The 61,671-nt window shown below is 41.4% G+C and overlaps 2 protein-coding genes across 6 annotated transcripts; one reads left to right on the plus strand and one right to left on the minus strand.

The window, feature by feature from the left end:
* The first annotated feature begins 8,764 nt into the window (after positions 1 to 8,764).
* LOC113174000 (GTPase IMAP family member 9-like) lies at positions 8,765 to 16,767 on the plus strand. 2 transcript variants are annotated; one of them, XM_026377620.1, is made up of 4 exons: positions 8,765 to 8,853; positions 9,067 to 9,171; positions 13,997 to 14,632; positions 15,600 to 16,767. In XM_026377620.1, the coding sequence occupies exons 2-4, from the start codon at positions 9,153 to 9,155 to the stop codon at positions 16,406 to 16,408; spliced, it is 1,464 nt and encodes a 487-aa protein (XP_026233405.1). In that variant the 5' UTR covers positions 8,765 to 8,853; positions 9,067 to 9,152; the 3' UTR covers positions 16,409 to 16,767. The 2 variants fall into 2 exon arrangements, with proteins under 2 accessions (XP_026233405.1, XP_026233404.1); XM_026377619.1 differs by lacking the exon at positions 13,997 to 14,632 and having other exon boundaries at positions 15,588 to 16,767.
* A 9,987-nt stretch (positions 16,768 to 26,754) lies between these two features.
* On the minus strand, positions 26,755 to 60,549 carry LOC113174605 (EMILIN-1-like). Of its 4 annotated transcripts, none has more exons than XM_026378679.1 (14): positions 60,155 to 60,549; positions 44,182 to 44,307; positions 39,726 to 39,940; positions 39,307 to 39,548; positions 37,924 to 38,085; positions 34,861 to 35,718; positions 33,800 to 34,133; positions 33,476 to 33,703; positions 33,137 to 33,385; positions 32,657 to 32,848; positions 29,855 to 29,944; positions 29,600 to 29,608; positions 29,309 to 29,443; positions 26,755 to 28,179 (listed from the first exon to the last, which is right to left on the minus strand). In XM_026378679.1, the coding sequence occupies exons 1-14, from the start codon at positions 60,283 to 60,285 to the stop codon at positions 27,857 to 27,859; spliced, it is 3,294 nt and encodes a 1,097-aa protein (XP_026234464.1). In that variant the 5' UTR covers positions 60,286 to 60,549; the 3' UTR covers positions 26,755 to 27,856. The 4 variants fall into 4 exon arrangements, with proteins under 4 accessions (XP_026234464.1, XP_026234462.1, XP_026234463.1 ...); XM_026378677.1 differs by having other exon boundaries at positions 29,591 to 29,608; XM_026378678.1 differs by having other exon boundaries at positions 29,846 to 29,944.
* Positions 60,550 to 61,671: the final 1,122 nt, after the last annotated feature.

Consider the following 61,671-nt stretch of genomic DNA (forward strand, 5'->3'; position numbering starts at 1 on the left):
CCAAACTCAACCTCTCTCTTCCCTTTCCTAAACCCAACCTCTCTCCCTCTCCTAAACTCAACCTCTCCCCTTACCTTTCCCTAAACTCAACCTCTCTCTCCCCTCTCCTAAACTCAACCTCTCCCCCTCCCCTTCCCTAAACTCAACTTCTCCTTCCCCTCTCCTAATACTTGATCTTCTCCTCCTCTCCTAACTTTAAACCCCCCCCCCCCCCCCCCTAAATTTAATTCCCCCCCCCTTTTTTTTTCCCCCTTAAACTTAACAAAACCCCTCCTTTCTTTCCCCCCCTTTCTTTTTTCTTTGCTTTCCTCTTCTTATCAAAATTTGCATTATCTTAAATTATATTAGAACTAAGACACACATATGTCTATAGGTATGAGTTTTAACAACTATTTTAATAAAATTATAATGTACTTACCCGATGAAATGGGAGATCACACGAGTTTTTGAGTTCTTGAATGGATTGTAATTTATTGTTTTAATTTATGCACTTATGGTTATTAATAACCTGCATGCATTTTATGGTATGCTTGCTTGCCTAACTCACTTATATGTATATTAAATATTGCATGACGTGTGATTCCTGCATGTGTACACGATTATTTGGAAACAGCATGGCACTTACATAGGAGTAATTTTGTTTCAATATGTAGCAACAAGAACGCAACTTAGACAATAGCTCAGTGGGTAGAGCAACCGTCTCCCAACCTCGTGGTGAGAGGTTCGATTCTTGGCTCTGCCGTCATACTGGCAGATACCGACATGAGATTTCTGGATGACTCAATAAAATACTGTAGTTCACGTTGTCTTTTTCTTTCTCTTCATTTTTGGTCACAGGATATTGTACAATAATGCTCCTTTTGTAGCTTCTTTTGTTTTTGCATGCACTTTGGTTTTATTAGCACTTACTTATTTATGTCGGTTCTCAATTCTATGAGTGTATGGTTTACCTTTGGTGTCCTTTTCTCTCCTTATTTAGGATTTATTTAAGGACCCTGTTGACCCCATTTATATAGGATGTTGATTACCAGGTACTGTGATAGCTCAGAGGATAGAGCTCCAGGTTGCAAACCTGAAGATGGCTGGTTCGTTTCCCGAGCCTCCCTGACTATTATAAAGGTAGAATGATATATGGTGGCTGCATAAGAATTCAGCCAACCGATTTTGAAATCCCTAACTCAGCTAGTACAACAGGTGCTTTTCGGTTTCTGTTTAAAACTGATACTTACCCAAGGGCCTTGTTGAGCCTACATGTACACAAGCTTAATCAGCACACACGGGAATAGCTCAGAGGATAGAGCTCCAGCTTGCGGACCCGAAGATGGGTGGTTCAATTCCCGACTGTTCCAATCATTAACAGACCCCAACGAGCAACCACTGGAATTTCTGAGATGTGGATTTTAGCTATTTATGAATTGATGCTGGAATTATAGGCAACCTTTTTGTACTTATGAGTTTTTATGTTTATTGATATTTATAGACGTGTGATCGGCTCTTTCATGCAGGGTATACATATTAGAATAACACCAGTGATTCTTTCTTTTTCTTGTACAGGATTTTATTACACAAAACACTATAATATAAGAACTTGTATACTGTAATACATACACAAAAACATATGAAATATGTATGTATGTACTGTGTGGCTGTGGGTGTACGCGTGTGTGTGGGTGTGTAGGTATAGGTGTGCACGTGTACATATGAGTATGAGCAAGTGTTGTGTACGTGGGGATATAAGTGAGTGTTAATGTATACATTTATACACACCTTTATATAAAGACGGGGAGGGGATAAAGTAACGAGAGCCTGTGTATTTCCCTGTTGCCAGTGCAACTTGAACCATCCTCCTGGTCTATTGTTTAAATTATATTAATTTTAACCTAACCCTGCACCTTGGCCATATAAATGGAAAAATTAAAAATCAAACTCTCTTTACCTAACCTAGCCAGATGCCAGGGGTCTGTGCAACTTGCTACCCCCCTCCCTACCCAAACAGATTTGATTTTAAAATGGTCCTTTTACAACCTCATCAAGACTCTCTTTCTTTTTATACACATGCTGCCTTCCGACCTTCATCTTTTTATTCCTTTAAAATAAGAACACATACATACTCCTAGGAAAGCATTAAAATATAATGTTATATGAAATAGCTATTGAAATATCACCTCTTTTTAAATTACAACATTGGTATTTTATGGCAGTCAAAGTTTTAACAATTGCTATCATAAATCCACATAGATTATTTTATACTTACCTGTTTTACTTACCTGTTTTAGCAGCAGCAGAAGGAGGGGGTTTGGCAATCTTGTGCAGACCCCTGATGCCAGTGCACCTTGGCCATATAAATGGAAAAATTAAAAATCAAACTCTCTTTACCTAACCTAGCCAGATGCCAGGGGTCTGTGCAACTTGCTACCCCCCTCCCTACCCAAACAGATTTGATTTTAAAATGGTCCTTTTACAACCTCATCAAGACTCTCTTTCTTTTTATACACATGCTGCCTTCCGACCTTCATCTTTTTATTCCTTTAAAATAAGAACACATACATACTCCTAGGAAAGCATTAAAATATAATGTTATATGAAATAGCTATTGAAATATCACCTCTTTTTAAATTACAACATTGGTATTTTATGGCAGTCAAAGTTTTAACAATTGCTATCATAAATCCACATAGATTATTTTATACTTACCTGTTTTACTTACCTGTTTTAGCAGCAGCAGAAGGAGGGGGTTTGGCAATCTTGTGCAGACCCCTGATGCCAGTGCACCTTGGCCATATAAATGGAAAAATTAAAAATCAAACTCTCTTTACCTAACCTAGCCAGATGCCAGGGGTCTGTGCAACTTGCTACCCCCCTCCCTACCCAAACAGATTTGATTTTAAAATGGTCCTTTTACAACCTCATCAAGACTCTCTTTCTTTTTATACACATGCTGCCTTCCGACCTTCATCTTTTTATTCCTTTTAAAAATAAGAACACATACATACTCCTAGGAAAGCATTAAAATATAATGTTATATGAAATAGCTATTGAAATATCACCTCTTTTTAAATTACAACATTGGTATTTTATGGCAGTCAAAGTTTTAACAATTGCTATCATAAATCCACATAGACTATTTTATACTTACCTGTTTTACTTACCTGTTTTAGCAGCAGCAGAAGGAGGGGGTTTGGCAATCTTGTGCAGACCCCTGATGCCAGTGCACCTTGGCCATATAAATGGAAAAATTAAAAATCAAACTCTCTTTACCTAACCCCTAACCCTAACCCTAACCCTGCCTGAGGAAGACCGTTCATGTCGAAACGTTGCGCTACGGGCACATTTTTGTTTGTGTATATATATATTTTGTATATCTTGGGAGTGTTTTCTTTTTTATAACATTTTTTGTTGGTTTTTTATTTTTTATTTTTTAAGTAAAAGTCAGCGCTTTCATTTCATTTCATTTTTTTCTAAAAATATAACACACTTGGACAAACACTTTTATTTCATTTATTTTATTTTTTATACAACAAAGAACTATTACACAACATCTTCTGGGAACAGGACTATGAGCTACAGAGCTCAGCAGGGGTGGACGGAGGTCCACTATGGACGTCGGGGACAGAGTCCCCGTTACAATCTCAGACAGCGGCCTGGGGATCGGCCGATAGCGGGATTCCAGGGGATGGCCCGTGCCTTCCCGGTCCCTCGTGAGGGGGGACCGGCTTGTCCCTTGGTTCCTAACCCTAACCCAATTTGAATTTAACCCTGTAAATACTTTTTAACCCTTTAATTACTGATTCCCTATTATATGTATTTATATTAATTAAATTTTTATTGTTATATTTATTTATATTTACTATTTTTTTTAAAAATAATTTTTTGTAATATTCGTATATTCCATAGGGTTGGGAGTTAGGGTTAGAATTGGGGTGAAGGTTAGGAAAAAATAAATAATTTATACTTGTCCTACCTGGATATATTTAATTTTTTTTGGGGTCTACGCTATGGAGGACGGCTGGACCGTGGTGCGCTATGGCCGGAGGCGCCAGCGTGACCGTTTTTGGGACGGGTACAGGGGGCCTGATGGGTGGATGGAGCGTGCGCGTCCCCTCTCCTCTGGGAGGTGGGTTCAGTTTCCTTCTCCTAACCCTAACCCCCTAACCCTAACCCTAACCTCTGCTCCTTAACACATCAACGACCAAGGGGGTCATTATTGACTTCAGGAGGAGGAAAACAGATGTCTCTCCACTGTATATCAGTGGGGACTGTGTGAAGAGGGTGTCAAACTTCCGCTTCCTGGGGGTCCACATAGAGGAAGATCTAACCTGGGGAGTACACAACTCTGAGCTGATTTAAAAAAAAAAAAAAAAAAAAAAAAAGGCCCAGAAGAGACTACACTTTCTAAGGGTACTTAGGAAGAACAACATCTCCCAGAGACTGCTGGTGTCCTTTTATCAGTGCTCCATTGAGAGGATCCTCATGTACTGTGTTTGTGTGTGTGGTTCAGCACATGCACAGGGGCTCAGTGGAAAGGGTCAGGAAAACTGCACAGAGGATCACCGGTTGCCCTCTCCTCCCTCTACAAGAACACTCTCTCTTTGAATTGCTGCCATCAGGAGGAACGTTCAGGTCTAACAAAACTAGGACTGACAGACTCAAACGTTTTTATCCCATAGCCATAACTACATTAAACACTGTAAAGAACAGACTATAGAACAGAACTGTGACAGAATGCTTACTTGTGTGGCTGTAGGTAGTGTCTGCTCTACTTAAGCTGGTCTGGAGCGCAAGCGCAAGGTTCTTTTGTTTACTTGATGTATGTTTTGTTTTTTTATACCGATTCTAATTATTTATTGTTTTTATTTATTTTTTATTCTATATATGACACTGACTGGTTGGCACCTTAATCTCGTTGTACGATGTTGCAATGACAATAAAACTTTATCTTATGTTAGTATTGGCCTCAAATAACACTGTGAGATTTCTTTTTTCTTCTTACTTTTCTGCAGGTATTCTCTGCCTTGGAGAAGTATATCTCCAAAATCCAGTTGACCTGCCAATTGTTTTTGTTGCTTGTTGTCCTTTCTTTCTGCCTGCTGTTCTTTTCTCTCTTCTCTTTCCACTCAGCCCAACCGGTCGAGGCAGATGGCCGCCCACCATGAGCCTGGTTCTGCTAAAGGTTTCTTCCCCCCTAGTTTTAATCTCCACTGTTGTCTAAAGCTCAAATGCGATTGTTGTGAGTGTTGCTAATTGTTATCTATGCAATTTTCTATACAATTATACTGTATAAAATCTTAAACCTTAAACACTGTAAAGTATCTTGAGATGATGTCTGTTGAGATTTGGTGCTATACAAATAAAACTGAATTGAACTTAAAATGAGCTAGGTAAACAATGAGCTAACAGACCTCATAAGACAAGAATTTCAGAAATTGGGAGTATTATGAACAGGTCCTTGAGTAACACATGCGTATATTATGACTTTTAGGCCAGTTGCTGTGCACTAGAACTATGCATTTAGTTTTAAGTTGGTTAAACTGTTAAAGTTCGCTGTACAAACACAGCACAATTGAATAGTGAGTCAGCGTCGACAACAGGAAGTGATGCAATATGCCTACCGTTCGAGGAGCAGCAGAAGGGTCTCAGATCAACCAAATGAGCTTGTTCAAGCCACTGCTCCAGGTTCTCTTCACCTGCAGGGGTGGGCTGGTTTCCAGAAAACAAGACATACGCAAATGACGAACGGCATTGTTCTCATAGGTAGGTCTCACAGTCTTTCCAAGTAGATTTTTCTACTGCTTGAATGATGGATTCAGAACTAGCCTGTTGGACGTCGGCAGACAGCAGAGCATGCCCATCACATTGATTTATGAACACCCCTTTAAGTTTAAGTAACAACAGAATAGAAACTCTCAGCAAAATACCCACACTCCTCCTTAAAAGTTATCTACTGTTCTTGCTCAACCTATAAAACAAATCACAAAAACGACTATGTCCCCAAATTATAGCCAAATTTATTAAATAAAAGAAAAAAAATAGAAAGCCCTGACTGTTGTCAAGGTTCTTTTTGAATCTCATTTTGGGCCAGGTAAAGCAGTCTTCTTCACAAGTTTTCAATGCACAGGTGACCAATGTCATCATGCAGAGACTTCAAACCATGGGTCTATACTGCGAAGAGAAAATGTACAAAGTACTTTTGTTGAAATATAATCACCAGATTGATGTCACATAACACACTGATACAGGTACTGTGTTCAACCCTTTAATCATCTGAATTTAATATTTAATATATCCCACATTTAAGAAACACAATAACAAAACTCTGTATTAAAAAAGTAAAAGTTAATAGCTTTGACCATCTCACTTTAACTTCACTTTGTTGGCCCACACACACACACACACACACACACACACACACACACACACCAGCTGGTGAACAGAGAGAAAACACATAAATTAAGTAAAAAAACAACTAACCCCCTGTTCCATGCCTGGTCGACGCCTGGGAACGTGGTGACCAAAAACGTTGAAGCCCTTTGACTCTAGCTGCAGAGTCAAAGTTGGAGTACTCACATACAGCCAGTGTCAATGTCCGTGTCCAAACGCTGCACCTCCACGCTGTCGGGACGATCCAGCAGCAGTCCGTAGGTTAGCTCACAGCTAACGGCAGTGGGCAACAAGAGTCAGTTCATCGGGGAGGTGAACCGTGCCCTTCTCCCTCGTTGCCAGAGGAGCTGCCAGGCTTTCTCCTGGTCACCTGGAGCGCTATCTGGGAAGTCTGGAAGAGTCTCTTCTCACGCTAGCTGGTTGTTAGCCCGACATGCTAATCAAACAGCGTCGGCCTCCTCCTCTTTGCGGGGTTAACAAAACTACTTAATGTAGTGCAGTCCACAGGGCTGCAGCGGGTACAACAACAGGAGTAACAAGCACAATATTCACCGTTAAAACTGCACTTTTCATTCTTAATGTCTCCGTGTCTCTCGTTCACTTTTCTCCCAGCTGACCCCCTGACCTCTCTAACTCCCGCCCATTAGCCAATCACCTACAAATCCACCGTGTTGACACTTTCATTTTCCAATCACAATAACAGGATTAAACAACACTGGTTGTTCACAGCACTTTGTACATAGTACATCACAACCAAACTACAGTTTACACATTTACCCCAATGTTAATGATTTCTATTGAACTAAACACTAAATTAAAAAATAAGACACTGAACACATCTGTAACAATTTTACAAGATAAAAAAACTGGTTATGGATATTTTCCTAAACTTAACAAGTTTTATTATTTAGGTACATAAGGTGTTAGTCTAGGGGCTACACTAAGATTGTTATAATATTCGATTTAATTCAATTTTATTTGTAGAGCGCTTTTTACTATTGGCATTGTCACAAAGCAGCTTTACACAACCAAAGAACAGTACATGAACAGTGAATGTGTATGAATCATAATAATCAGATTGTCCCTGATGAGGAAGCCGAGGGCGACGGTGGCAGGGAAAAACTCCCTGAGAAGGCAACAGGAAGAAACCTTGAGAGGAACCAGACTCAACAGAGAACCCATCCTCATATGGGTGATTACATGCTGTGTAGGCAGCAGGCAGTCCAGTATAACAGTTAATGTCTTTTAAGTTAATGTGGAGTCCAGTTAGTTAATTGCAGGCAGACTTGTTCCATTCCTGGACTATCGAGCATTGAGTCAAGACCCCCTAGAGACGGCTACCGACGTCCGCCGAGCCAAGACCGACTTCATAGTAGCACGTGACCAACTCCAGTCTCCACACGCATCCCAAAGGGCAAACGGTGGATCCAAGCGACGAGATCTCCAGCCAGACGTTGGGCATCAGGACGAGTCAGACAGGTCCAGAGGTCAGAGGGTGGAACGACGTGTAGCTCGACAGAGAGACAAGAAGAGGGAAAGAGAGAGATGGCAGTTAGTTGTGATCACAATCAGATAAAGTTTGAGGTGAATGTATATTTAGAATAGTGCAGCAGGGACTCCGGCAGAACTAACTATGAAAGCCTAACTAAAAGGGTGGGCCAGAAGGAAACACAGACATGAGGGCTTCCTGGGATGTAGAGCAACCGATCACTTCACCATCAACAAACCTGAGTGATCAGTGAGAGTGGGGAAGACAGCATCTAAACATACCAGTTCACTATAATGCTCTACGTCCATGAGTCCTTCCCAAATCTATCTACAAAAATGCTTGACTAAATAAATAGGTTTTTGGCCTGGACTTAAATACTGAGACTGTGTCTGAGTCCCGAACGCTATTTGGAAGGCTATTCCATAACTTTGGGGCTTTGTACGAAAAAGCTCTGCCCCCAGCTGTAGTTTTCATTATATGAATAATCACCTACAATACAAGTCAATAACTGTTTAAATCATATATTCACATGTGTCACTGACAATGTTAGTTAAAACACTGTTGTTAATATGTCACTAGGTGGCAGTGTAGGATAACAAATGCTTATATATGCTCAAAAAAGAAAAGACATCCACCATGCTGTAGGATACTTTGGATGTGAAGTAAAAGCCACGACAGTTCAGAACTATACAACTGCTTCATTGTTCTTTCCACACCTCCAACAAAGAAACGTTTTTGTCTTTTCTTAACTCAGAGTTGCGTTGAGAGGTTTCCTAAATCACTCTAGGTAAAAGGTTCTACGGACAAAAAGTGTCATTGTCAAGCAGTTTGCAAAACTGTCTGAGGAAACATTCACATTTTGGTTGCATTTAATTGACTTTGCTTCTAAGTGAATGTGGAGCACTTTGAATTGTAGTTGTGTGTAGAAACTGCTACATAAATAAAACCTGATTTGACTTTATTTAAGGTTCATGACAAAGTAACAGGTAATTGTTTTTTTGTTTTTTTTTTACAAGAAATTGCCTTTGAATTTTTTCAAGCATGCTGAGAGAATTGTTGTAAAAACAATTTTTTACATACATATTTACTTGCCCATTTTAACTGTAATTTACAACAGAAACTGGTTGGAGTTCTTTCAGAAAATATTTTAAATATGTGCCATTTCTGGATTGTCTAAATGTATAACATATTTTTACTAGGGAGGAAAATACCAGCACTATATAACTGGTCACGAAACAAGCCATCAGGTGAAAAGACTTCAAACTCAACTCCCTGACAGACTAATATGGCCAGCAAACCTGCTCGTAAGTACATTTAGAAATTCACTGTACACATTTTTTTTAAATAATATTTAGAATAATAAACGTCAGTCTATCTAAAGCTACTCTAAAGTTCAACACACCTATTTAGACGCTGGCAATATTTACTCTTTTTTTTATATCACTTCATCAGATCCTTTGCTTTATATTGTGAAGCAGAACTACTGATTTGCAGAAATACATTTACATGTATGTGAACATAAACAATTGCATTAGCCTATAAAATATTTAAAATAGGTTTATAGTTGTTTTTTTCATTATAGACTGTGCAACTGTTATTTCTCAGACTTCAAAGTTGCATTAATAAAATATGAAGAAAATGTTTGCAATGGCAGTTACAGCAGTGACTGACATGTTTACTGGTAGAGCTGTGAACTTCCTTACCGAAAGTTGCTCTGGGGTTATTTCCATTGACAAGAACCCTGTTGATCCAGTTTGGCTAGATGGGTTGTCACCGACTTAGGACTTTGAAATTACTTTGTTGTTCCCTTTCTTCAGTTAAAGGCTTTCATATTTTAAAATTCCAGTTTTTTCTTTTAAATGAAAAAAAAAATTACTAAATACTTCAGTGTCAACAGTGTGTCTTTTTAAACACAGCATGATTAACAACTTCATTCCATATCAGTGTAACACTCACAAATATTTTTTATTAATTGTACATTCCATGAATATGTGCAAAGTCACAGTGATCAGAAATGTTTTGACGTGTCATTCTGCTTACGATCTGCTGTGAACATTTTCCCCATGAAGCTTCTTTTCTTAAGATTGCGTCAGACATTTCTTCTTGTAGCACTTTCTTTCAAATGTCTTCTCCCTGACTTGTTGTTGCCAAATGACTAAATGTAAATGTAATGATGTTAAGGTGATTTAATCATTATCACATCAAGCAGAAAATTAAGTAGAGAGAAAAACCAGCAATAAAACACCTGTTTAAGTCTTTTCACAGACAGATTGGTCAGCACTAGAAAAAAAAAGCTCTGTTGAGTTTACATTTGAGATCTTGAGTTTCTCAGCTGATTATATGAACTCAATTTCAACAAAGGATTCATGATGGAGTGGGTATTTGGGAATTTCTCACTGTGCAGGTTAGGGTTACTGAAACAAAGTGAGTCTGGGGATATCTGGTGTCGGGGTGGTGAATGACAGTTTATAGAATTGTACAGAGAACAAGAGCCCGAGACAATGGGCAGGTAGGTGAAGACAGAAACACAAGATGTGAATAAGAACATTCAACAGTTGCTCTCCAACTGTGGAGTTGGCAGTTTAATCCCCAGCACCTCCCAGCTCAACCTGTTAAAGTCTTGTGGAGTGAAACACTGAACCTGAAGTTGCTCCCAGTGAGTCAGGCACTTTGCATGGCAGCTATGCCTTCAGTTAGGGTTAGGTGTGTATAGATGAATAAGAAACACTGTAAAATATGGCAATGCTAAAAATATATATATATGTATATGTTGAGTGTCTCCTGTCTCACAATGTTATTCCTAGTAGGAAATTACAGATGTTCAGTCTGTTTCAGTGTTAATAAAAAGTAAACAACTTTTGGTGCAGCTTATAGAGGAAGAAGAGGGCTCAGGTGAAAACAATCAATCAATAACCACTTCAGAAGCCGGAGACTGTGACATTGATTGTCAACAGCACACCTTCATAAAGAAAGGTTAACTAATCTACAAAAAGATTAAATCCACATATCCACAGATACAATTTTAACAGACCTAGAAACTGTGATTGTTCTCCCTACTTACCACTTTCCCTGTACTTGTTGCTGCTTTTTGTACCACCCACTTTACCAACACTGTCACTTTACATCCAAATCATACAGAAAAGACCCTTCTTATCTTCAACTGCTATTCTGAATGGGCCACATTTCAGCCCTCTGGGTTGCAGGCAATCAACCCAACAGTGGCTTGCTAGTGTAGTAGTAAGGTTGCCACCATCCATGCGGGGTTTCAATTCAATTTCAATTCAATTTTATTTGTATAGCGCCAATTTACAACAGAAGTTATCTCAAGGCACTTTGAATCCCGGCTGTGACCTGCCTTAAGTAGGGGTCCTTAGGCAAGACATCCTTATGCTTACCTGTCTTGTACAATGTACCTTGTAAGTCGCTTTAAATAAAAGTGACTGCCAAATGACTAAATGTTAATGCAACAGCTGTCATATACATAAGCCCTTCAGGGCATTTCTGGAATGCACAGATGATAGCTAAAATATGCTTAGATCCCTCTGAACCCCTTGTATATTGAATTGGGGTTTTTCTGTCTAATGGGCACCTGAAGCATGATGTTTTTTTTTTTCTTTATAATAATCATTTACAACAGAAATTACAATTACAACGAAACTTAAAGTTGCACTGAATAATGACGTTGTCCCCTTTTTTAACTTAATGAATTAAAAATGTTTCTGTAACCCAGACACTGAACTGTTGTTCAGTGCTAAGCCATCCCCTCCTCCTCATCCAGGCACAGAAATGAAACACTATAATTCAATTCAATTCAATTCAATTCAATTTTATTTGTATAGCGCCAATTTACAACAGAAGTTATCTCAAGGCACTTTACAGTGTAAGGTTTAAGACCTTACAGAAAATATTTATAGAAAAAATTATAGAGAAAACCCAACAATCCCATTTGAGCAAGCTTTAGGCAACAGTGGAGAGGAAAAACTCCCTTTAGAGGAAGAAACCTCCAGCAGAACCAGGCTCATAGTGGGCGGCCATCTGCCTCGACCGGTTGGGGTGAGTGGAAAGAGAAGAGAGAAAAGAACAGCAGGCAATAAAGACAACAACAAGCATCAAGAACATTGGGCAGATGAACTGGATTGTGGAGATGTACAGCTCCAGGCCGAGGATACCTGCAGAAAAGTACAGAGAGAGGGAGACAGAGAGGAGGAAACACAACTAAAAGAGAGAGAAGACACAAAGTTAATGACATGAAATGGTGGCATTTGCATTGATACAGGAGAAAGGAGAGAGGAGAGGAGTTCAGTTTATCAGTAGAGGTCCCCCAGCAGAATAACCTATATGAGCATAACTAAGAGATGGTTCAGAGTCACCTGATCCATCTCTAACTATAAGCTTTCATAAAAAAGGAAAGTTTTAAGTCTAGTCTTAAATGTAGAGACGGTGTCTGCCTCCCGAACCTGAACTGGGAGCTGGTTCCACAGGAGAGGGGCTTGGTAGCTAAAGGCTCTGCCTCCCATTCTACATTTGGAAACTCAAACATTAGGAACCACAAGTAAACCTGCAGTCTGAGAACGGAGAGTTCTGCTTGGAAGATAAGGAACTATGAGGTCTTTAAGATAAGATGGAGCCTGATTATTAAGGGATTTATAAGTTAGGAGAAGAATTTTAAATTCAATTCTGGATTTAACAGGGAGCCAATGGAGAGAAGCTAACGTTGGAGAAATATGATCTCTCTTGCTAGTTCCAGTCAGAACTCTGGCTGCAGCATTTTGGATTAACTGGAGGCTCTTTAATGAGTTATTGGGACATCCTATTAATAATGAATTACAATAGTCCAGTCTGGAAGTAACAAATGCATGGACTAGTTTTTCAGCCTCACTTTGGGACAGGATGCTCCTAATTTTAGCAATGTTTCTTAGGTGAAAAAAGGCAGTTCTAGAGATTTCTTTGATGTATGAAGTGAAGGAGATATCCTGATCAAAGATAACTCCGAGGTTTCTTACAGTATTACTTGAGGCCAGAACTAAGTCATCAATGGTGAGAATGTGTTTAGACATAGTGTCTCTGAGATTTTTAGGCCCAAACAGTATAACCTCTGTCTTGTCCGGATTTAGGAGAAGGAAATTGGAGGACATCCAGGTCTTTATGTCTTTTAAGCATGCCTGAAGTTTGACTAATTGATTAGTTTCTCCTGGTTTCATAGATAAATATAGCTGGGTATCATCTGCATAACAATGGAAATTTATCGAGTGTTTCCTAATAATATTGCCTAAAGGGGACATATATAAAGTGAAAAGAATCGGTCCAAGCACAGATCCCTGTGGAACTCCATAGCTGACTTTGCTGTGCATGGAAGACTCATCATTAACATGTACAAACTGAAATCTATCCGATAGATACGATTTAAACCACGACCACCACCACTATACACATCTTCACTGCCACCTCGCCACACCCACAACACTACATAAATAATCAATATAAGAGACTGTCATCAAACCACACCCTTCACCATGTGGTAGAATCCTACAATTAGCCCCCACCCCTTCCTCCATTAGGCTGATTAGCTCTCTGGATATCCAACACGTTTGACCTCAGCCTGACACATTTTGTCAAATCTCTGGAGGACATCATGTCTCACGCCACTGCCAAGATGTTCATCTCCTGCTACTTTAAGACCTGTCACCCTCACCTCACATATCACGAAGGTCCTGGAGAGACTGACACTGACCCATTTGAGGCCTCAGGTGGAAACATCTTTAGACCCAGTTCTGCTTTCCCCTAAAGCGATTGAGGAGAAAATTTATTTTAGCACATCAGAAAGTTTAGCAATTAAAAAAACTGACTATTTCCCTGAGTGGGAACATATGTCACCTGGAGTTTCTTCTGTTGTGTGCTGCATGTGTTAACTTTACAAAATGAATGCATATGTAAAAACAGCTAGAGACTACGGGAAGGTACTACCTTTACTTCTTATTGATACATCCTATACCAGCAGAGACTGATCAAGTATTTAATTAATCCCAAACGCAACAGACTAGACACTGTCTTACATTTTGGGGTAATCGTTAGTTAATCATTAAGAGTTTTCCATTTTATAACACCATTAATGTCCTAATTCTCCAACAGAGTTTGAGGCGCCACACCTCAGGATTGTACTTGTTGGGAAAACTGGAGTTGGAAAGAGTGCAGCAGGAAACACCATCTTAGGGAAGAAATTATTCCAATCTAAGATGTCTTCTTCTTCCATGACAACACAGTGTCAAAAGGAAACTGCTGAATTTGGTGGTCAAACAGTAGCTGTGGTTGATACTCCAGGTCTGTTTGACACCACTAAATCCCAAGAGGAGGTGAAGACAGAAATTGCTAAGTGCATGTCATATGCTGCTCCTGGTCCTCACTTGTTTCTGGTTGTGCTCCAGCCAGGCAGATTCACAAAGGAAGAACAAGACACAGTCAAAATCATTCAAATGATTTTTGGAGACAGGGCAGTGCTTTACACAATGGTTTTGTTCACCCATGGGGATGACATAAAAGATGAAGGGGTCTCCATAAACGAACTGATCAATCAAAATAAAGATCTCCAGGATGTCATCAGGCAGTGTCAAGGAGGATATCACGTTTTTGACAACAGAGACAAGGATCAATCTCAGGTCAGAGAGCTGCTGAAGAAGGTCAACACAATGATTCAGAGAAATGGAGGAAGGTTCTACACAAATGAAATGTTACAGCATGCTGAGAAAGCCATAAAAGATGAAACAGAACGTCTTATGAGAGAAAATCCTAATATGGATTTCAAAAAGGCAAGAGAAAAAGCAGAGGGACAGAACTCGTTTATTCAATCAGTTCAGCAGGGAGCTGCCATTGGAGCAGTTGCTGGATTTTTGGGGGGTCCATTGGGAAGTGCAGTGGGAGCTGCAATGGGTGCTATAGTGGGAGCTATTGCTGGTTCAATGAAGAAGAAGTCATGCACTACGCAGTGATATTAAACATTACAAATCAAATGGAGATGAGTGGAATGTTCATGCTAACAGTGTGTAATTTTTACTAAATTTTCCTGTTTGTTCACAGAATGTATGTTTACTAACAGGTAGTTTTCTGATCGTATTAAAGAACAGGAGCATTCTACTTTGACCGGAGTCACTAACTGTGTTCTAAAAGAGATTTTATTTAGTTCTTATTCCCAACCAAAATCTGTCATCTGAAATCTTTACAAGAGTCCGAACACCCTACAATGTGTTTGTTGAGTGGTCATTGTGAATGAGAATGAGAAAAAAAAAGTCTGAGACTAAAAAATAAAGCTTCTTGGTTTGTGCTGTCAGAGGAACCTTTGGAAAGAAAACACTTTGAAGACTGGAATTGACAATGCAATCAAATGGTTTTGTGTTGACAACTGTGACATTTTGACTGATACAGCCCATGTAATATATCTGAGTTCTAAAATGTCAATAAATGTAAATATGTTAAACAATCATTGTATTTAGAACTTTATTGTAGAACACCTTTATTTCAATAAAATTTTATTTAAGTAGCTAATGCAAATTTATGACTGCCAAAAAACTTAGACAGTTAGACAGTAAAAAAAAAAAAAAACTTTAAAATTTTGCTTGTGAAGTCGAATGGTTGTGTTTTCACTTGATAATATCAGTGCGTGGGATCACTGATGATCAGAGAGTATTTTGCAGACTGTCCCATTTCTAATAGACTATGTTGTTTTCAGGCTCTGACAACTCTGATCTGAGAGTGGTGCTCGTGGGTCAGGAGAGAACGGGCAAGAGTTCAGCAGGAAACACCATCCTGGGAAAGAAGCTGTTTAACTGCAGGCTAAGTTCCAGACCTGTGACACTGAAAAGTGAGAAGAGAGAAGATGATGTTCTGGGTCTCAGAGTCTGTGCTGTGGACACCCCCGGACTCTTCAGCACACAGCTGTCTGAACAGCAAGTGAAAGCAGAGCTGCTAAAAGCTTTAGAACTAAGCAGTCCAGGTCCTCACGTCTTCCTCCTCACCATCCAGCTCGGAAGATTCACTGAAATAGAACAGAAAGGGCCAGAGACTCTGGAGAAGATGCTGAGTGCCGACATCTGTAAATACATCATAGTCCTGTTCACCTATGGAGATCGAGTGGAGAACACTGATATGGATCAGTTCATTAGAGAGGATGAGAATCTGCAGCAGCTGCTGAGGAAATGTAGTGGTCTGTGGCATGTGTTCAACGACAAGGAAATGGAAAACAGAGATCAGGTTAAAGAGCTGTTTGACAAAATAGAATCACTCTCCAAAGGAGGACGGTCGTTTTATGAGAGAAGATCCTCTGTGACAGTGCAGTCTTTGTTGAATTCAGTGTCAGAACCTCTGAAACAGCTTTTCAGTGGTTCACCTCAAAACTCAGCAACCAATGGATCATCTCAGAGAAGAACAGATAAGGAGATTGAGAGAACACTGGAGAAAGAGGGAGAGGAAGGCAAGAAAAAGAAACATAGAGAGAGAGGGAGAGATGGAGACCGAGGACAGGGAAAGGATGTCAGACAAACACAATTGTAAAAATGAGGAGGAGAAAAGGGAAGGAAAAGGAGAGGTAACATTTTAGATCTGATCATTTGTGCTTTATGTGTTGTTAGTAGTACTAACCTCTGACCAGTAATATCTTATAAAGTTGTTCATGACACACACAAATAAAGTAATATTTGCTTTTTTTCTGGATTTCATGAATGAACATTCAATTGTGTCTCTGTGGTTGCAGTGTAAAGGTTGAAGAGTAGCTATAGCACTAAATATTTGCTCTAAAATTGAGAAGAACAGACAGTTCTTAAAAGTTGATAGTTGTCAAACTTAAAAAAGTTCACAAATATATAAAAGTTGACAAAAAATAAAAATGATGGACAGAGATGAGGCCAAAAATATGACAGAAAAAGCAGTAAGAAAGGAAAAAAGGCAATCTTAAAAAGAAGGTGAAATGAAAAAGGCATAGGCCAGTGAAAAACAAGAAGTAAATGATGGAGAAACAAAAATGACAGAACAGCAATTTTGATGTTTCACATGCTTTTAGTTAGATATTGGAGGCTCAGCCAACTAACTAACTGGAGTTAGTTCCTAACTGGACTTCAGGACATTAACTGCTATACTGGACTGCCTGCTGTCTAACACATAGCATGTAATCACCCATATGAGGATGGGTTCCCTGTTGAGTCTGGTTCATCTCAAGGTTTCTTCCTGTTGCCTTCTCAGGGAGTTTTTCCTTGCCACCGTCACCCTCGGCTTGCTCATGAGCAATCTGATTATGATTCATACACATTCACTGTTCATGTACTGTTCTTTGGTTGTGTAAAGCTGCTTTGTGACAATGTCAATTGTAAAAAGCGCTATACAAATAAATTGAATTGAATTGAATGTTAGTTTGTAAATCTAATGTACTTTACACTGTCATATACTATGACTATAAAAACTGAACTCTTAAGCATCTTCCTTTGCACTGTGAAAAAAAAAACTTTTCTGCTCTCTTGTACTTACATCTCATGAAACACAAACACTTCTTTAATAGCACTTTGCTTTGATGTTTTTCTCCTTGACTTATATTTTTTTATCTTGTTCCTCACTTGTAAGTCGCTTTGGATCAAAGCGTCTGACAAATGACTAAATGTAAATGTAAATATACTATAATTTTTTATTTTAACTGGTAAATAGTATAGGAGGGTTAATAAGGAACCAAAGCAAATAAAAAGCTGAGTCATGTTTAGGCATGACTTGAGGGGTGGGTGGGGATAGTCAAGCCATCACCTGCAGTCATAACAGGTTAGGGTTAACCCTAACGTATAATGGATAAGGAGAGAGACAGATATGCTCTGTTAGTAAACAGAGACACATGCACATGTGCGCCTCATTAAAGGTAAATGTGACAAGAAACAAAATATACACTGCTCAAAAAAATAAAGGGAACATTTTAAAACACAATATAACTCCAAGTCAATCACACTTCTGTGTAATCAAACTGCCCACTTTAGGAAGACTGATTGACAATCAATTTCACATGCTGTTGTGCAAATGGAATAGACAACAGGTGGAAATTATAGGCAATTAGCAAGACACCCCCAATAAAGGTGTGGTTCTGTAGGTAGTGACCACAGACCACTTCTCAGTTCCTATGCTTTCTGGCTGATGTTTTGGTCACTTTTGAATGCTAGCGGTGCTTTCACTCTAGTGGTAGCATGTAGTGGTGGGCAAATGAAGCCTCATGAAGCTCTGAAGCTTTCCTAACAATTGTGTCGAAAAAGGTTCAAAGTTTCAAGGCCTCAGTGACGGTGACATCTGGTGGACAACTGAAGCCATACTAACCTCTAAAGGGCACAACTGAAGCACTGGCACTGTTGCAATCCCATGACAGCAATAAAAGTTCAGAAAAGTCTATGTGGTCATTCAAGTATTTTGTTCATTCATACCAAATAATGATTATATAGTCATTACAATAAATATGCAGATGCTCTCTCCCATACTCTAAAACACATTTGAGATTAACCCAAAGAATCAATGCAAATTATAGTTAGGGTTAAATGTTGGTTAAGGGTTTATTACCCCTAACAGCATTAGAGATCCTTCCTACTTTGCAAATGATCAGTGTTTGAATCCAGAAACGTATCATTTTTTGTGTTTTTGTCGAACACAAAAAATGTAACATTTTTAAAGGAAAACCTTTAAAGATAATGGTTTGTCAGTTGAGGACTTGTATGGTTGATTTGGAATGATTATTTACAGAAGCAGACAAATTGTCTTTACAGGTTTTTATTGAGAAATAAGATTCTTTCCACTGTCGCAGGCTTCAGTCGGCTCCTCTTCAGGCTGACCAGCTCCCCAGCTTTAGAGAATATCCTTTCGCAGGGAACAGATGATGCTGGAATGGACAGATACAGTACCTGCATGCAAGTTTCCACAGCGTGGGATATAAAGTCTTTCGTGCCATCCAGTACTTCAGGGGATCCTCTGCTCTTGTCAGAATTTGTTCTTTCAAATACCTATGACACAGACAGTAAGACGATGAATGACTAAAACAACTGATGTTTCAACAAAAATCAACGTGCATACCTTTGGATCTCCACTGCAGCGCTGGCAGATACACTGCTGGTGCGGTGCTGAGACTCCACATAGTTGTCCAGTAAGGCCCACAAGTTGTACCTTTCTTCACCAGCACTGGCAGATGGTGTTGCAGTCCCCAGTGGCACATCTTCTGCTCGGTAAGACTGGCACACTCTTGTGTCAGTCTTTTTACAGCAGCCTGGGCATTGCTTTGATTAGTAAAGCCAGCCTGTTTAAACCGTGGATCCAAGATGGTGGCCACAGACAAGGAGTTCACCTTTTCCAGGCCGCTGAATTTGTCATTCAAATTGTTTTTCAAATGGTTGGCAAGTGTGGCTCCAATACAAGGAGCCATTTGAGCACATTCGGCAGAAATTACATGTCTCAGCATTTTGGCTATAGGAATTGCCTTTGACCCCGACACTTTCCTTTCCTCAGAAAGCTCAACAGTTGCCTGATAGAATGGCCTTAAAACTGTCAGGCACTGGTTGATTGCTGCATAGCCATCAGCACTGAAAGGCACTATGTCAGTGTTCAGTGATGCAAGGGCTGCCCCTAACGGTTCTCTCTGCTCATAAAGCCTATGGAGCATGGCATAGGTGCTGTTCCATCTGGTTTCGACCTCTTGAACAAGCTTTTTTTTGGGGGCATGCCCATATTAGCTTGAATAGAGCACTTCTCCTTTGCTTTTGAACTGGACTTGAAGTGTGCCACTATTTTGCGGGCCCTACTGCGCATGTTTTCCAGTTCAGGAGTGATTTTTTGACAATAAGAATAAGCATGTGGGCAAAGAATGATGAATATGTCTAACATTTAACTGAGTAACACTTGCCACAATGTTATGAGCTCCATCAGTGACCATCCCACAGACCTTGTCAGTGATTCCCCACTCTATCATCAAATTTGCAATTGCATCTGAAATATTAGCTGCTGTGTGGGTCAAAGGAAAATACTGAACACCTAAAAGCACAATAGCCAGATCTAGGCTGTCTGACACATAATGACAAGTGACACCAAGGGTTAGGGTTAGGGTTATGAGTTATGATGGGTCCAGGATTTTAATGAAATTGTGGAATCCCTCATCCGCAACGATAGAAAAAGGCTGACCATCTTTGACTATCATGTCCACCAAGGCCATATCCAGCTTCTGTTTTCTAGACACTGTGTGGAAGAAAGGTTGCTATATGAACATGATACACAACATCTGAAATAAATAGACACATACATATATACAGTATATATACTGTAGCGAGCCAGAGGTGGGGCACATTGTTCTTGTGGTGTTTGATGTCCAGTTGCTGCTGTTATGTGTTTTGTGGGAGAGGGATTAGGGGACCCGGGAGAAAGAGGCGAGAGATTCAATGATTCCGGGGGTGACTGAAAACTGCACTGAGTCCTATTGTCACTGTCTGTTCTTTTATTATAAAAATAAAAGAGTTGTTCACTCAGAGGCTCGTCACAATACATTTATATTTAGCTTCCTGTCTGGATTTCCAGTGTTGACAGGGTCACTCGTTTGCTGGGTATGATTGTCATCATGCCTTGCAGTGTCGCAGCATGGATGATGTGTTGTTGCTGTAAGACAACTCTTGTGTGCAGAGCAAACACCTCACTAACAAGCAATTGTAATTTTGAGACCCATTTGCAAATTACAAAATACAATTCAATTATAGAATTATACAATGTAAACTGTATTACACCTTATCTGGTGGTATGAGATCTAAAATGGTCCCAAACTTTGGAACGTCTCTTATTAGTGGTACTCGCCATGAAACTTGCCAAAATGATTTCACTCTCCAAATCTCTGTCTCCTCACAACCTCATTTTGAAGCATAATGATGCATCTTATATAGCTGGTATAGCACCAAATCACTCAAATCTGTAACACCTGACAAGCTGTCACTGGCTCAGAATGCATTGAAACTCCATGAGCCAAAGACACTGAAAGACTCTGAGCCAATAAAAAGTTTCGAAACATTTTGAAGGAACGAGGCACGAAACGAAACGGCGATGACGTTCGAAGCTTCAAGTGTCATGTGACACTGGTGTTTCGGTACAAGCTCAGATACAGCGATTCGAATCATTGCGCTTCAGGAAGAGTGACACAAGCTCCGAAGCCTCGGTATCATTTGCCCATCACTAGTAGCATGAGACGGAATCTACAACCCACACAAGTGGCTAAGGTAGTGCAGCTCATCCAGGTTGGCACATCAATGCGAGCTGTGGCAAGAAGGTTTGCTGTGTCTGTCAGCATAGTGTCCAGAGCATGGAGGTGCTACCAGGAGACAGGCCAGTACATCAGGAGATGTGGAGGAGGCCATAGGAGAGCAATAACCCAGCAGCAGGACTGCTACCTCTGCCTTTGTGCAAGAAGGAACACTGCCAGAGCCCTGCAAAATGACCTCCAGCAGGACAACAAATGTGCATGTGTCTGCTCAAACGGTCAGAAACAGACTCCATGAGGGTGGTATGAGGGCCCAACGTCCACAGGTGGGGGTTGTGCTTACAACCCAACACCGTGCAGGATGTTTGGCATTTGCCAGAGAACACCAAGATTGGCAAATTCGCCACTGGCGCCCTGTGCTCTTCACAGATGAAAGCAGGTTCACACTGAGCATGTGACAGTCTGGAGACGCCGTGGAGAATGTTCTGCTGCCTGCAAAATCCTCCAGAATGACTGGTTTGGCAGTGGGTCAGTAATTGTGTGGGGTGGCATTTCTTTGGAGGGCCGCACAGCCCTCCATGTGCTCGCTAGAGGTAGCCTGACTGCCATCAGGTACCAAGATAAAATCCTCAGACCCCTTGTGAGACCATATGCCGGTGCGGTTAGCCTTGGGTTCCTCCTAATGCAAGACAATGCTAGACCTCATGTGGCTGGAGTGTGTCAGCAGTTCCTGTAAGACGAAGGCATTGATGCTATGGACTGGCTACCTGTTCCCCAGACCTGAATCCAATTAAGCACATCTTGGACATCATGTCTCGCTCCATCCACCAACACCACGTTGCACCACAGACTGTCCAGGAGTTGGCAGATGCTTTAATCCAGGTCTGGGAGGAGATCCCTTCAGGAGACCACCGCCACCTCATCAGGAGCATGCCCAGGCGTTGTAGGGATGTCATACAGGCACGTAGAGGCCACACACACCATTGAGCCTCATTTTGACTTGTTTTAAGGATATTAAATCAAAGTTGGATCAGCCTGTAGTGTGTTTTTCCACTTCAATTTTGAGTGTGAATCCAAATCGAGAACATCCAGGAAAATTATGGAGCAGATACTCAACAATGAGTCTAAACAAACTGGTATGTCACCACCTAAACAGGGCAGACAAAAGTAATTACAATAGAAAAAAACTCAACAAGTTGAAGAGGAAAACAGGCAATACCTTTACAAAGATTAGCATTGACTGAAGCTCAGTGTGCTTTGGGTGCTGACTGAACAACCTAGTAAGACAAATAAGGGAGATTTGCTTGTAAGTTGGTTGTGATTGCTGGGAATGAGATACAGGTGGGTGTGGGGGTGAAGTTGAGTGCAAAATGGAAACTAGTGAAAGTGGAGAGTAAATTATCTCTCCATAGAATTTCAATTATAAGCTTATTGATCAACCCCAGACCTAAACATAGTTTTAATTAAAATTAAAATTGTCACACAATGTGTGTCTGGTTTGTTTCATATGCTTGATACTGTACTTGGAAATGGAATGTACTTGATACTTTTTCAACAAAATTTGTGCCAGGGTGTCTTCAGAATATAATGTAAGGTGCATGTTATTTAGCTAACATAATTTACCTGGCAGTATTTCCAACATGTCATGACACTTAACTTATCTTATTCACACTAGGTCACAAAAGGCAGCAGAGTCTGCTTTCATTCTGATAATTAAAAGATGACATGTTATGTTAAGCTGCTTGACATTTTTTCACATGGTACATGGGTCCCGACCGCAGCAGCCCGGGCTTCCGGTCGGCAGGTTGATCTCCTCTTGATTATGGATGTGTGTATATGTGTGCATACAGGCGTGGGTCTGTGGATGTGCAGGTGTATGTGGGAGTGTGTCTGAGTGAATGTGTGCATGTATGTCTGCCTGTGTGGCACACTGGTGGAGGGTTAGCGTGTGGACGTTCGTGGGTTGTTGGTCCTGGTCTGGCTCTGGACGCACTCTCCTTCTGCTCCATGGGTGGTCTCCTCCTCTTCCTCCTGCTGGTAACCTCGCCCCGTGTGTGGCGGATCCGCTGTGGTCCCTGGGGCAGTGTGGCTGGGTTGGGCTTTGCTTCGTTCGTGCTGGGGTAGTGGTATGGGTGTACTCTGTCCCCTTCTTGGGTTCGGTCCTGCGTTGGGGTGGGTGCGTGTCCCATATCCTGGAACTGATATGGGATGGTGGCCATGTCCCACTTATCATCTTGGTGGAAGTCACTGGCAGACCTCGGGGGCATGTTCACATGCACACATCACAATCATGAATCACCATTGTGGTGGCTGCTGTCACGCTGCTGAACGTGATATTGGGATGTGGTATATTTGTGCTTGAACTTGTTGGTATACAGTATATTGTATGTTTGCACTGTGCTTTGCTTACTGTTGCTATTATCTCTGTTATTACTGTAACTATCATTATTAATCTTATTACTGCTGTGTTTGCTATGATGACTCTGTATTGAATTATTATGTTTTGTTGTTATTGCTAGTTGTACTCTTTTTAGCTAGGTGTCTCTTTGTCTCTATCTATCCCCCCCACCCCCTTCCTTCTTTCTCTCTGTCCCCTTTTAACCTGTCCCATCCTGAAGCTGGCAAAATATATGCATGCTGGACCATAGTAAAATAAATACAGGTCACCAATCAAGAGGAGTAAACTACACCCTATTTACACTTGGATGGGTTTGACGTTTTTTTTCTGTTATTGTGAAAATTCTTCATCAGTACAAAACTGACCTAAAGTCTGAGACTAAAGCTTGTAAAATCCACTTAACAATTCCTTTAATTTCTCATTGTGAATGAAGATAATAATAAAATTAAGTATCTACCATCACCAAGTTTTTTTGTAGACAGTGAATACTTGAGAGAAACCCATTGTATGACCCCACTGCCCGTCCTAACATTGTGTTCAGTAATTAACAACTGAGTCATATCAACCTCTTGAATATATTGTTGAGAGGCTGCAATAACTTACTGATTAAAAACTATGTTTTTAGTTACTTTATTGTTGTTTTTATATGTAATTCTCTATTTGCACCTTAACCATTTCTGCTAACCAATGAAATTCCATGTTGTGGGATCAATAAAACCCAAAACCCTAAACATCTGTCTTTGCTGTCCTCTATTCTCAGGTGTGTGGGTTTAAATTTACAAAATTTATAAATTTATAAACTGTTACTGTACATCTAATACTGCAATTACTAAGTTGCCCATTGCCATCCTGCTGCTACAAGTACTATGTATTTGTCTAAAACAGTAAGATCTTGTGATAATGCTGTAATTTTTCCTTGGGCGAGTAGCACTTGAGTTTGTTAACCCTTTAGAATCTTCTGTATTGCTGCATTAAAATGATCTAACACATGATCACTTTTACACATCCTAAAACTAGATAAAGGGAACACAACTAAATCAATAGAAAAAAAGAAGTGATCCAGACTTAAATATTTGTCTGGCAAAATTATGTTAACCCCTTTGGTTAATTTCCCTTAAATTAATTAATTAATTTGAGTGGTAGAAATTAGAGTGAGGAGTTTCAACAGGATGACAAGTGCTTTTTGTTGTTTGCTGCATTGCATCCAGACTGCTTAGAACAGTGCATTGCTATATACACTCATCTATATGCATACAGTAGCAAATATTCTTGTTCTATTATCATTTTAAACAGGCTTGCATAATTACAATTTTATAGTTTGGTTTTCTTTACAATGGTGTCATAGAATGAAATAGTTTTTAGACTATTAATGGCAATAAAAATAATTACAAAAATGTTTGGTCAATCTATTTATGATGCATTTGTGTTGTTTTAATGTGTCTAATGTAGCATCACAGAACTGTGCTATGATGCAAAACTAAACTTAAATCAAAAATAAATTATTAAGTGAAAAACTAAAATTAAGGTCAAGATGCCCAGAAATCTGACCTCTCCCATGTGACAGGATAAATAAGTTCTAACGTGTCTGATGCAGCTACATATAGAACAGGTTTGTGTGATTATTTTGTTGCATTCGTTTATAATTCATACCTGGTTTAATGAAGGTAAATACAGGTTCTATAAGTTGAAACATGGCAACTTAGTTTTTATTAGGTCAAAATGTTTCACTACTCATCAAGTAGCTTCTTCAGTATGAATATAGTTGGTTAGAGACCACACATTTATCCTCCAGGTTTGGTTTCCCTCCACCTCTGGCCTGAATAGGCTCATTAGGTGAGGCAATGGAAGGGGAGGAAAATATGTAATAGTCACACCTCTCATAGCCCCTCTTACTCCCTAAAGTGGGTCGTTAGGTGTGTCCAACCTTGTGCAGGTGTGAACTGGTCCTGATCTTTCTAGGGATGGATGAAAGGGCAGGATGATAAATAGGAGACAGGTTGTGTCTAAGGCCTCCACCTCTGCTGAGGGAGGGGGTGTTGATTTGCACATGCAAGGCTTCCCTCACCCCTCTCTTAAACCACTTGTCGTCTTTTTCCAACATGTGAACGTCATTGCCCTCAAATGAGTGTCCTTTGATCCCATCTGTGAAAAATTGTAGTGGCAGTGTAATGTGGACCTGCTTTTCTGCCTCTGGTCCAGGACAACTCGCCATCATTGATGAAGCTGTAAATTCTGGTTGTATAAACTAATTCTACAGTAAAATATGATAGTATCATCTGTGAACTCAAGCTTAGTAGAATGTGGATCATGCTGCAAGACAACAAACCTAAACACACAATCTGTTCTACCAAAGAACAGTTAAAGAAGAAATGTAACAATGTGGAACGGCTGAGTGAAAGTCCTGACCTTAATCCTATACATATGCTGTGGAAGGACCTGAAGCAGAGAGATTATGCAGGAAGCCAAAAAAAGTTAAGAGTTAAAGCTATTCTGTAGAAGTGGGCTAAAATCTCTGCAAGACGATGTGTAGGGCTAATTAACGATCACAGAAAATGATTAGTTTAAGTTCTTGCTGCTAAAGAGAGTCACAGCAGTTACTGAAGGAAGAGGTTCACATACTTTTGCCACACACTAAATTAGATAATTTTTCACAACAAATATATTAAGTGTGATGTTGTTGTCTCATGTATTTAACTGGGTTTTATGAGTATAATTCTAAATGTTTCACAAACTTTTACGCACTAGTTTAAAAACAACAAAAAGTGCAGCTCAATATAAAAACATACACAATGTGAATCAGTTTTTTAACAAGAACAGAAAGTACATTCTGCTTTTCTAAAAACTTCAGAAAGAACCTGTTTAAAATCACAGTGACATATACTGTGTGTGTCTGTTGACACAAGGTAAAGGCTGTAATGTCAACATAGCTTCTTTAGTCAGATCCAGATATATTTTAACAGTCCCACTTTTTTGTAATATACCACTATCAGGTAGTGCAATCATCAATAACAGATGCATATCTAGACAACTATTAGTCAGATGACCAATATGCACTACCCATCCAAAAAAAGTCACCACCTGGATTTAACTAAGCAAATAGGTAAGAGCCTCCCATTGGATAATTACTGCATGGATGATTAGTTATTTAACCTTAACTGATGAAGCTAGTAGCTTCTCATTTCTTAAACAACCATCACACCTGTAGTTGTGGAAAAAATGTTAATCTGTTTCAGAACGGTCAAATTATTAGCATGAATCAAAGAAAACATCTGAGGAGATTGATGAAACTACTAAAACTGCGTTAAGAACTGTCCAATAGAAGAAGGTCATGTGGTCTGAGAAGTCCAAGTTTACCCTGTTCCAAAGAGATAGGAGCAGCAGGGTAAGAAGAGAGGAGGGTGAAGTATAGCACCCATCATCCCTATTGCCTACCATACGATTTGGGGTTGCTGCAGTTGGTCAGGTTTAGGTTCAGCAGCGTTATGAGCCTAAAGAATGAGGTCAGCTGACTACCTGAATATACTTAATGACCAGGTTATTCCATCAGTTGGTTTTTTCTTCCCTGAAGTCACGGATATATTCCAAGACGACAATGTCAGGATTCATCAGGCTCAAATTGTGAAAGAGTGGTTCAGGGAGCACGAAACGTCATTTTCACGCAATGGCCACCACAGACTCCAGACCTGAACCCCACTAAGAATCTTTGGGATGTGCTGGAGAAGACTTTGTGCAGCATCTGACTCTCCATCATCAAAACAAGATCTAGGTGAAAAATGAATGCAACTCTGGACAAGAATAAATGTTGAGACATTGCAGAAGCTTATTGAACTGATGCCATAGCACAAGCGTTCTGTCATCAAAGCGAAAGGCAACAAAGTGTGATTATTTTTTTTTTGAACAGGCAGTGTATATTTTGTAAAGTTTCAATGCTGAACAGCTTCAGAGAATGAAATCTTTCAGGTGTCAATGACTCTCTGAGCACGTCTTTAGCACCACCTCAGATTCTGGGTTTGCATAATAACTACATGCTGTTAACATCATATCTTCATGCATTTCCAAAATGTTAAAAGTTTCAGTGGCAGGAAGCAGGTCTGTCAGAAAGCAGGTCTGTCAGGAATCAGCTGATCCTGATTTAAAGGGTCTGCTGCCCTAAGGGTCAGATCAGATGTCAGATGTGACCCCATCTCAGCTGATTGGATTGAAACAGTTAGAGAGTAAATTGCCTAGAGTCTGAAGACTGGAGTCTGGAGACTGAATGTTAATTTACGATATGCTGTCATCACTCTTGAATGAGGAAGTGACATCACCCTTCAGTGGGTTTGTCATGTCATTGTGGTTCAGATTCTCTGGACTTCTCAAGCTGTCACATGTCTTCATACAGCAGCATGCCGCTGAAGATGGTGAGGGGCTCCACAGAGTGTGCCAGTTTGCCCATCACCAGGTCAATACACACTGTGTCCCGGGCCTGTAGAGGCAGGATGATGTTGAAGACAGCCAGTGAGCCCGGAGTAGTTTTAGCCTCAGCCACAGGGTTGTTCTCCAGGCCTTCGGGCTGGTAGCCTCCAGAGTCCACCCGGGCCATGCCGTAGTTAGACTTAGACAGGACTGCCTCAATCTTCTTGTTCTTATGGCCTGTCAGGATGGCGCTGAAGTAGTAATGTCCATCTACAGGAGCCGTGAAAACACCTGAAGGTGACACATTGACAGTGTGTAACATTCATCATATTTGACTGACTTTACATTCACTCAGATCAGCTGCATCTGATTTGTTTGTAGACTTTATCTTAGTAATTAGTCCATTTACCAACTTCACATTTGAATATCAGCTTGTGTATAGGTGTCAATTTACCCATCTATAATTGTAGTTATAGATCACCATGAAACTATGTAAACAATAGAATTTCTTATCTTAACAAATAAGATAACATTTTACTTGGAGAGAACCAAGATCTTGACAGGGACACCAAACTGGGCTGGCTATTAGCACAATATAAAGTGAGAGAGCTCTGATCTGGTGATCACTCTCTCACGTGCGTCTACCTCCACAGCAAACTTCAGGTTTGGTCCTGTGGCTCTGCCCACTCGCTACTGATTATGTGTTCATTTTTTTAACATCATTAATCACTGAAGCAGCGGCAGCATAACTGACTCATATTATACGAGTAATAAAATCCTAATAAAAACATAAAAGGTTCAATATAGTTATGCATTTAGCAATAGTAACTACAGGCAACAGAGAAGAGCGGTGCAGCAGAATAGAATGTAGTTCCACCAGTCAAGCATAAGTGATAGGCAGAAGACAACAGCAAACCAGAAACCAGAAATTCCGATGGGCATACAGAAACAGTGTGATCCGCTAAAAGAGAAGCTAAGAAAAACTACTGCAAATTCTGTAATTCTCACCTTACCAATAACTTTTAGAGAGCAAAAAGCGTACAAAAAAGACCGAACAGCTTTACACAATATGTGATAGTGGGAGTTTGTTTGGACTGAGATCCTAATAAAAAACAAAGTATTGTAACCAGGGTTGAACCTGATGCTGTTTAAACACTAATGTTTTTATCGAGTCCAGATTTGTTCCACGTGTCTCAAGAATTAAACATTTTCAGTTTAATTCATGAACAGATTCGAGCAAAGAACCACTTCTGATTTCTGAACAGTTACTATGAATAATCAGTAACATTCACAAACAGACTTTAGTTAGTAGCAGTCTTTTTAAAAGGAGAAAATTCTTAAAATGCACTCATTTCACACATTTGCTTTTACTACAACATTTCAGCTCCCTGTTATTAATGGACAACCTGCCCATGCTTACCTGTTCTTGGATCATAGAAGTCTCCCTTGTTGACAAATGTCTTGTCAAATATGATGGTTCCCGCTTTCTCCATGGGGACAGTGAGAGCAGCAGAAAAAGACAGTCTGGGCACATGAGCACCAGCACCAGGCTGGCCTGAAAACACAAAAGAATCACAGCACTACAGAGTGATGCAGTTCTAAGGACAGGTTACATTAAATTCAAAGTGAACTAACATACATGACTGCGATCAGCCACTCTTGTTTAATGCTGAGAAACCATAATATTTAATGAAGTACGCACCTGGCTCACCTTTGGGACCTATAAGAAACCAGAGCAGCTGTTAGAAAAGGTGTAAGAAATACAAAACAATCTGTTTAGTTAATACTGGTTGTAAGACTAAATGTAGACAATTTGTTGGTCAAATGTGAGCCCTTTATAAATGAGCTTCATCCTATTCATCTGTTTAACCTCAATATATTTAGAAAATCTAGTTCCTACACCCATTTCTTACTTAGTGATGCCAGGTTATATATATAAATATAATATCTATCATACCGGGCTGACCTCTTGCTCCACTTTCTCCTGGGGGCCCCTGGGGCCCTGGCAGCCCATTAAAGCCTCTCTCTCCTGGAGGTCCTGGGGGTCCAGGGAGGCCTGTGCAATAAATAAAATTGCATTATGGAAAATGTGGCAGACATTTCACTGATACAGGTCTCTATTCAACCTTAATTTGACCATTTCATACACATTTTTCCCAAAATTCGTCCTGAAACGTTACAGGAAATTTTGGGTCTCATCTGGATTTAAAAATTAGTGGGACTGAACACAGTTTCGCCCACAAAACCTGTGTGTAAAAGCAAAGCTGGTCAAGTTTTAAAGGTAAAGCTTAAAGGATATATGTGTTAAAACAATAAATTACCTTCATTTGTAGGTCACAAATTAAACCTCTGATAGCCAGCTGCCCTGGCCCAGTTGCAAAACCATCCCAGTGCATGCTGAAAGCCATAGTCTCACAATGCTAATAGAACAACATAATTTACCCAAAGCAGAGAAGTAATTCTTGTGTCTTTAAACTGAACACCCTCCTCCCACTCAGCATTTCAAGCCAAAAGTCGTCAAGTTACTGTAACTTAATCTTATAAGTTGTTTGACCAGTCCAGTTTGTTGTTAAATGGAAAAAAATATCTACAAATGTGCAAATTTACAGTGCTTAGGGATTGAGATTTTCAGTATTGCTCCTATTCCTCCAATCCTGCGGGCAGCCTAGGACAGAGTTGGCTCTCTTAAACAACTTGCTCTTTCCGTATTCAGGAAACTCTAAAGGTGAAATAACCTCAATAACCTGTTATTGCACGAAGTAGCTAACAGAACTGTAGAGCTGACATTAACTATTGAAAACCATTCAGAACAAATCTTTTGCTTTGTCATTCAGTCCCCACATCACCCTATCATCTTGGGTGCTACTTGGTTAAACAAGCACAATCCGCATATCAATTGGGCTACCGATCATGTTCTTGGCTGGGGTCCCTGTCTTTCTAAGCAAACATCTGAATTATTACCCGGAGATAACCTTTACCCAGTAAGCTGCCTAGTACAAAGTCATTGTAATGTGCGAATGAGGCCAGGTGTGAACACAGGTAATAGTCTGGAGTACAGTGACAAGAAAAAGTATGTGAACCCTTGGGGTTACGTGGAGTTTTGCATGAATTGGTCATAAAATGTGCTCTGATCTTCATCTAAGTCACAACAATAGAAAAATACAGTCTGTTTAAAATAATACTACAAAAACATTATATGTTTTCATGTTTTTATTGAACATAACATGTAAACATTCACAGTGCATGGTGGAAAAAGTATGTGAACCTTTGGATTTAAAAACTAGTTGACCCTCCTTTGGCAGGCAATAACCTCAACCAAACGTTTCCTGTAGTTGCAGATCAGACCTGCACAACGATCTGGAGTCTTTTTGGACCACTCCTCTTCACAAAACTGTTTCAGTGTAGCAATATTCTTGGGATGTCTGGTGTGAATGGCTCTCTTAAGGTCATGCCACAGCATTTCAATTGGGTTGAGGTGAGGACTCTGACTGGGCCACTCCAGAAGGTGTATTTTGTTCTGTTGAAGCTATTCTTTTGTTGAATTACTTGTATGCTTTGGGTCATTGTCCTGTTGCATCACCCATCCTCTGCGGAGCTTCAGTTGGCGGACAGATGGTCTTACGTTTTCCTGCAAAATGTCTTGATAAACTCTGGAATTTATTTTTCCATCAATGACAACAATCCGTCCAGGCCCTGAGGCAGCAAAGCAGCCCCAAACCATGATGCTCCCTCCGCCATGTTTTACAGTGGGGATGAGGTTTTGATGTTGGTGTGCTGTGCCTTTTTTTCTCCACACATAGTGTTGTGTGTTTTTTCCAAACAACTCAATTTTGGTTTCATCTGTCCACAGAATATTTTGCCAGTAGTGCTGTGGAACATCCAGGTGCTCTTTTGCAAACTTCAAACGTGCTGCAATATTTTTTTTGGACAGCAATGGCTTCCTCCGTGGTGTCCTCCCATGTACCCCATTCTTGTTTTCCTTATTGTAGATGTGTCAACAAAAATGTTAGCATGTGCCAGAGATTTCTGTAAATCTTTAGCTGACACCCTAGGGTTCTTCTTTACCTCATTAAGCATTCTGCGCTGTGCTCTTGCAGTCATCTTTACAGGACGACCATGCCTAGGGATTGTAGCAACAGTGCTGAACTTTCTCCATTTGTAGACAGTCTGTGTTAGCGTAGAGACATGAACATCAAGGCTTTTGGAGATACTTGTGTAACCCTTTCCAGCTTCATTCAAGTCAATAATTCTTGATCGTAGGTCTTCTGAGACCTCTTTTCTGTGAGGCATGATTCACATCAGGCAGTGCTTCTTGAAACCAGTAAACCCAAAACTGGTGTGTGTTTTTAAAGGGCAGGACAGCTTTCAGCAACACATCCAATATCATCACACTGATTGGACTCAAGGTTGGCTCACTCCTGGCTCCAATTAGCTCTTGCAGAAGTCATTAGGCTAGGGTTTTTCCAACCTGCACTGTGAATGTTTACATGTTATGTTCAATAAAAACATGAAAACATATAATGTGTGTGTAGTATTATTTTAAACAGACTGTGTTTTTCTATTGTTGTGAAAAAGGAAAGTTTTAAGCATAGTCTTAAATGTACAATGTGTGTCTAGCTGGTTCCAAAGGAGAGGACCTTGAAAGCTGTAGGTTCTGCCACCCCTTCTTTATTTGAAAACTCTAGGAACCACAAGCTTTTTTGCCACTGTAACAAGATCAGGCTTTTTGAAGATAATGGAAAACAGAAACAAAATTTGTCTAGCTCACCAGTCAGGTCATTCTCAGAGAAACTCTGAAGGTCTTTGAGGACCTGGTTCAGGCTTGAGTTCAGATTCTTCATCCTGCTGTGAATATCATCCTGATTTTTCTGAATAAAGCCAAGGATGCTTCCGTGATTGATGACAGAGTCATTTAGACCAGCAACACATGTCCACAGACCTGACATGTGTCGATTCAGTCCTGAACACAGAAAACACAGACACATTAAAAGATGGGACAGAGAACAATACAAATCCCAGAAAGCATTCTGTCAGAATAATCTAATCAGAGAAATGCCATAATTCCCTCTGTGTTGCCATGGGAATCATGGAAAAAATGACTTGATTTAATCAGTATAATTTCTGATCTTAGTTCAGTAGCAGAGTCAGACTTTCGGCAACGTTCCCTGAACAAAAAATCATCAGGTGTGATGATATCTGAAACATTTAAAAGGAAAATAAGTATTAGATTCCTTTAAATGAACCATACCTTCCTTGATCTTGCGGATGGAGTCAGATACACCATCCAGCCTCCCACAGAGCCCTTCCAGCTTCGACAACCTCTTCTCCAGTCCATCCCCAGATCGCTTACAGTCTCCCATCTCCACCAGCAGAGTGCTCTCAAATCTGCTGACATCTCGGTCCATCCCGTCCAGACGGTTTCGGCTCTCTTCTGCGTGCTCTGTCACCTCCTGCTGTATTTTGTCAAGCTCAGAAATTATCTTATCCTTGGTGTTTCCTGGTGGATCAAATTATGAATAAGTGAATGTTAGCTGGGAAAGGTGCAATAATAAATGCATAGAGTCACCGTTAATGAGCTAAGACTCACCAAGGTCAGTTATGACGCTGCTATGTTTCTGCACCATGTGTTCAAGTCCCTTCAGGGTGTCGTTGATGGAGCTAAAGGACAAGATGACCTCAGAAAGTTCACCCTGCAGTGTCTTCAGTTGGTTGTTGTTTATGGAGCCTCCGATCACACTGTGGCCATCTAAAGGCTTCTCAGCATCCAACCCAGAGCCACGTCCACTAGTACCACCAGTGCCACCAGAACCACCGCCTATATATGGTTTAGTGTGCATGCAACTTAAATTATCTAAGAAATGTAGGCTCACATTAAAACTTTACTGACACATGATTGATTAGTTAATCTGACCTGCAGGTGTACCCGGGCTGGTCTTACATTGGGCAGTACATTTCCTGACATCTTCTTGCAGCAGTCGGACTTCATCTTGCAGACTTGAACAGATGTGGAAGCAGCCATCTTTCTCTGAGTCCAGTCTGATGTAAAGTTTGTTGATGTGGCTCTGCATGTGTCCCAGTGCATCCTGAGAATAATTCTTTAGTCTCTTTAGCTCATCCTCAACCTTACCACACAGCTCACAGTCCTGGCCCAGCATCTCCACCTCTGTCACAATTCGGTTAAAGTGTTCGCCATGATCGCCAGTCAGAGCTTTGATTTTACGGACGTCATGGCTCAAGTCCAAAACCTGAATGTTCATGAAGGTTCATTAATAAGCATCATAATTTTATTAATCACATTCAACTAACAACCCTAATTACATACATCTTACATACATATACCTCCCAAAATATTGGAATAGTAAAGCCAATTTGTTTGATTGTTCTGTACACCAGACACAAACTAACTTTTTTCATATGCTTAAGTTGTTATCTCCTATTGAGTTCCATTACAAAAACTTTACCAAAAAAAGCGTTCTCAAAAAACGAACAAGAATTAATATTAGACAAAAAAATTAATGGAAGCACACCTCCACACACAAACAGCTGAACATTTTCATACCTGGTAAAGAAATTTGGTAACGTGATGGCGGAATACATGGTATTACTATGGAATTTTACTATAATGGTAGAGACTAAATTACAACTTTTTACCATGATACTTTTCTGTGAGGAAACTAGGTTTATCTTTGAAAGTGAGAAACTTATTTTTTGTTTTTGAATACAAAGCAAAAATATAATGTTGTCTAAATGATTATGATATGACAAGAGTGTACACAAGTACGTGTATATATGATTCTACCCTTGGTTGGAAAGTCCACTTAAATTATGTGAAGAACTAATTTGTTTGAACATTCATCTGTGCAAACAGATTTTTTATGTTTGTGAGAATCTGCATTAAAAACAAATTCTCCATTTTTGCAATTTTTGCATTTTTCCCTAACCCTAACCCTAGCCAACTGGACAGGAACTCACCGTGTCATACAGAGAGTCTCCAGACATCGACAGGTCTCTGAGTCGAGTGTTAAAGTGCTGAATCTGATCCTCGTTGGCCACCACTCTCCATTCCAGTGATTTCTCTGTTGCATTTTCTCTTTCTTCTGTAACTCCAGATAATCCTCCACCTGTGCCTCCCCTGATTCCTCCTCCTGGGGTTCTTTGTCCTGCTTCCCACATCTCTCCTCCGTCTCCTTCATCACCTCTTTGTCTTCCTCCCTCAGACCCTCCACAACTACATTTCTCCAGTCTTTGGTTTATAAGGTTAGTGTTGTTTTCCAGCTTGGACAGTTTTTTGTTTAGGTCACTCACCTTGTCCTTCGCCAGCACAATATCAAGCTCCACATCTGCAATCCTAAAGGCCTGGTCATCAAACCTGTCCAGGAATACAGTCCTCAAGTCACTAAGTTCTCTGCTGAATTCATCTTTCAGATCTTTCTCAAGAAAAGAACAACTCTGCTCAGTGTGCTGCACAGTGCTGTTGATTCGCCTCTCCAGGTCCTTCAGTCGATTGTCCAGCCTGTCCTCTGTAATCACAGCATACCTTCTACCACCACTGATTTCACCACCATCATCACCTCCTAATCTACTGAGGTCCAGGCGTCTCTGCAGAATATCAAAGTTCTCTGAGGCCGAGCTGATTTTGTGTTCAGCATCAGCAATACGGTTTTGTAGATCCCTGACAGAGTCGCAACATCCCTGCAAAGGTGCTCCCTCCTTCTGCAAAGCATCCAGTCTCTGCTGATATCGAATGTCAATGGCATTCAGCTGTTTCTCTAGAGCGCTAATCCTCTCTCTGTCTTCCTGCTGCTGTCTGAGCAGATCTTCCACACCGGCCTGGAAACCACGGCAGTTAATTTAATCTCAGTGATGTACACAAAGGCTGTATATCAACAGACTTGTTGCTAATGTTTTGGTACATCCCAATTCCCTTTATTGCAGCCATATTTCTCTCATTTGCATCTTTTCCTTGCATCTTAGTCCCTCCCACTAAAAATACATCTAGGGATGCAAGGCAAATATACGAGGAACCAAGGAACTGTCACTTTAGTTGGTTTGGAGATTTTATTTGTCTAAATTATAATAGACGAAGCACTGTCTACTGTCTCCACTGCGATTTTAAAATAGAAACATCACCTAACACATAGTATGTAATCACCTATATGAGGATGGGTTCCCTGTTGAATCTGGTTCCTCTCAAGGTTTCTTCCTGTTGACTTCTCAGGAAGTTTTTCCTTGCCACTATCGCCCTCGGCTTGCTCATCAGGGACAATCTGATTATTATGTTTCATAAACATTCACTGTTCATATAAACTTCCATAGTTTCTTTGCTTGTGTAAAGCTGCTTTGCGACAATGACAATTGTTAAAAGTGTTATACAAATAAAATTGAACTGAATTGAAACATCTGCTCTTTATTAAAACGTGGGTCTGTATTTTTAATGTCCCTAGTGCCTTATTAATTTAGACTTTAATATGCATTTAAGATGTGTTGTCACTTCATGATGAACCGTTCAGCTATTATTCGCATTACATTTATTGGTTTTCTGTTTTTATCCTCGCTTCTCAGAATAAATAATAGACTTTGGGACATTTTTCAAGATGGAGGAGCAGAACAGAAAGGTCTACTAACTAATTTAGGTGATCTGTGTCTTAGAACCTCACTGTACTGAAAACAGAGAAAATAAGAGGATTTACAGAAATGCTGGACTTATGAATGTCACCAGGAAATTGACCACCGCATCACCTGGTGGAGCCAAAACAAATGCTTGTGGATTTCAGAGAGGACCAAGCACCACCCACCACTATAATCCCAGTGGATCGCAAGAGAACACTGAGCAGTGTCTCTGTCTTTTGTCTTCAAAATTGTTATACAGTGGCAAGAAAAAGTATGTGAACCTATTTGTCATAAAATGTGATCTGATCTTCATCTAAGTCAAGAGTATTTACAAATATAATGAGCCTTAAATAATACCACAAAAAAATCTGAGCTTTTATGTCTTTATTGAGAACAACCATAAAAACTCATTATTTTGAGGGTGTGGACTAGAGCTATTTTGACTGACAAAAACTACTCAAACTTTTGAAGTTTGCTCCACACAAGAGGAACTAACTAACCCTAACCCATCAAGAATGGTTGGTTTACATAAAGCTGGAAAGGGTTACAAAGTGATGTCAAATACTTTAGAAATTCACCAGTCTACAGTTAGACAAACAATCTACAAATGGAGACACTTTGGGACTGTGGCTACTTTACCAAGACGTGGCGGCCAGTCAAAATGACCCCAAGAACACAACAAACACTCATCAATAAGGTAAACAAACAACCTCGGGTGACAGCCAAAAATTTGAAGGCATCATTGGAAATGGCTATGCTGCTGCTTACTAAAAAGAACATTGCTGGACACCTGCAGTTTGCCAAAGATTGACACTCCACAGCAGTATTGGCTAAATGTTTTGTGGACTGATGAAACTATATTGAACTATTTGAAAACATAACACAGCACTACATATGACATAAAAAAGTTCTGCATATCATCATGACAACATCATCCCAACTGTAACTGTATGGTGCAGAAAACATCATGATTTGGGCATGCTTTGCTGCATCAGTGCCAGGCTAGCTTACAATGATTATGACAGAGCTAAAGCAGGTCACATACTTTTTCCACTGGCACTAGGAGGTATTTATGGTTGTTCTCAATAAAGACATAAAAGATCAGAATTTTATTGGCCCTTTTATTTTAGGCACATTATATTTGTTAATACTCTTGACTTAGATGAAGTTCACATTTTATGATAAATTAATGCAGAAAACCATGAAATTCCAAATGTTTCACATATTTTTCTCACCACTGTATTATGTGATTATGTTTTTTTAAAACTTGCTTAACAATTAACCTATTTCTGTTTCCGTTTCTATGTACCGGTGTAGTATTTGTCCTGCAGTGCACATTTAATGTTGTCATGTAAAAGAAACTGCAGCCTTCATATGATTTTATATTACTGTCACATTAAACAAGCTTTAGTCAAGTTGTGTTACCTGACAGGAAGAGCAGGACAGCGACACTCTTTTCTCCAGCTCCCTCAAGATCTCCTCCTTTAGGAAGCCGAGTCTCCCCTCACTCATTCCTCTTGCATCTGGATCGTTACCTTTACCATTTACCAAGTGGTTATTGATGCTGACAAGGGTTTTATCATGAGCCTGTTAAAAGAGAGACACTTGAGATGCATCTCTGATTAAAACAGAAACACATAGAAGAAAAAAACATCTTGGCTCATTTCAATAAACCATAAACCGTGTTAATGCTACATTAAGCCAGATTTACTAAGATCCCAAATAGTGAATATTGACCTTGCTGCTCCTCCTACAGTATGCGTATTGCATCCCTTCCTGTTGCTGATGCTGACTGTTTTTTCACACATAGTGTTTATACAAATTAACGCTAGCCCTTTAACTTGTTTTAACGCTAAATACTTAATCGTAACATATGAAAAATCACTACAATTAATGTGGTGGTGGTGGTGTGATGTCATGTTAAGGCACATGCTGTCTTTTTACCACTGGATGTCGTGTCCCACAAACATGGGCTACACAGACAAAATCGGGGCTGATTAGAAGAGACAGCATCCACCCCACTTTAGATGGTGCGTCAGTACTGTTTAGAAACACGGCAGAGTTTATTAGACGACCTAAACCTTGACATGCCAGAGTGGAGTCACTGAAAATACAAATAAACCCGCTGATTGTTTTAATCACACCTTGTTTTGACATACAGTGTTGAAATTGGTCATTTTATAGTTTTTCCCCAAAACCCTCTTTTATCTGACCATTTTTAATAACATTTGAATTTACTGTACAAAACTTTACTTCATCTAAGAAAACATTTCACTACAATAGATGCAGTACGCAGTTGACAAATTTAAGGAACTGATTCCTTCTTTTATTGTAGAGCCATGTAACAACACAGAGGAGAAGAGTCAACTTAACTTTGGGTTAGCACAAGTAGATTATCCCATAGATAAAACTGGAGCCTCACTCCGAATAATACTCGATACTGATACCCCTCTGAAAAAAAGTATTAATGAAGGTGGCATACCGTACACACGTAACAAACGTGTGTACGGTATCACTATAATTATAATGTGGAGCGATGCTGAATGATCACTGCTTACAACACTGCAATTTTCTTTTTGAGAGCAAAGTCAGTATCACTCTGCCTTGGTGATTAATTTTCTACTTTTTTATAGATATCTCCTTTACCTCATACATAAAGTTAATAATACTGTGACGACACTGATTATTCATAAGACTTTTCTCCTCACAATCCCAATCTCAAACTGTGATGACATGTGTATGTGATTGCAGTACACAATGCATTCCTACATTTAATTCTCCCAGATAAAAACAGGCAGCATGTCTCACCTGTGTGCGGTTGTCCAGTTGGTCCAGTTTGGCCTGAATGTTGTGGATCGTCTCTTTAATTTTAGGCTGAGCTGCATCTGCTGGGTTTCTTCCTCCTGAGACGGTTATTTCTTCTGTGAAGTCAGGATTGTTTATCTCCTGCTGTAAGTGTGTGTTCAGAGTGGACTGCAGGTCCTGGAGGTTCTTGGTCAGACTCTGGATCTTCTCCTCCATCTGCCTCATTTTCTCATTTTCAGCTTGTCCTGGAAGAAAAAGAAGCTACAGCTTCAGTGTTCCAATTACAGTGAGATGGGCTTGACACCTGCACTTCATGAGTTCAGTCACTGACTACTTCCTGTTTCTTTCCCACTTATGGCAAGAGAATCCCAATGAGAATAAGAACCAGTTTGTAGAATTTATATTACAAATAATAAACTCACTGTTGTTTCCTCCACTCAGTACAGATCCAGAATTGCCTGCTCCCTGTCCATAGCTCGCCCCCCGTCCATGTGCAGGTCTTGTGGTGGATACCTGGGTTCCACCAGCTGGACCAATGGCACAGTCCTCTCCACTATAACCATTGCAACACTTCCACTCCATCTCTGTCACCATTTTGTAGGCCACTTTATATCGAGGCCTCATGTAGGTTCGATATCTGCAGATGCACAAGGAATAGCAAAAAACAGAAAGCAAGTTTAAAGTTTGACAGATAGAATTGCTTAAAGTGTAAATAGATTACCCTGACAGAATGCTGACATGATGTCAGAACAGCAGACCAGCCATGACCAACTAGTGTACAGGTTAGTTAAAGGAATTTTGTAGAAGCACAAAAAAAAAGCAGAAAATGGGCCCAGCAGGCAATGGAGATTCTGATTGCCAGCGTAGGTGAGTCTCCCCCCCAGCATGAAAGAGGTGAGTTCTCAGAGGGAACACAGACCAGGTAAGTATAAGTGGCAGCATGCAGAGCAGATAATGTCAATCACTGATGAGTGTTATCGTCATAAGTTGAATCTCTGTGGGTGATTACAGTTCTCTAGATTGTGAAGTGACCCAGTGAGGTGTAGGCTACACAGGGCAGCCAATGTAGTAGGACATCTAGTGCAAGTGGTTTGGGAGGTGAGTGTAGACAAAATGGCAGCATCAGCGAGGGCGAATAAGACTGTGGCACCCAGTAACTCTTCCTTGTGATGCTTTACTCTCGGTGAGTAACTAAGAGACAAATGTTTGCACAAGCAGCAGTAAATGGCTCCCACACACAGAAACCTTCATCAGAGAACAGAAATAGTAATGACCAGTGTCCAAATACAGTAATCGAGAGTCCTTATCCACATCCACAATTCTTATATACAGACAGTCCATATCATCCAAATCCACACGGTATATAAAGTCCAGAATCTAAATTCACATAGCCAATGGGGGGTTAGGCTGTCAGGGCTCATGACACATTTACATTTACATTTAGTCATTTATCAGATGCTTTTATCCAAAGCGACTTACAAGTGAGGAACAAGACAATCAAAAAATCTAAGTCAAGAATTTTTTTTTTTTTTATACATTTGTCTAAGTATGTTTAAAGAGCCAAACAGATTCAACTGTGATTTATAGGCCTCAAATATATTTTGGCACAACATTTACATTATTATTGTAAATACATATATTATATGTATTAAGGGTGGAGATGTCACAGACTACCGTGGAGTTGTGGACAGTTTTGTTGACTGGTGTGGACTCAACCATCTGCAATTCAACATCAATAAAACAAAGGATTTGGTGATGGAAATCTGGGAGTCCTGTCATCCCTCTCTCTATACAGGGGGAGGAGGTGGAGGTCGCGTCCGAGTACAAATACCTGGGAGTGTACCTGGACAAAAAACTGGACTGGAATAAGAACTCTGCAGCACTGTACAAAAAGGCTAAGAGCCGGATGTACTTTCTGAGGAAACTCAGGTTCTCAACGTCTGCAGCACCATGCTGCGGATGTTTTATAAGTCTGTGGTGGCCAGTGTCATCTTTTATGCTGTGGTCTGCTGGGGCGGCAACATGACAGGCCGATATCAAACCTCCCCTTTATCTCTAAGATTCTCGAAAAGATAGTAGCTGGGCAGCTATCCTCGTATCTTCATAGAAATAACATAGACAAACTCTATCAGTCAGGATTTAGGCCTCATCACAGCACAGAGACGGCACTTGTTAAAGTAGTAAATGACCTCCTATTGGCCGCTGATCAGGGTAGTGTCTCTATGCTTGTGCTACTCGATCTCAGTGCAGCTTTCGACACCATTGACCATAGTATTCTCCTTCACAGACTAGAAAATGTTGTTGGAATTAGGGGAACGGCCCTCTCCTGGCTTAGGTCCTATTTGACTGATCGTTATCAGTATGTAGATCTAAATGGCGATTACTCCACATGCTCTCCAGTGGAGTTTGGTGTTCCACAGGGTTCAGTTTTAGGCCCCCTGCTTTTTTCCCTCTACATGCTTCCTCTGGGCAACATTATCCGTAAACATGGTATTAACTTTCATTGTTATGCTGACGACACACAGTTATATGTTTCATCAAAACCAGATGAGATCAAACTGCTTAATAAAGTTGAGCAATGTGTAAAGGATATACGAGACTGGATGCTAATTAACTTCCTTCTGCTAAATCCTGATAAGACAGAAGTACTAGTTATAGGATCATCTGCAGCTAGAAGCAAGATGTTAGACCACACCGTAACTCTAGATGGTCTTTCCGTTACATCTAGTGCAACAGTCAAAGACCTTGGTGTGATTCTAGATTCCAGTCTTTCATTTGAAGCTCATGTAGATAATATCACCAGGACAGCTTTCTTTCACCTCAGAAATATTGCCAAGATAAGGAATATTTTGTCACTAAATGATGCAGAAAAATTAGTCCATGCTTTCATCACCTCTAGGTTGGACTACTGTAATGCCTTACTGTCTGGCTGTTCAACCAGGTGCATAAACAAGCTTCAGTTAGTTCAGAATGCAGCAGCGAGAGTCCTCACTCGAACCAGAAGATACGATCACATCTCGCCTATCTTATCTACACTTCATTGGCTCCCCGTGAAATTTCGCATTGATTTTAAAATACTACTTTTGACATTTAAAGCATTAAATGGTCTTGCGCCGCAGTATCTAAGTGAACTGCTAGTGTCTTATGATCCACCACGCCTACTTCACTCAAAGGATGCTGGCTGCCTGTCAGTACCTCGTATCCTAAAAACTACAGCTGGGGGCAGAGCTTTTTCTTACAAAGCCCCAAACTTATGGAATAGCCTTCCAAATAGCGTTCAGGACTCAGACACAGTCTCAGTGTTTAAGTCTAGGCTGAAAACCTACCTATTTAGTCAAGCATTTGAGTAAATAGATCTGGGAAGGACTCATGGACGTAGAGCATTATGGTGAACTGGTATGTTTAGATGCTGTCTTCCCAACTCTCACTAATCACTCGGGTTTGTTGATGGTGAAGTGTTTGGTTGCTCTACATCCCAGTGCGCCCTCATGTCTGTGTTTCCTTCTGAACCCACCCTTTTAGTTAGGCTGTCATAATTAGTCCTGCCGGAGTCCCTGCTGCACTGCACTAAATATACATTCACCTCAAACTTTATCTGACTGTGAATACAACTAACTGCAATCTCTCCTCTTCTCTCTCTTTCCCTCTCCCTCTCTCTTTTCCCGCTTCCTGTCTCTCTGTCGAGCTACACGTCATTCCACCCTTTGCCCTCTGGACCTGTCTGACTCGTCCTGATGCCCAACTTCTGGCTGGAGATCTCGTCGCCTGGATCCACCGTTTGCCCTTTGGGATGCGTTTGGAGACTGGATTGGTCACAAGCTACTATGATGTCGGTCCCGGCATCGGCGGACATCGGAAGCTGTTTCTTGGAGGTCTCGACTCAACGCTCGATAGTCAAGGAATGGAACAAGTCTGCCTGCAATAACTAACTGGACTCCATATTAACTTAAAAGACATTAACTGTTATACTGGACTGCTGCCTACACAGCATTGTGTTCTTTGGTTGTGTAAAGCTGCTTTGTGACAATGTCAATTGTAAAAAGCACTCTACAAATAAAATTGAATTGAATTGAATTGAATGACGGTGGCAGACACTAACAGACTAAACAAACTGATTAGGAGGGCTGGCTCTGTTCTGGGGGTGGAGCTGGACCCTCTACATGTTGTGGCTGAGAAGAGGATGCTGTCCAAACTCTTCTCAATCCTGGACAATCCCTCCCACCCACTGCCCAGTTTGTTGGCTGGACAAAAGAGCACATTCAGCCAGACTTATTAACATTGAATGCTCCACAGAGGAGGTCCTTTCTACTTGTGGCCATCAATCTGTACAATTCCTCCCTCCTCTGTAAGGGGTGGGGGAAGTGATAGTTGTGTCATATACTTGCTGTCAATCCACATAGGGTATATCTATTGACCCAATTTAATTTGTCTATTTTACATATTCTGTATAAATATTGAGTTTTTCTGTATTGATGTTATTGGTTATGTGTATTTATGTTGGTGTTGGATCTTTCCTGGTTGTGGTTCCTTTTCTTTATGTCTGTGTTGAGAACAATGGTAGCAAGGTAAAACAATTTCCCTCTGGGATTAATAAAGTTTTTTGAATCTTGAAATCTTGGCATTTGGCAGATGCCACCTGTACGCCACCTGTATCCTTCAGTGTGTCAACATCAGGTGAAGACAAAGACAGTTAGTGTATCAACAAATTTAAATACAAATTTTATAAAAAATGCTTTTTAATTAAAGCAACAGGTTAAACAGGTTAGTTTTATTTAGAAACACTTGGAATCTCTGTAAACTACATCCTGTAAACTTTCAACTTTGCCACCTTTAAATGACTTTACAATCTGTGTCTTTGTGTGTGCACTGTGTACTCACACCACCACCCTGCTGCACTGTCCACTCCCCCAATTGCATGGATGGTAATCAGGCTTCACATAGGTTTCTACTCCGTCCTCGACTACACAGCTCACCGTCTTTGTGACCACAAACGCGCACCAGTTCCTGTTGAAGACACAAACAGTTCAGAAGTTAATTTCAGCCTCAGGTTGTGAAAAACAGTGGTAACAGATTATTTAATGTGCTGCTAAACTAAGAAACACATGATAAAAATATGTGTGTTCACTGAACCTGAACGCGCTTCTGAAGCTTATAGATCACATTTACATTAGTAAGAAGGTTTCTGTCTGATGTTTTCTGATGAGGCTTTTCTTTACAAACATGTAGTCAGAGGTGGTAAGTAACTAAGTACATTCACTCAACTACAATCCTGAGTTACTTTATGTCTTTGAAGATTCTCAGTTATCCAGGTCATGATTATCCCAAAATTGCTGTTATCAACTGGACTTGTTTTAAGCTCCTGAAGACATTTCACTTTCCATCAAGAAGGTTTCATCACCTCTGACTGGAAAAGCAGAATTTTAAAACCTGTGGAGTCACTTAATTGTTAGCACTCACCTTGTTGTCCCAACTGCCTTTCATGTGTGTGACCCAGTGACCACCTGAGATACAGTGTGAGCAACTGTGAAAAAGCCTGGGTAGTGATGAAAAAACTAAATTGTAAGTGGGTGATAGATTCACTTGACCATTCTGACATGGAAGACAGTTGGTTCAAATGAGGTGTGAGGAAAGCTGTCAAAATGCAAGATTGAGTGACCCTCGTTGAGCAGTTCTGCTGAATCCTTCAGGATGGAAGGTGAAATGTCTTCCAAAACAAGTCCAGTTTATCCTAAACAGCTAATTTTGGAGGTACTTTGTTGCTTTAATTCTACTTTACCACTACATTTATTTTGTTTTTCTGATTTGTTGCACATGCACATTATTTATTATTTAGTTTAAATATGTTTTACTGTTTGTATTTGGGATTCACTGTGGACACCAAAGGAAGAATTTTACTGGGCACATGACAATAAACCTGGCCCGATTGACAATACAGTACAATGGTCAATGGTCTACTCTCTATACTTGTCATGTTAGATCTTAGTGCTGCATTCGACATTATAGATCACAACATTTTATTACACAGACTGGAACATGTCATTGGAATCAAAGGAACAGCACTAGAGTGGTTTAAATCGTATCTATCAGATAGATTTCAGTTTGTACATGTTAATGATGAATCTTCCATGCACAGCAAAGGTAGCTACAGAGTTCCACAGGGTTCTGTGCTTGGACCGATTCTTTTCACTTTATATATGTCCCCCTTAGGCAACATTATTAGGAAACACTCTATAAATTTCTATTGTTATGCAGATGATACCCAGCTATACTTATCTATGAAACCAGGAGAAGCTAATCAATTAGTCAAACTTCAAGCATGCTCAAGAGACATAAAGGCCTGGATGTCCTCCAATTTCCTTCTCCTAAATCCAGACAAGACAGAGGTTATGCTAACGCTGCTTCTGCGTGTGACGTCATTCAGACTGTCACCTCCAACCTGCAGACCAGACACCCTGACGCCTTCTTTATGATCTCTGGAGACTTTAATCACGCCACCCTCAATAAGACACTTCCTACCTTTACCCAGTTTGTGAGCTGTCCCACCAGGGGGGAGAGGACATTGGACCTGATGTATGCTAATGTTAAAGATGCCTACAGCTCCACTGCCCTCCCCCCTCTGGGAAAGTCGGATCACAACCTGGTACATCTCCTCCCACAATACACACCTTTGGTTCAGAGGCAGCCTGCCACCATTAAAACTGTAAAGAGGTGGACAGAGGGGGCACACCTTGCCCTGCAGGGATGCTTTGAAGAGACAGACTGGAAGACTCTCTGTGAATCTTATGGTGAGGACATTGATGGACTGACGGACTGCATCTCTGACTACATTAATTTCTGTGTGGACACCCATGTACCCACAAAAACCATTTGCTGCTTCCCAAACAATAAGCTCTGGGTCACTCAGGACATCAAAGCCATCCTGAATGACAAAAAGAAGGCATTTAGATCAGGAGACAGGGAGGCAGCAAAGAGGGTCCAGAGACTGCTGTCTGTCAAGATCAGGGAGGGGAAGGAGACTTACAGGAGAAAACTGGAACATAGCCTTCAACAGAACAACACCAGGGAGGTTTGGAGGGGCATGAGGACCATCACTGGCTACAAGTCCAGCAGCCAGGAGAATGTGGGGACTGTGGACCGAGCCAATTAATTGAATAATTTTTTCAATCGATTCCAGGCTGAGCCACAGAGCCCACTTCAGTTCACTAACTGCTCCTCAGTCCCTCCCCCACACGACTCAGCCACCACCCTAACAATCTCAGCTGAGCAGGTGAGAAGAGAGCTGAACAGGTTTCACCCCACAAAGGCTGCAGGTCCTCATGGAGCCAGCCCAAGGGTGCTGAAAGCCTGTGCTCCTCAGCTATGTGTTGTTCTCCAACACATCTTCAATCTCAGCCTGCAACTGGAGAGAGTTCCTCTAGGGTGGAAAAAGTCGTGCCTTGTTCCAGTGAATAAGACGCCACGTCCCAGAGTCCTCAATGACTACAGACCAGTGGCTCTGACATCACATATTATGAAGGCTTTTGAGAGGCTGATCCTGGAGTCCCCCCGACCTCTGGTCAAACCCTCACTTGATCCCCTCCAGTTTGCTTATCAACCCCATATTGGAGTGGATGATGACATCATACACCTTCTCCATCGCACCTACACCCCCCTGGACAAGCCTGGGGGCTTAGTGAGGATCATGTTTTTTGATTTCGCCAGTGCATTCAACACCATCCGGCCTGCACTGCTGAGAGAGAAATTAAAAACCTCACTAACCGCCCACAGTATGTCTGCCTGCAGAACTGTGTGTCTGACACTGTGATCTGTAGCACAGGTGCTCCACAGGGGACAGTTCTGTCTCCATTCCTCTTCACCCTGTACACCTCAGACTTCAGGTACAACTCAGAGTCCTGTCATCTTCAGAAATTCTCTGATGACTCGGATGTATTAGGGGTGGCGATGTCACAGAGTACCGTGGAGTGGTGGACAGTTTTGTTGACTGGTGTGGACAAAACAAAGGAGCTGGTGATGGACTTCAGGAAATCTGGGATACTGTCATCCCTCTCTATATACAGGGGGAGGAGGTGGAGGTTGTGTCCGAGTACAAATACCTGGGAGTGTACTTGGACAACAAACTGGACTGGTCCAAAAACTCATCAGCATTGTACAGAAAGGCTCAGAGCCGGGTGTAATTCCTGAGGAGACTCAGGTCCTTCAACGTCTGCAGCACCATGCTGCGTATGTTTTATGAGTCTGTGGTGGCCAGTGTCATCTTCTATGCTGTGGTCTGCTGGGGCAGTAACGTGAAGGTGGCAGACACTAACAGACTAAATAAGCTGATTAGGAGGGCTGGCCCTGTTCTTGGGGGGGAGCTGGACCCTCTACATGTTGTAGCTGAGAGGAGGATGCTGTTCAAACTCCTCTCAATCTTGGACAATCGCTCCCACCCACTGCACAGTTTGTTGGCTGGTCAGAGGAGCACATTTAGCCAAAGACTCATTAACATTAAATGCTCCACAGAGAACCACAGGAGATCCTTTCTACCTGAGACCATCAATCTGTACAATTCCTCCCCCCTCTGTAAGGGGTGGGGGAAGTGAAACTGTCATATATTTGCTGTGAATATATTGACCCAATTTCATTTATCTATTTACATATTCTGTATATATATTGAGTTTTTTGGTATTGATGTTATTGTGTATTTATGTTTGTGTATTTACGTTGGTGTTGGATCTTTCCTGGTTGTGGTTCCTTTTCTTTCTGTTTTGAGAACAATGGTAATGAGGCAAAACAATTTCCCAATGGGATTAATGAAGTTTTTTGAATCTTGAATCTTGAATACTGTTTGGGCCTAAAAATCTCAGAGACACTATGTCTAATCACATTCTCACCCTTGATGACTTAGTATTGGCCTCAAGTAATACTGTAAAAAATCTCGGAGTTATCTTTGATCAGGATATCTCCTTCACTTCATACATCAAAAATATCTCTAGAACTGCCTTTTTTCACCTGAGAAACATTAAAGTTAAAATTAGAAGCATCCTGTCCCAAAGTGATGCTGAAAAACTAGTCCATGCATTTGTTACTTCCAGACTGGACTATTGTAATTCATTATTAATAGGATGTCCCAATAACTCATTAAAAAGCCTCCAGTTAATCCAAAATGCTGCAGCCAAAGTTCTGACTGGAATTAGCAAGAGAGATCATATTTCTCCAACGTTAGCTTCTCTCCATTGTCTCCCTGTTAAATCCAGAATTGAATTTAAAATTCTTCTCCTCACTTATAAATCCCTTAATAATCAGGCTCCATCTTATCTTAAAGACCTTATAGTTCCATATCTTCCAAGCAGAACTCTACTTTCTCAGACTGCAGGTTCGAGAGGCAGACTCCCTCTCTACATTTAAGACTAGACTTAAAACTTTCCTTTTTTATAAAGCTTATAGTTAGAGATGGATCAGGTGACTCTGAACCATCTCTTAGTTCTGCTGCCAAAGGTTAGTCTGCTGGGGGACCTCTACTGATAAACTGAGCTCCTCTCCTCTCTCCTTTCTCCTGTATCAATGCAAATGCCACCATTGCATGTCATTAACTTTGTGTCTCTCTCCTCGGCCTGTAAATCTCCAGAATCCAGTTGACCCGCCCAATGTTCTTGCTGCTTCTTGTTGTTTTTGTTGCCTGCTGTTCTTTTCCCTCTTCTTGTCACAATTAAGGGAGGGGGAAAACACCAGGCCGGGCGGGCGGAGGGAGGCCAGGAGGAGGGACCAGGCGCAGCAGACCAGGAGAGCCTCAGGCGGACGGCCAGGAGGCGGCAACCAGGATCAGAGAGACGACGAACCAGAAGACACAGCCTCGGGCGGACGGCCAGGAGGCGGCAACCAGGACCAGAGAGACGACGAACCAAAAGGCACAGCCTCGGGCGGACGGCCGGGAGGCGGCGAACCAGAAAGCAGAGCCTCGGGCGGACAGCCGGGAGGCGGCAAACAGGACCGGAGAGCCTTGGGCGGCCGGCCCAGAGACGGCAGGAGAGCCGGTGAACAGGACCAGAGAGCCCCGGGCGGACGGCCGGGAGGCGCCAGACTGGAGGGCAGGAGATCCGCTGACCGAAGGGCGTCGGGCGGACGTCCCGGAGGAGGCGCCAGGAGAGCCGCTGACCGAAGGTCCCGGGACTCCGAAGCGGAAGCCGGCTGCGGAGCTGAGGCCCGGAGAGCCGGCTGCGGAGCTGAGGCCCGGAGAGCCGGCTGCGGAGCTGAGGCCCGGAGAGCCGGCTGCCTGGAGCAGACGCCTGGAGTGCCGGCTGAGGAGCGCCGGGCGGATGCTGTAGCAGGGGCCAGGTGGATGCTGTAGCAGGGGCAGCCGCGGTGAATGGAGCTGTAGCAGGGGCAGCCGCGGTGACAGGAACTGAGGCTGAGGCAGCCGCGGTGACAGGAACTGAGGCTGAGGCAGCCGCGGAGGCAGGAACTGTAGCAGGTGCAGCCGCGGAGGCAGGAACTGTAGCAGGTGCAGCCACGGAGGCAGGAACTGTAGCAGGTGCAGCCGCGGAGGCAGGAACTGTAGCAGGTGCAGCTGCGGAGGCAGGAACTGAGGCTGAGGCAGCATCGGAGGAAGGCACCGGAGCTGTGGTGACTGGAGCGGGAGCAGGCACCGGAGCTGTGGTGACTGGAGCGGGAGCAGGCACCGGAGCTCCAGTCACCACAGCTCCGGTGCCTGCTCCCGCTCCAGTCACCACAGCTCCGGTGCCTGCTCCCGCTCCAGTCACCGGAGCTGTGGTGACTGGAGCAGAGACTGGAACAGGAGCCGAAGCTGTGGTGACTGGAGCGGCCGTGATGACTGGAGCGGAAGCCGGAGCGGCTGTGATCTCGACGGCTGGAACCGGAGCAGGAGCAGAGGAGGATGCAGAGCCGGGGGCCGGTGAAGCTCTGGGTCTCCGACGTGAGCGGCGGCGTTTAGCAGGACCGTCCTCGGGAGCGCTAACCTACAGAGCAAGGCGGGTTCCCCAGTATCGTGAGTGCTCGGGTTCGCTGGGGGCCCGGAGGTCCGGTTCAGGGGCTGACTGAGCCTTCAGCTGGGCATAGATGTCCCGAGCTTCTTCCGGACTCAGGGCAACGGGAGTCAGAGGAGAAGGTGAGGTGTGTATGTTGAATGGAGCTGGCTGAGCGGGGAGATCATGACTGGGAGTATGTGAGGCTAATGGAGTAGCAGGCCGGCTAACAGCAGGGGAGGCCAGGGAGTCTGGATTGGATCTTTTATGGTGGAAGGATTTCTGGGTTTTTAAGGTTTTGAGGTGAGACAGGATAAGGTCCTTGAGTTTTCTGAATTCAGAGAAGTCCATGAGAAAGTCCTTCTCAGTGAGGGTTTTTATGGCTACCTTGGTGATGGTAGTAACAAGCTCTGGACTTCCTGCCGAGTCCAGGCAGTTAAACAGATACTCCGCTGCACCACGCAGGTCCAAATACTCTGCCCGCATTGTCTTGGCACAAAGCCCATAGTGCATGAAAAAGGGGCACGGGGGAAGGTTTGGTCGGCCATTAAAGGCAGACTCCATGGCTGCAGTATGGTCAGATCGTTCTGTCACAATTAAGGGAGGGGGACGAGGCAGGAATTAACAGAAACAGGATTTATTACTGATAACCACAAAAACAAGGGAAACTAAGAGGGGTGTCAACAGACACTACAAAAACGGGCAGAAACATGAGGACAAAGTAACAACGTAAAACTACCTAGATGGCGGAAAACAAAGTAACAAATCAGAAATCAAAGTACAAACAAAAACCACTGCTTGAAGGCAGGAAAACACTCGCTGAAAAAAGGTTAACAAAGTCCAAAGAGTCCACGGGGGAAGCAGACAGGGCTGAGCAGGATGAGCAGGAGCTGGCAGGGTTAAGCAGGCAGGAATCGCAATAGGCAGGAATAGCAACAGGCAGGGAACACAGGCTGGAGACAGGTTGGGGAACGACGCTGGAAACAGGTGGGGGAACGACGCTGGAAACAGGTGGGGGAACGACGACGATCTGACAGAGGAGAAAGGGCTGAGGAGAGCTTATGTAGCCTGAGGGGAACACAGGTGAGTCCAATATGCAGCTGATTGCTGGGAGCAGAGGGAGAGAAGTTGCTGGTGGGCGGAGTCCAGAGGGAGATCAAGGGAGGAAAACCAAGGCCGGCCGGGGCCAGGCCAAAACCATGACACTTCTCTTTACACTCACCCCAACCAGACGAGGCAGATGGCCGCCCACTATGAGCCTGGTTCTGCTGGAGGTTTCTTCCTCTAAAGGGAGTTTTTCCTCTCCACTGTTGCCTAAAGCTTGCTCAAATGGGATTGTTGGGTTTTCTCTATAATTGTTTGTATAAATATTTTCTGTAAGGTCTTAAACCTTAAACACTGTAAAGTGCCTTGAGATAACTTCTGTTGTAAATTGGCACTATACAAATAAAACTGAACTGAATTTAATTGAAGCTGAAATTGAGAAATCGCTCACTGAAAACTGAACACTGTGACCTCCAAAATACACGCAGACCCACTTAAGAATTTAAATAATAATAATAACTTTTCTGTGTTTCCAGCTTCATACAGACTCTTAGGAATTCTGACCCTTGGTTATGTGTGAGTGTGATTTTGGAGAAAAAACAGGAATTGTTCAGAATGTAGTGGTGATGGTGATGTTGGATCAGCTGCAGACAAACTGTGACTCTCTGTGTTGAAATTAAATTATGTGATTTATTGTTGCTGGAATCCACAACAACAAGCAGGAATTTTACTTTGCAGAAACAGATGACTGTTGCCTCATCTTTATTAAAGCTGCTGGTTTTACTGTCCACTGAAACTGATGTACATAGTCCATTAAATGTTTCCACAAGCATGAGTTTACACAGTGACTGTAAATCAAAAGGTTTGATTTGTTTTTACAGTAAAGTTTTATATTATCTGTTACCATGCTCAGTAACAAGTGTAATAGACTCTGTGCTAAGAAGAATAAACGATAGGGAATAATGTTAAAGGAATGAGTGAGTTTTTTGCAGACTACACATATGATGAAGAATGTTTGTTTATTCATTTGACAGAATATGAATTACTTTTCTGATAAATTTTGTGAGTATGGCATAAACAACACTGGCCCATGACTGTCCATCAGTCCATCTGCATCTAAAAGACAAAGCACACTTCTTCGAAGACAGAAATGTCCATATTCTAGACATACAGGACAGATGGTTTACAGAATGAAGAAACCATCTTTATCAAACTAAAAACTCAGCAGATGAGGTTGTCTATGAAACCACTTATCAAACACAGTTTCACTCATGTGACCTTAAAGACACACAATGGTCAGTGGAACCATGGTGCATATTTAAGATTAATAAAAACTACAGCAAGGTTCTTCAAGGACCTCAGACAAGCCCAGTTGCCACTGAGGAGCACCTTTGGAAATGCCATGAGCTGAATTGGAGTCTCCCTAAACATTTATGTCATGAGAATATATCTAGACATCTGCTTTACTATGACACTACATGACCTACTGTATGTAAAGGCTGAAGAGGAGTTGGCCTAGGATGGATCCTTGCAGGACAGAGAAAACTGATATCTTCTGACTGACAAGAGTTAAGGACAAGTGGGGGAAAGATTTGGATTTATTTGCCATGAGATTATTATAGTTAAAGGTGTCCAAAAACAGAGCACCACCATTTCCACCCCATTTGTGGGAACCCTGACCCTTGGCTGGGATCTCTGGCCTCTAGATAGGATCTTGAACCTCCACTAAAATCACGTGCTGTCTTTCCTCCACCAGCTTCTCAGTCATTGTTTCTATTACTGGTCTTGTCTATGTTGCTGTTTTAGTTCAGAGATTGTGTGTGGATTGTGTTAAAAACCATGAACCTTTATTAGTAACAACTTAAATATCAGAATATTTCTAAAGATCAAGCTTTAAGGGTTTTTAATCTTCACACTAAAAACTAGAGATTTTTACTCTGTAAGATTCAAAAATGAGAAATGAGTCATTGGGTGTATGTTCAGTTTTTTGCTGATGACTTCACAGCTGCTTCATCACCAAAATGAGGGGGAGGGATGTGTTTCAACAACATTTCACTGACCCTATACAAAGTATTAAATCACATTCTTCAACACCAACCAACAACAGCCACTTAGGTATGAATGGGGAGTTATAGGGGCCTGCCTGGTCCGATCCCACATGAGAGCTACTGTTGCACTAATTACTAAAAGATTTAATACTAGCCATGGCTGACAAGTGTCAGAATACACAGTGCATCACAGCTGGCTGTGTGTGGGACTAAGTAGCCACAGAGCAGTCACAGTGTTCATGCTGACCCCTGTCCACAGCTAAAGGCTCCTACATTTGAGTCCAGAACTAGATCATTGAGAAAGGAAAGAAGGTGGCCTAGGTTGATGAATCATGGGCTAGGCGTACGTATTCACGAGGGGAAGAGATGGCACCAGGTTAAACTATTGGAATCTGATCCATGGAAGCCTCACCTCACAACCTACAGAACCTAAAGCATCTGCTGCTGACATATTGGTGCCAGATACCAGAGGGCACCTTTGAAGGTCTTGTGGAGTTCATTCCAGCTCACAGTTGTTTTGCCAGCAGAGGAGGACTTACACAATTTAAGGGAGGGTGTTTTAAAATTGTGGCTGATGAGTGTAAAACATCATCATCATAACATGAGTAAGACTAAAAGTGTAATTGTATTCCTTATACTCAGACATCAGGCTTTAATTAGACTCATGTGATAGAGTGACATTAATGCTGATGATTATCAGTGCTTCCTACTTCTATTAATAAAACATCATCCAGGCAACATAATAGATAAGATAAAATAACATAAGATAAAAACAACTTTGATATGCAAGTCAGTAGTATCACTCCTAACTGACAAAAAGCCAGACTAAAAAATAACAAGGGTCATTTACAATCATGCACAACACTAAAAACACCAACTAAATAGTGTACATAAAAGCTGTTCTACGTAGTAAATCAGTGATAGTGTTGCACAAATCTGTATTATTGCACAAGTTTAAATTACTGCAATGCAGAACTGTAAACAGCAGCAGCCCAGGGACAGTGGGTGTGGATTTACTAGAATCTCTGTGACTGTAATGGGAGTATTTATGTCGTTTACAACCAGCTCTTTAGAACATGCTTGTGAATGTGGTCCAGGGTATGGTGATAGTATGAACACCTCTGGTATGAGGTGTTACAGATTTTATGCTGTATTTCTCCACCTGAACAAGTTGTACAGTAGGATCCAAATTCAAATGAAGTCAAGGTGTATGGGAAAAAGAGTTATATATAACCATAGCAGAAAATGGTTTCTAAAGAAGTTAAAATGGGCTGGTAGTTATCGTTTGCAGCCAAATATGAGCTCATACAGTGGGTCTGCTCATTGGTATTTAGCTATTTCAGACTCTGTAAGCTGATGAATGATGGAATGCCCAAACTGGTATCATTCACAAAGCTGTCAGGCACTGCATCTGGTGAAGTAGACAGTGACAACAAGACAACAAACAAGAGCATTGGTATGATCATTGGGATCATCACTGGGATCTACATTGCTGAAAACATAGATGAGTTGCTGGTCATAGGTGGCTTGGATGGTTTATTGCTCTACTTTTTACCATCTATACCACATCCCTAGGTTTCATCATCCAGTCACATGGATTTTCTTATCATTACTATGCTGATGACACACAGCTCTTCCTGTCCTTTTGAAGGAGAAGAGGGGCTGTATATGATGGCCTCAACACACCGGATGACTCCACTGTCTCATTACGCATCTCTGCATGGATGAGAGAGATTAAGGGCGGCAGTAGCTCAGGTGGTAGAGCAGTCGCCTACGAACCCCAGGGTGAGTGGTTCGATTCCCGGTTCCTCCTGGCTACTTGCTGAGGTGTCCTTGGACAAGACACCGAAACCCCGTAGTGTAGCGCTGACATACCGTCTAGCAGCTGTCCACCCACAATTTCCCCAAGGGGATCAATAAAGTATTCATTATTATTATTATTATTATCTTCAACTCAACCTCTCGAAGACAGAAGTTCTCATCTTTCCATTCTGGATACAACGTCAGCATCAACACAGGGTCTTCGTTGATTGTCTGTCAGAAAACTGGGGGTAATCATTGATGACCAACTGAGCTTTACCGACCACATTTCCTCTGTCTTCAGGGCATGCAGATGTGTCCTTTAATGCACTGGCACTTCATTGTTCAGGCTCTGGTCATATGTCGTCTCGACTACTGCAGTGTCTTACTGACGGAGTTACCAGCTGCACCATCAAACCCCTCTAGATGACCCAAAATGCAGAAACACAACTCATTTTTGATCTGTCAAAAACACAAACACTAAATCACTTTTCAGATCTCTGCAATGGCTTCCTGTAGCTGCTGTATCAGATTCAAAGCCCTGACCCTTACCTACAAAGTGGTAAACTAAACAGCACCTGCTTACCTGAATTAATTTCATCTGGTTTTACAATCCAAAAAGCCCTTATTGTCATGTGCTAATGAATGACATCTAGTGGCCCCCTAACATCAAAAGATCCTAGGCTAAGCTCTTCAACTTAGTGGTTTTATGATGGTGGAATGACTACCTACCTCTGCACGCTCAGCAGCATCACTCACAATTTTTTATTCTGCTGAAAACTCTTCAACAACTTTCTCTCTCACTCAACAAATCTAAGAAATTACTTTAGTACTTTAAAGCTTTTAGGTATGGGCCAGGTTGTTAGGGTGGAGATTATTCTGGGTCTGCCACAATATCATTGTGGTAAACCACATGCCTTAGGTAGTTTGGAAGAAGATACAGTTCTCCAGAGACAGTACCTGGAGAAGTACCTTCATAAGCCTTTCTTCATGTTCTTCTTAGGTGGGTGACAACACAAATAATTAATGAAAGCAAGTTAATTTCATACATTTATACATTTCCTTTGTAATCGCAATGGGCAGACAAAGACAATTTCGTTTCTCAGCTGGTAATATCTAGATTGCAAATGAAGCACTGAAACCCACTCTGATCCACACAATGCTGTGGATCAGAGTAACTTTTCTAAAATGATGTCGGACTCCGTAGTTTTCTCTGGACCCCTTCCCAATCTGACCAGTGACGACATATTTAGCCGCATGTCGTCATTTAAACACTGCCTGTCTAAGTGGTGTCCTGAAAACAACGTGGGCTACAGAGACAATTGTAAAACTTTTTGGAAAAAACCTGGGCTGATAAGAAGAGAGTGGAGCCCAGGACACAGAGACGTGTCTGCTCCCTGACCACCTAAATTATTTATATCAAAAACCAACACAAGAGAAGTGATTGATAAGAACCTAATAAAAATAAAGAAACAAAGTAAGAAGAACAAAATAAGAAGAAAACGATCAAATGTGGACTGTTAAATATCAGATCTCCCTCGTCTAAATCCCTGTTAGTGAATGATTTGATTATTGACTATCAAAGACTTATTTTGTCTTACTGAAACCTGGCTGAAGCAGGATGAATATGTCTCTCTGAATGAGTCAACCCTCCCAAGTCATGTTAATTATCATGTTCCTAGAAACACAGGTCGGGGTGGAGGAGTGGCAGCAATCTTCTACTTAAGCTTATTAATCAACCCAGGAATTCATTTGAGAGCCTCACTCCTAGCCTTGGCTTATTTTTTTTTTTTTTTAAATTTTAATATCTATGTAGGTGTTGATGATAACTGCCTCAACACTGCATTTAATTCACAATTAAACTACTAGTTTTACACAAAATATAAATAAACCCACTCACTTAATCACACCCTTGAGCTTAGTCTGACATACGGTGTTGAAATTGATCATTTAATAGTTTTTCCCCAAAACCCTCTTTTATCTGACCATTTCTTAATAACTTTTGAATTTACAGTACCAAACTTTACTACACCTACGAATAAGATTCACTACAGTAGATGTTTACCTGAAAAAGCATTGGACAAATTTAAGGAACTGATTCCATCCTAACGTTACTCCAGTACAAGTCACCTATCGTTTTGACATTACTGCAGCCTCACTTCAAACAATACTCAATACTATTGGTCCTCTAAAAAAGGAGCTAGTGAATCAGAGGAAGCTAGCTTCATGGTACAATTCACAAATCCGTAGCTTAAGCAGACATCATGTTGTCAAGATGGAAAAGGAGGTGGCGTTCCACTAATTTAGAGGAATATTGCCTAACCTAGAAAGATATAGATTATATATTTAATAATATATAAAAAAGCCTTCTGTAAAGCTAGAACCACATATTATTCCTCATTAATAGAGGCAAATATGAACAACCCCAGGTTTCCTTTCAGCACTGTAGCCAGGCTGACAAAGAGTCATAGCTCTGTAAAGCCTATCCCCTTAAGTCTCAGCAGCAATGATTTCATGAATTTCTTAACTAATAAAATTATAACTATTAGAGAAAAAAATTTATCAGATCCTCTCTGCATACAGCATGGATGGTCTCATATGTACAATAGCTCTAGATTCATTTGTAAGACCTCATTCATACTTAGACTGCTTCCTCCCCATAGATCATTCTGAATTAATTTCAGTAATTAAGTCTTCTAAACCATCTACATGTCTCTTAGACCCCATCCCGACTAGACTGCTCAAAGATGTCTTACCTTTAATAAGCACGTCCATATTAAATCAGATCAATCTATCTTTACAGACTACGTACCACAGGCTTTTAAGGTTGCTGTAGTCAAGCCCCTACTCAAAAATCCTACTCTGGACTCAGGGGCAATATATCTAAACTTCACCTCAGTGCAATAGAGAATCTCAGAAAAGAAGTGACCAAGCTGCACAACTAGATAGCATCTAGTTCTCCAGTAGGGATTCTTAGGCAAGATCTCCTTACACTTACCCTGCCTTTGTACCTCCTACCTCACTTGTACGTTTCTTTTGTATGTAAAATGTAAAAATGTAAAATGTAGTTATCTGTCTGATTAAGAAATTAAGCCACTAGTTCATATTCTTGAAGTAAAGGGCACTAATGGTCAAACTGTGCCCCATGTGGGTTACATTGCACTTGATCTCACTTTTCCTAAATTCCTTGGTTCATCAATAGATGTACATAGTGCTGCTTTGGAGGTACCTGATGTCAGAGCTTGCGGTATTTTGTGCTTATTGGCACAAACATACTTGACTTTCTCCCTGGGAAATAACTGAAGCAGAAACCATCAGTTGGATATGGATACACTGCAGTGTTGAAAGTACTTGAACTCAGACATAAATATGCAAATCACAGTTCTCCTGGCATTGTTCGAATCCATGGAAAGTATTCTCAAACCATTCGTAACCAGAAAGAACCATTGTTTTGGATGAACTACCATTACTATCTTTTTGCAGTCTGAAAAGTCGGTCATTGTTGATCATCTTTCATCCCTTTGCCTGGTCGCTTGATAGTTAAATATTGTCTTCTTGACATGCCCTCAAATAAGCCATAGTTGCCTATTATCACATCCAATGTATCCGAGTTGTTAAATTAAAGAATGTTGAACAGCAACTTCTTTAGACATCTACAGGGCACTTTGTGTTGCTTTCAGTTTTAGTCAGATTTTAGGCAGACTTCTCCTAACTTCAGTCCTAACGTCATAGAAAAGTAGTCCTTGTCTGCTCTTTGACGTAACACTAATGGGAAACTAGTTGATGTAAATTCCTTAATTAGCCATGTTATCTGCCAGCACAAATGATCTGATAATTGATATTCATGGATAGGCCCTGAAATTTTAACGCACAGGTCTATTATTCAGATTTTAAATACAGCAAAGGACCAGAATAGTTTAATATTGTGTGGGGCTTAAAATAAATGACAATATTATATTAAGTAACAAAGTAACCTCAATGTCAGCACTATTGTGCAGAACTGTTAATGGGAACTCACATGGAACCTTGAGCAGCGCATAAGTAAATGGTCTGCAATTATATAGCACTTTTCACACATACACACCGATGGAAAAGATGCTTTGACATGTGACAGGAGGAGCCAAGAAGCCAATCAACCAATTCGGCAAATGCTGCTGAAGTGACTAAAATTTAAACCCTAGCAAAAGTCACACATGCCAAAAAAAAAAACACTCAACACGGCAGACACACTGTCCCACCAAAATAAAACTCCTATCAACACAGCAGACACACTGTCTAAATATAGTACCTCTAGTAATACCTAGTATAGTAATACCTCTTACTTCAATCCAACCTTATCACACAAACACTGAGGTGTTTGCAGCAGCTGTCAACAGACTGAGTTGGGGTGAGGGTTAGCAACATGAGGGTGTTTCTCTGCGGTCGCTCTGTTTTCTGTGAGTTTGTGCAAAGATCATTAAACCTCTACAAACTAGATCACATGAACACAACAGACACAAGTTAAAGAAAGTTATTTCGCTGAGATCCCACCTTGAGATTCAGCAGCTACCCGTGCAGTTTTAGCTCCAGCCCTAGCTGGTCTACAGGAGCTTTACCTTAGTGCAGTTTCTTCATGTCCTATGAATTTGAGCTGAGATGAGAAGTGTGTTGGTTTTATGTGTTGGTTCCATGTGTTGGTTGCATGTGTTTGTTTCATGTATTGGTTCTAGGAAGGTTCCACAGACCAGAGTCTGCTTCACATCACACCTGACATCACTGTTCCAGCCAGAACCAAACAAGAACAATTACATCAGCTGTGTTACCATGGAAGCACAGCTGGGAAGAGTGACGTCACAGTGTCATCAGGACAGCAGCTGCTTCCTGTCCATACTTTCACAATAAAACATCTGATGCGCGCAAACAGACACCATGACGTCACTATTACCTCTTCCATTGTCCACCATCCCCCCACTTTCATCATCTTCTTCATCGTCCTTTTCCGTGCACGTGTCATCTTACCTGTGTCTGCTGGCGGCGCGGGCTCCTTGCGCGTGCCCCCCAGCGTATAGGCTGTAGGAGGGACGCAGCGAGAACGCGCTCTTGGCGTGTCCGCAGAGCGCGAGCAACAGCAGCAAGAGGCGCGCGGCCATCGCTGATCAATACTCGATTGATAAGTTTTCAGAATTCGGTCAAGGCGGGAAAAACTCCCGTCTCCATGGAGACAACAAAGTTTCCACAAAGTCCGTCAGTCCTACATGGTCAGAAACCAGACCTGCTGCGGAGTCCGGTCTCCACTGGTCTTAGTCCCGCTCCTGGTCCCTCTCCTGGCCTGCTGGTCCTCCTTATCCAGATAGTCCTGGTGCTTCTCCTGGTCTTGGTCCGGTTCTCTGCGGTCAGACTTCGTCCATCAGAACTTTTCCTGAAAACAAAGAGAAGAAGAAAACGTTGCGACAGACTGAACCGAGACCAGCTGCTCCTCCTCTTCATCATCACCGCCCCCCCGAACTGTCCCCGCCCCTGCCGATGGAGAAAGCAGACACGTGCGGCTTCGCAGTCACACCTGCTGCCAGTACTGACCCGGTTCCGACGGTCCGGATCGTCAAAAGGCTGGGTTTCCACTGAAACTCAAAAGTCAGAAAACAAAGCAAAAAATGAGGAGTTTTCAATCTTTCAGTCAGAAAACTGGTTCTGGTTTCTGGTTCTGGGTTAAAGAAAGTTCTGATATTTTTCTAATTCACAAGAAACGGGTCTGGTGTTTTCAGTTTCTTGGTAGTTTTTATTGTTAAAATGACTTTTGGTTGGTTCAGGTGTGAAAAACCGATTTAGAACCAGATACTAGAAAAAGACTAGAACAGTGGTTTCTGAGATTTGTCAGAATCTGAACTGTTCGTTCATGATAAACTCAAATCATTTAAACTATGTTTAACAGAAGAAGATTTTCCAAATATGCCTTGAACTTGAATGAAAATCAATTTGTTACTTTTTATTAAGTATTAAAGATAAAAACGGGTGTTTACCTGTCCCCAGGTAACTCAGACATATGCTGAGAGCTCTGATACAGGTAATTAAACACACCTGAGAACGCCTGTGAAGCAGAAATAATAAAGAGCACACATCTAACAGAACTAGACCGACAACAAACTGCACACAGTTAAATCTACAGAACAAAACTATCAAGCATTCTGTGCAGTTGTATGTTGAGATGATGTAATACCAAGGAATGTGGAAATGCATATAATCCAATATAATGAATTAGTGAATATGTCACTAGCTGGTTTGATTTAGGTTGGATCCTTTTCACAGCAGAGCTGGAGAAGTCTCTGACTAAAACTGCAGCTGAGCAGAGGATGAGAGCTGTTATCTAAGATGTTCATCACTTTATACAGCATCCTGCTCTCAACAAACTGCTCCAAGGGTTACAGTGAAGTCTCCAGTACAGAGCGAGCCTTCCCGATCAGTTTGTTCAGTGTGTTGTTGTCCCTTGATCTGATGCTGCTGGCCCAGCAGACAGTAACAAAGGACATTGGACTGGATAC

Source organism: Anabas testudineus, chromosome 3, assembly GCF_900324465.2.
Source record: "Anabas testudineus chromosome 3, fAnaTes1.2, whole genome shotgun sequence".
Taxonomy (NCBI): Eukaryota; Metazoa; Chordata; class Actinopteri; order Anabantiformes; family Anabantidae; genus Anabas; species Anabas testudineus.

Excerpts from the sequence above, each read along its gene's own strand:
- LOC113174000 (XM_026377620.1), top strand. Across the intron at positions 14,633-15,599 it reads CATAAAAGATGAAACAGAAC|CTGATCTGAGAGTGGTGCTC; the intron begins GTCTTATGAGAG and ends GCTCTGACAACT.
- LOC113174605 (XM_026378676.1), bottom strand. The coding sequence starts at position 60,285 with ATGGCCGCGCGCCTCTTGCTGCTGTTGCTCGCGCTCTGCGGACACGCC. Across the intron at positions 38,086-39,306 it reads AACTGGACAACCGCACACAG|GCTCATGATAAAACCCTTGT; the intron begins GTGAGACATGCT and ends CTCTTTTAACAG. Across the intron at positions 32,849-33,136 it reads CATCCGCAAGATCAAGGAAG|GACTGAATCGACACATGTCA; the intron begins GTATGGTTCATT and ends TTCTGTGTTCAG.